Below are 66,094 nucleotides of genomic sequence, written 5' to 3'. Positions count from 1 at the left end.
CTGCAACAGGGTTGGCTATCCAAGCTCACACAAATCGAGATCAATACTTGCATAGCCCTGGAATCCTTACCAAAGGCAATGATGTACAACAGCACTTCATGTCTTAAGTTGATTCGAATTGTAAAATGTGATTCGCTAGAGCATATTGCAACAGGCCAGCTACCTCCAACTCTAGAGCGGCTAGTGGTAAGTGAATGCAAGAACCTGCAGTTCTTGTTGGTGGATGATGATGGCTACAGTTGCAGCAGCAGTACTGCATCTCGTCTTGAGTACTTGGAAATTTGCTACTGTCCATCCTTGCAACTCTTGACATCAAGTGGAGAATTACCTGCAACACTTAGAAGCCTCCGTATGAGAAGTTGTCCAAAGCTGGAGTCAATAGCGGCAAGCTTACAGCATAACTCGTTTCTTGAAAGCATTGATGTCTCATTTTGTGAAAAGCTTAAATCCTTACCAAGAGGTATACACTCTCTCAGCAGTCTAGTTCACATTTATATTGAAAGGTGTCAGAGTCTTGATTTCTCCTGGGACCAAGAATCCTTTCTCCCTGCAACCTGAGAGAGCTTGATATATCTGGATGTGACCAAGTGCGCAGCCTACCCATAGGCATACAAAGCCATACCTCTCTTCAAAAGTTGACAATAGACAGTTGTCCAGACGTATCCTTTCCGGAAGGAGGTTTTCCTACCAGCATAACTTCACTCTCAATATCTCATCATAAAATCATCAATGCCTTGCTCGATTGGGGGTTGAACAAACTTACCTCTCTTGATAACCTTGAAATTAGTAAATATCCGCATCTGGAGTCCTTTCCAGAGAAGATGCTGCCTGAATCTCTAACAAGCCTCACCATCAAAGACTTCCCGAATCTGAAACGCCTATCTTCTAAGGGCTTTCAAGAAATCAAAGGTCTTAAGGAACTCTTTATCTCTGAGTGTGGAGAGTTCGTGTCTTTTTCCGAGGATGTCCTACCTGCCTCACTCCGAAAACTTTGTATCGATAAGTGCGAAAAGCTCGACTCCTTTCCAAAGAATGGTGCGCCCCTCTCACTGCAGCAACTTTATATCTTCGAATGTCCTCTGCTGGAACGATTTTGTGAGAAAGATCAAGGGCGAGAGTGGCGAAGATATCTTACGTCCCTTTAGTTAAATTTGGTTAATGAATGTTGCTGCCGTCTATTGCTCCAAGTTTGGTTGGTTTTGCAAAAGCTGAAAGCATATATTTATGTTTAGGATCTTGATGGTAATATTTTTCTCCTTTTTTATGGTTTAATAATACTTTTGAAAAAGGGAGAGTTAATTTTACTCCTATGATTGATTTGGTTACACTTATACAAGAAATTCGGCCTTTTCTAGCAATTACATTTATCAGATCTCTTTTGCGCCGGACTGGTAAACATAAACTTAATTCAAGTAAGAAACGGAGGAGATTGAATAGAGTTAAGAAAGGATTGATCAGTGTTATGAATTTTTTAAAAACAACAATTTGTGATTGCTAAACATTTTTGGGGTCAAACTTTTTAGGTTTAAGATTAAATTGTACATATATTTTTTTAATGATCTCAATTAATTCTGAGACGTTGTAACTAGAAATTGAATAATATATATAAAAAATAGTTATAGTTCAAAAATTAAAAAAGGGTGATCATGACCCATTTTCTGTCTCTGGAAAAGGGAGATTGAAAAAAAGTATATATTAATTAATAAGATCATTTGTTTTAGTGAACTGTTGGTGATCTACGCTAAAAACTTATACAAAAGAAATTTATACGCTGACGTTGTTTAATGTTATTCATCTCATTATTAATATATATACTCTTTTTATTATATATAACTAAATTTGAAGTATTATAATATTAAAGTACTATGTCAAGTAATGATATACACATAATACATTACAATACATTGTATAACAATATTATAAAATGAGGATATTTTTATAAAATGATGTTACTCTTATGAAAAATATTGTGTAAATCATTTTCTGAAAACATAAGTGTTTCTCTTTAATTTGCTTACATTAAATGAACAATCTATTTGATTTGTTTATCTTTCTTCCACTTAAAGTCGTAAAATTATTAGCTTGAATAATCGTGTTGGTAAACTTATAATTTGTTCCTTCTAATCTGATGCTTGTAGACGATTCAAAACTCTGCATTGTGCGAATGCTATCTGAAAAATGCGTGCGGTTGGAGGTACACTGTCTTTGTCTGAAGTCCATCTGAGGTCATGATCATAAACTTTTTGGAGTCAAGATGTGTAGCGACTGAGAGCATGCATAAACATGCGTAAGTTTATGCTTGTCACTACAAGAAAACTGCTTATTTGTGACCAGTTAATTTTAATGAAATGACTATTTACAGTTAAAATGCCGCAATTAAATGACCACAAAAGTTTGTTTTTCTTGTAGTGTGTATAAGGTATTTATACCTATCTTCTGATACTGGAGGCTGCCTGTTGCAAGATAACTCTTTGATCATGGAATGAACATTTATTTAGAGCATTTCCTAAATATCTAGAGGTGTGCAACTCTCCTTAATTTGCTATGTTTTTTTTCCTTTTTTTTTTTTTAATTTTGATTTACTGGTTGCATTAATGTACAAAATTAGAATATTTTTAACACTCTCAGGAAAACTGAGATTTGTGATTAATGAATTGCTCTTTGTGACTGCTCTTTCAATATATATATATATATATATATATATATATATATATATATATATATCATATATGTAAATCAGAAATTTTCTTCATCTTCAATCTTATTATTATTCTTAATTACTCAAGTACACTTGTTATGTGACACGTCATTGTAAGTAGTTGTTATTAAATTATCGACACATGAATTCAATTAATACATGTCACACAAGCAATTGTGACTGTATATTTTTTGTGTAAGATAAATACCAGCATTATTTTATTTTAATTATATTAAAAATTTATAAGTCCGTTATATATGACACGTTTTTATAATATTACTAGAATTTGATTTGTAGAAAAGATGGAGTTTAATCTGAAACTTGCTAACTGAAATCATGTCACATCCACAAATAATGGTACGTATTAAGAACCTGAACAAGGCTTTTATACGGATGGAGAGAGTTTAATTGTAGAAAAATGTAAATTCAATTAGTTAATTTTGAAAATAAAACACCTAATAAGCTTTTTGCAAATTCTCAAAAATCAAGGGATTAATTTTGAGATTAACCCAAAAATATAGGGGTATTTGACAAAGGAAGAATACCTTCTGCGGGATTTCTAGGTGATGAAGGAATGAAAATAAAAAGAAGCATTCTCTGAATATTGCAAATGTATATATTGTATTGTATCAGTACAACGAGTCTTACACCACTTTATATAGGCACCAGGCCATGAGTGTGCAGAGGATAAAAAGGTAATCCTAAGACAAGTTTGTTATAACAAAAAAGAGAATATTGAAGCTTCTAGAGCTGCTGTGTAAGCTGCTGAGTTGGATTATCCAGCTTGGATTTATTTGAGTGTATAGTTTCTTGAGTAAGGTTGATACGCCCCCTCAAGTCAATTGACGTATCAATCACAATAAGGCTCGATCTTAGACTGAAGAAACAATAAAAAACTAGTGGCTTAGTGAACACATCAACAAGTTTATATTTGCTGCTGCAGAATTGAATTTGAGGAATCTTTGCTGCTACTCTATCTCGGACAAAGTGAAAATCCACATCCATATGCTTGGTTCTTGAGTGATAAACTGGATTGGAGCTTAAGTATGTTGCTCTAAGGTTATCACACCCCAGAACAGGTGGTTGAAAAAGTGAGAAACCAAGATCCTTGATCAAGGTTTGTAACCAGATAAGTTTTGTTGTTGTGTTGGCCAAGGATTTGTATTCAGCCTCCGTGCTTGAACGAGCAACAATATGTTGCTTACGGAAACTCCAAGAAATCAAATGATTGCCCAAAAATATACAAAAACCTCCTGTAGACCACCTATCATTAGGGCATCCAGCCCAGTCTGCATCTGAGTATGCATGAAGTGTAAAACCAGTTCTTTTGTTGGAGAAAAACAATCCATGATTAATGGTGGATTTGAGATATCTAAGAATTTTTTTTACTGCTCTCCAGTGAGTGTTTTTTGGTTCATGCATGAATTGTTAAACTTTGTTAATAGCAAATGAAACATCAGGTAGAGTTAGAGAAAGGTACCAAAGACTACCAACAATGCTTCGAAACAAAGTGACATTTTCAGAAGAAGGAGAATCAAATTTAGAGAGTCGGGTTGAAGCGGACATGGGAGAGGAAATTGGATTGGCACCAAGCATATTAGTTTTCTTTAACAAATCATAAATGTATTTTCTTTGTGAAAGATGTAAACCATCACGGAGGTAATTAAGCTCCAAGCTAAGAAAATAAAACAAATGACCCAAATCTGTGACAGGAAAGGCACGACCCGAGGATTCAAGTAATTGATCAACAACAGAGTTAGATGATGATGTAATGATCATATCGTCCTCATATACAAGAATAAAAATACAGAGATTACTTCTATGCAGAATAAACAATTATGGGTCATCCTTAGAAGCCACAAAACCATAGTTATGGAGCCAGGAGCTAAGTTCCGAGAACAAAGCTCTTGGAGCTTGCTTAAGACCATTAATGGCCTTATTTAATTTATTGACAAAATCAGGCTGCACACGATCAATGAATCCTTACGGTTGTTGCATGAAGACAGTCTTAGTGAGAGTGCCATGAAGAAAGGCATTTTGTATGTCAATTTGCCTAAGATTCCAACCTTTAGAAACAACAAGAGATAAAACTAAACGAATGGTTGAGGGTTTTACCACAAGACTGAAAGTCTCAGTACAGTCAATATCTTGTTGTTGGTGGAAGCCTTTAGCAACAAGCCTCGCTTTCCTTCATTCAATAGAGCCATCGGGTCTTAGCTTGGTACGAAATACCCACCTGCAACCAATGACATTAGAAATAGAGGATGGAGGTACAAGGATCCATGTGTTTGTTTTGACAAAGGCTTCAAATTCTTTGGTCAATGTTGATTTCCATTCAGGAAATTTTAAGGCAACAATGAAGGAAGTGGGATAATCGGGAGTTATGGTAGTGGAGAGATAGCAGTGGCGAGTTGAATATGGAACCATGGCGTCAGTGACGATGCGGGGATGAGAAGAATTCTTATGGGATCGTGTAATTATGGGAGAACGGGGAGGAGTTAAAAGAGGAGGATTTTGAAAAGGTAAGAGGGAAGATTCGGTGAGAGGACTGGATGTAGGATTCGGTTCAGAGAGATTTTGGGGAGAAATAGCAGAGTCCGTAGAGGAGGATGAGTCTGAAGTGGGTTCATGGTGGGTATTGAGTGAATTAATGATGGGCTGAGGAGAAGTTGTGTTGATGGGCCTGAGTTGTGATGTGGGCCAAAGGTGATTAGAGTGTTGAGAAGAGAAATAAGAGAGGGGGGTGGGAGCAGGGCCCAGAATGGAGGCGCAAGGAAGAGAAACAATTTGTGGGTTGGGCTGGGCGTGAGATTGAGTTTTTGTGGGCTGACGGTGAGGAAAGCTTTTCTCATTGAAACAACATCTCGAGAAATATAAAGGCGGTTGGAATGTTGATCAAAACATTTGTAACCTTTGTGATATGGACTATATCCAAGAAAGAGACATGATGTGGAGCGGAAACTTAGTTTATGACGATTGTAAGGACATATATTTGGCCAACATTCACAACCAAAAACCTTTAAAAAAGAATAATCTGGGGGTTTGTGGTACACCATAAAATACGGAGAACGATTTTGCAAAATTGGTGTGGGGAGAAAATTAATAAGATAAGTGGTTGTCTCAAACACATCATCCCAATAAAATAAAGGAAGAGTGGCCTGAGCTAAAAGTGCAAGACCAGTTTTGACAATATGTCGATGTTTTCTTTAAACAAGTCCATTTTGTTAATGTGTGTGAGGACAAGAAAATCAATGTGTGATTCCAAGGTTTTTACAAAGATTTGTAGGAGGATGAAATTCTCCTCCTGCGTCCCTTTGAATAGAAATAATTTTTTAGTCAAAAAATCTTTCAACAAAAGAAATAAAAGAAGAAAAAGCATTAAGAACATCATATTTGTTTTTAAGAGGAAAGAACCATGTAAATCTAGTAAAATGATCCACTATTGATAGATAATACTTGAAACCATTTCTTGAAACAAAAGGGGTCGGGCCCCATACATCAGCCCATAATACGTCTAAAGGTTTAACATAATGTGTGGTGCCCAATTTAAAAGGTAACTGATGGGCCTTTGCAAGAGGACATTGAGAACAATTAAAAGAGGTGTTGGGGAAATATGGCAAGCAGGTGGTGCGCAGGACGCGAGCAACAATTGCAAGAGACGGATGACCAAGCCTTTGATGCCAACAATCCAGAGAAACTTTTTCACCAATGTGAGCTGATGGAGATGCAGATTGAAGAGATGATGGAAAAAGATAGAGGCAATTACTCGTTGGACTGCTAATGGGGAGCTTGTTGGTCCGATTGTCCTTTACCAAAAAATGAGTTGCATGGAATTCAAAAAAGCATGAGTTATCAACACAAAATTGCATAACCGAGACCAAATTTTTTGTCATTGAAGGTACATGAAGAAGATTATGAAGTTTAAAAGAGGTAGAGTTGAGAGAGAGTGAAGAATCACCAATGTTTTGAATCGGTAGCCCAATTCCATTGCCAACTCGCATCTGCTCAATTCCACTATATAGTTGGACCCAAGACCATTTAACAGATATGTGACAAAGTCTTTATCGGAGACACTATTTCATGTGGCAACAAGGGTGTCCACTAACATTTTTACTCTGCTAAAATAATCTGAGATATTTTGTTCACCACGACTCATGTTGGTAAGCTGAAATCGGATTTGAGAATCCTTTGCTTGAGAGTGGGAACTGATCATTTTCTCAAGAGAGACCCAGAGGTCTCGTGATGTTTTTGCATTAATAACATGACTAATAATGGAATCTGATAAGGATGAAAATAAAATGCTTAAAATGAATTGATCCATGTGCTGCCATGAGAGATAGGCAGGATTGATCTTTGTGGTAGAACCATATGCATAAGTAAGCATATATGGAGGAGAGGACCGAGTCCCATCGACATATGAATAGAGGTCTTGGCCTCTGAGATAAGTCGATATTTGCACCTTCCAGAGCAAAAAATTTTCATTAGTAAGCTTAAGAGTAACTAAATGTGAAAAAGAAGAAGAAATAGGATTGGAAGATGAAGTTAAGCTTGTGGCCATGGTAGAAATGGATCAGAGAGACTTCTAGTCATAGCAGCTCTGATACCATGATAAAGGAATGAAAATAAAAAGAAATATTCTCTGAATATTGTAAATGTATATATTGTATTGTATTAGTACAACAAGTCTTACACCACTTTATATAGGCACCAGGCCGTGAGTGTGCAGAGGACAAAGAGGTAATCCTAAGACAAGTTTGTTATAACAAAAAAGAGAATATTCAAGCTTCTAGAGCTGCTGTGTAAGCTGCTGAGTTGGATTATCCAGCTTGGATTTATTTGAGTGTATAGTTTCTTGAGTAAGATTGATACTAGGAATTTTCTAAAAATAGAGATTTTATAAGAATAATCTTAAATATAATTTTAAAGTGTAGTCTCGAACAGTACATGTGCTAAAGTTGGATGGAGAATGGCAATTGGCAGCAACGTCCTCAAGTTGGATGGATGTGGCCTGTGGAACCAAACTCCAAGGAAGAATAAATCCAAATTAATTGCTAAAAATATCCTTATCTTGACTCATGTTGTCCCTGAACTGGTTTCACTGGCCTACCCTAAATCTTTGTTTTTTTTTTTTTTGGTTAAATCATTCAATATTATAACTTGGAGGAGTTGGTTACCCAAACACGAGCAGGGGTACTGGAGATAATACTTTCAGTTTAATTAAACTTCTAGAGTTATTAATTTATAAATTGTCAAGAAGAGAAACAAATAATCAATATATAAAATATGATTACAAAATTTATTGAGCAATATGCCGGTTTGGGTTGAAAGATATATATTAATTCATCTCACTATTATTTATTATTGTTTATAAATTTTAACTCATAATTCTTATTACTATTTACAAATCATCTTATCTCTCAATCTAAACATTAAATAATTTTTGAAAAAATTGTTGAGACAAATATAATAAATATTGCATGATTGGACATATTTCATGTGTTGATTTTTTTTTTTTTTTTTTTTTAAAGCTTGGCAGGCAAAAGTCTATTCCACGGAATGTACACGTAGTCACTACAATAAATTCTTATTTTAGGGATGAAATTATTTAGAGACGAACTAAATTTCTTTTCCAAAAATAATTATTGATTTTGTCTCAAAAAATAGATGACTTTAAAAACACATTCGAACAGTTAAATATACGTTCGAACTAGATCTTCTGCCATGAATTAGGTCATGATATCAAAAAGTCAAACCCATTCGAATGAGAAAAAATCCATTTCAACATGGAATTAATGTTTGTTCGAATGGTTTATAATTTGTTCGAATAGTAATTTTGGTGGGAAGTAATGAATTTTACCAGAGAAAGTTCAAATTCATTCGAACAGGAAAGATTTGGCCGGAAAGTTGCAAGATTCGAACTGCACCCAATATTTATGCATTCAAATGGATCTTTCGGTAGAAAATTAAATTAAAATTTGGGGGGGGGGGGGATTTTTTAAACCTTATTCGAACGGAACGTAAATTATTTACGAAATCAAAAATTAATTTTATGTAATCAATAAAACATTTTAGTGATTTGTTTTATGTTAAATAATATTTTTAGTTAAATAAATATTATTTGTAGTGTCATTTTTTATATTATCGTGAATGGTAAGTAAAATGAAAAAAAAAACATAATTAACAATAAAGAAGTTAGAAAACACTAAAAATAAAAAGCATACATTAATTGCATCCCAAAAATATAATGTATGGCGGCAATATAATGTATGATTATTTGAATATTTAAATTAATTATACAAATATTCATGATTGTCCATACAAAAAAGTACATTTAATGCAAATAAAATATGTACACTACTGGGTCAAATCATGTAGCACCGCCTCGACTCCAACAAGGCGTGTCTCAATATCAGTCACTCGAGACATGAGCTTCGACTTTGGCTCTGCGATGGCAACCAGAACTACATCAATGATCTCTAATGTCTATGCGCGTATCTCTGCACGCATGATATCTGCAATCTCCTCATGAGTCGCTTGACTATTTTATCTACATCATACGTGATCTTGCTAATTTGGGCTACCTATAATTTCTCTGCTTCCAAATATAACTCACGCCAACAAATAAAACAAGTATTCTTCATTAGAGTCTGTTAATGAAACATGTGACTCTCACCTCTGGCCTCCAGATCTGCCTCATCGAAAGAAACTTAAAAAAAAAATAATCTTTGGAATATTTTTACTCTAAAACTCAGACTCTCATCCATTCATTCCACAAGATAGAATTAAATAGATGTTAAAACTCAAATATGGAAATAAGGTAAATGCAGCTACAATCTAGCCTAAAGATTTGGAAAATAGTTTCTAAAGATAAATGTTAACATAAAAGAAATTATCTCCAAAATAACGGAATTATATAAAATCAAAGATTTAGTGATATGCGGCTTGAATTGCAGAGCTCAAGAGGATTTAGTGGTCAGCAGATTGATTGTGAAACTCAGAAGAATCCCACTGAGTAGATGTCGTATGTGCTGAATATAATTGTTCTCCATGCCTCCCGAGAGAAAAGACTCCCCACCAGGATGAAAGTCTCCTCTCGCCAACCTACCGAGCGGTAAATCTACTCGCCTTTACTAGTTGTTGCTTACGATGTTGTTTAAGTTGGTCTTTTAAGTTAATCGTTTAGACTAATCACGATCATTTGGGCTTGACCTTCGTCGCCCAAACTAATCGCCCTTGGGTCTCTTCGCCTACCAAGAGGTAAGTCTTCTCATCTTTGGGTGAGAGAAATCTCTTTGCTGCCCATAGGATAAGGCTCCTGGCCCAAATCTCATCGGCTCTCTTCAAATCTCGTTGTCTCTCGTCGATCTCGATCTATAGTCTCTTATTTTATACCAAAATGCTCTTATTTCGCACTAAATCTTCTCATTCCTTCAAATCCAAGAAAATGAAGAAAAATATATAGAAATAAAATACAATCAATAGAATGGAAGGAAAACTGACACTTTTCATAATAAAATTCACATAAAAACCACACTTATCATTAGTATGAGATTTTTAATTAAATTTTGTTTTGTATGACAACTAACACATTCAAACGACAACCGAGAAATATAGTTTGTACGTCTATTCGAACAATAAAGTATTTGATTGAACAATATTTATATAAAAAACCTCGTTCAAATAGAAAGAATTTAAAAAATAAACAGTTAATTCGAATGGACAAAATTTATGTTTGAACACAAGTCATTTGAAAAATTTATTTGTTCCAACGCATAAAATATGTTTGAACACCTTCAAATATGGTCATTTGTTCAAAAGAAAATTTCTTTTAGTTCGAACTATATGTGTCTATTTGAACTTATAGGATTCCATTTGAATGTACTTTTGAGATGAGAAGTTTTCGTCATGAAAAAAAAAAATACCTGTTTGACTGGTTTCATCCAATTTTGTCCTTAAAAATTATTTTTTGAGACGAAAATATTTATGAATTTTCATCCATAAAAATCAATTTTTGTCTCCAAAAACTTTTGAGATAGGATTTTTGAGACAAAATAAAGATGAAATTTTTTCATCTCCAAAAACATTTTGGACGAAAATTGGATTTTTCGAGATAAGATTTTTTGTCTCAAAAAGTCCAATCTCTTGTAGCGAGTACTCTTGGACCAAGACAATGAGCATATCAAAGTGAACCACATTGACTTTGAAGTACTCTCAGATTATATATTAAATTAAATCACTGTTCACTACAACAAATTTTAATTTTATAGACGAAATTATTTAGGGACTAACTAAATTTCATCCCTAAAGATAATTATTGGAGACAAATTTTGTCTCAAAACATGGATGACTTTATAAACCCATTCGAACGTCTAAATATCCAGTCGAACTAGATCTTCTGTGATGAATTAGATCGTCTCAAAACATCAAAAATGTTCAAACGGTAAAAAATTTGTTCGAATAGACAAATCTTGGCGGGCAAGTAATTTAGTTTACTTGGGACAGATCAAAATCGTTCGAATAACAATTTGTTTGTTCAAACGGGAGAGATTTGGTGAGAAAATTTGGTAGGAAGGTTTTAAAACCGTTCGAATGACACATATTTAGTTCGAACATATTCGAACACCATATTTATGCATTTGAACGTATAGTTTGGTAGGAAATTAAATTAAAATTGGCAGAGATTTTTTTAAACCTGTTCAAACGAAACATAAATGTGCGAACAGTGAGTACCTTGTTCAAAATATAAAAAATAAGTATATATTATATATTATGATTTACTGAAAATTAAAATATTTACGAATTCATAAATTAATTTTATGTAATTAATTTAAAAATATTTTAGTGATTTATATTATGTTAAATAAATATTACCATCCATACACCACATAATATAAATAAATAATTAATCCAAAAAAGATAAAAAGTATTTAATTCATAATTAAAGCAAATTATCAAAAGACCAGATATTGTCCATACCAAAAACATATATATAAATAAAAGACAGAAATTACTATAATCCAAACTCGCTGCACACATCCTCGACTGAAGTTAATTGTCTCTCTTCTATGTTAGTCAAGTACTGAGCGTGAGATGAGTTGCATAAAAGGCATAAATCTCTGTACGTAATTAAGAGATGTTAGCATTAATCTCTGTAGTAATTCAGAGATGCTAGTATTAATATTTGTACGCAACTCAGATATAGCAGCACGCACTGCATCGATCATTGTTGATGTGTGTCTGCCGATCGCTGCATGCAGTATATTAGCCATCTTCTTGCGAGTAAATATGCGTGATGCCTCAACCTGTGTAGATGCCTCACCAGCCAATACTCTAGGATTTGTCGGATGGGCATCTTGAATATTATGCCAAAGGAAAAATTGTTGTTCCTCACACCTTTATTATTTGGTGCGATTATATTATATTATATATCAACATGAAACCGTGAGACAATAACAAATAATTTTACCAATTGTAACGTCCCCACTCACATGGAAAATGGCAATTTCGCAGCAACCTCAAGTTGGATGGATGTGGAACCAAACTCTCGGGAAGAATAAATTCAAATTAATGGCTAAAAATATCCTTATCTTGACTGTTGCGCCTGACCTGGTTTTCCCTACCTCTAAATCCATCCAACTATATATATATATATATATATATATATATATGCTTAGGGCAAAAGTGTTTTAGGATGATAACTCTATATATATAGTTATATTTCTATTTTTTGGTCGAATCATTTATTATTACTTGGAGTTGGTTACCCATACATCCCACTTAAAGCAGGGGTGGTGCAGTACTTTCAATAGATTATATATATTAACTAAATTTTCAAGAAGTAAAAGAAATAGATATAAAAAATATACCCACAAGATTTATTGATCATTAAATGGGTTTTGAAAAATTTGTTGAGATAACAAATAAATTATATTGTATAACATATTTATTATGATTGGACATATTTCACATGTTGATTTGTTTTCAGCAATGCTACTCCCACCACTGGGAGCTCCCATTGGAGCTCTCGCTAGTGCTTTTGGATGTTTTTCTTTTTTATTTTTTTGTATTTTTTTCATGTATTTTTTTAACACATTTAAATATATTTAAAGAAATTCATAATAATATTAAAAAATATTTACTTAATCATTAAGTAAAAAAAATAAAATAAAAAATTCACAGCAATAGAAACTAGCGATAATAATAATATTGTCCATTTGTTTTTATTTTTATTTTTTAGCTTGGCCTGCAAGAGTCTAGTCCACCAAAGGTACAAGTACTCTTGGATCAAGACAATGAGTTAAAAGTGAAACACATTTACTTAACTCTAGTATTATTAAACCATCATTTGTACCTAGAGTTTAAATTTAACTGACTAGCATTACTCTTCGATCAGGACAGTGAGATAATTTAATTATTTATATTATAAATTTATATTGTCCATCACATCATGTGAAATATATTCCATTTATTTTATTAACCATTTTTTCCAATACATTTCGATTACAAATTTTTATTTTCTAAATTTATTTACCTAAAATCTTAGTATTTTTCAGATTGTTAAAAATATATATGCACTTCGAGGCATTATAAAGTACTTCGCCGTGCATGCATTTGTTGAGGAATAATCCCACATTGACTGTGGACAAGGTCTTGGGCATATTTATAAGCAATGAGCAATCCTCTCTTATACAACCGGTTTTATGAGATGAGTTAGGCCCATGAATTTCATCATGGTATCAGAGCCTGCCATAGGACGAATGTGGGCCTACACTACTTACCCCGTGACAAGGACCAGAAAAAATACTGGCCTGCACGTGAGGGAGGGTGTTGAGGAATAATCCCACATTGACTGTGGACAAGGTCTTGGGCATGTTTATAAGCAACGAGCAATCCTCTCTTATACAACCGGTTTTATGAGATGAGTTAGGCCCATAAATTTCATCTTATTTTTTGAACAAAAAAAATCAACAAATAACAAAAATTAATAAGAAGACATCGTAGCTTTAGATGTAGTTATAAAAAGTTACAAATTGTGTTAAGACTCCGCCCAACGTAGAGGCGATCACATGTGTAACACCCAGGCCAGTTAAGCTTATTTTATAAAATATTTTGAATTTATAGGTATGAAAAGCCTAGTTAAAATTTGTGTATTTTTTTTTTTTTTTTGGAAAAAGATAGTGTGCCGCTCCACTCTTATCGCTCTAGTTGGCCGCTTGTATTTTTTTTTTACTTAATAATTAAAGAAGTAATTTTAAATATTTTGATATATTTTTTTAATTTTTAAAAATATTTAAATGTATTAAAAAAATATGAAAAAAAAAAATGTTGGGCGGTACATCCAGCAGGACGACATAGTAACCCCACTTTTTTTTTTTTAGGCTACGAGCATGGATTTTCTTTTATTTTGGCGTAATATGACTTTTTTAATAAGTTTAATAATTAAGTTTAAAATCTTTTGATGATTAAGTAGATTTTCATCAGAAAAACTTATGAGTATATTTTTTTTTTTTTAGTCAGGTTTGGAGTTGAGATGAGAATTTTATATTTTATTTTAATATTTAAAATATTATATTTTAATATTATTATTATATTGAGATTTAAAAAAATTGAATAGGGATTTGAAAAAATTGAATTATTTATTATATTTTATATAAAAATTTAAAAAAAGTATAGTAATGAAATGAAATGAGATGAAAATTTTATATCTCATCCCACTTCCAAACCTATCCTAAAGAGCCTAAGCCCGTGAAAATAATTCTAGACTCCACGACAAGTACGCTTTCACATCCTTTTCCCTCTTATGCACGTCTCTCTTTCTTGTTTTTCGTAGGTTTTCCATCACTATTTATATACAAATGTAAATTGCATATTAAGCTATGCCGCAGCTTGAATTGTATTAAAATATTGAATTGAGTTGAATTGAAAGGATGAAATATTATTAAAAAATTTTAAAAAATTATAATAATAAATTGAAATAAATTGAATTGACTGTTCGGCGATCACCTCCACAAACCACTTCTCTCATGTTACCTCTCGGTTCCTTGTTGCTGTAAGTCACGAAAATTACTCCTCAGGCCACCAGCCTTCGTCGCAGCCACGCAGCACCGTGGGATAACCCCCACTGCCCAGCCCGCGCCTCCACAACCACGGCGTTAGACCTCGCCAGCCCCAGTTGCACGTCCATACCATGATCACAAAAAGACCCAAGCCCGTGTGTGTCCACCACACGGAACCACCCTGCCCAAACGTCACTGCCAACCTGCCCCTCAACCACTCGTGGTGCCACCACCGTAGCCCACTACTCAGCCACGGTAGAACTACCCTGCACCGCCACCCAACTCTGCCGAGACTGCAAGAAGACGTGGGCTGCACCTCTGTTTTGCTTCTAAGAAACAGAGCACATTGGGGAGTCCACTGTAGAGCCACGTTCCCCCGTGGCAGCCCTCACTCCTCGCCGGAAACGGCCATACCACACGGCCACAGCTTGGTATAGCTACACCCTGTACCACCGCGCCTCAAGCCACTGCACCCTCTCGGTAACGTCTCTTTCCCTCAGGCCGTACGTCGTTCTCTCTCTCTCTCAGTGCTCTGCCGCCCCATGGACCACCTTCTACCTCTGCCCAGCATTGCCGTTGCGTCTCTCCTAATTCCCTCGCGGTAAGCATGGCCGCTTTCTCTGTTACAGGTCTGGGTTGAGCGTCTCAGATTCCATGCCTTTTCCAAAGAACCCATGCATGTTTATGTTTTATTTTCCAAAACGCCCTTATTATTATGATTGTTCCATATTGGCATGTTTTTATTAACAAAAGTTTTATATGTAGTCATTTTTACGTACTCTTTACTCACTCTATTGATGTAATTAGCTGCATCACTTGTTTTAATATAAAATAACTATTTTGACCAATCACATCAATAGAGTACACAAAGAGTACGCAAAAGTGACTGTATGTAGCAAAACTCTTTTATTAAACCGGCCTTGTGTGGACTTTGCTTGAAATTATATAGAAAATATTTATGGATTCAAATTAAATTATTAAGTATTTTATAACTAATTTCAGTAGTAAATAATAAGATTTTATTTTTGTTTTAAATACTTTAAAACTGATTTAAGTCTATCTTACTAAATGAGTTTTCACTGTTTACCATATTTGAATTTGATATAATTATTTTTATTAAGTTGTAAATTCTAAGTGTGGATAGGCTATTATAGAATTTACCGAATTAAGTCTATTTTAATTAAATTATATTTTGCTTTATCTACTTTAATAGATGTTGATATAATTATGTTATTCAATTTTATACTGTATAATTGGACCTTAATAGTAAATAAGTTAGAATTTAATATTTTTAGTCAGAGAAATTACGTGAATGTTGATGGATTTCGAAAATAATGGTATTTTAGGAATTATTAGAAATTTACGGAAGTTATGTGACTATTTCTTATAGGTGATTGATTTTCGTTTAGCACTGGTGTGAAGAAATTCTAAAAAACTAAAAAGTCCAAGTAAGCGTAGTTCCTATACTAGACTTTGTATAAAATGAAAATGAAACGAGATTGGTTTTAAAATATGCATGTTTGTTTTGAAAAGAAATCTGAAAACAACCTTAGATATATGTTCTACATATGCATGAAAACTGTATAAGAGAAAGTATTTTTTATCTTGAGTGGTGCAGACATGAGCTAATTTTGTACATTCTGTTTCTTATCTATGCAAAAAGAGCAAATATGAAATTTATGAAAATTTGTGCATGTGATGCGAAAATATTCTGAAACTATTTTTATTTATTTTAATATGTGAAAAGATTTGAATTTGCTCAGTACTCTATTTGAATATATTGTGGCATTTGAAAACTTCAACATGAGATTCTAAATCTGTATTCTAATTAAGTCATATTATGATTTTTTTTTTTCAGTTTCCGTTACGGCCTAGCCACAGGTGGTAATAGTGGCATACGGCCCAACCACGAGTGATAATAGTGGATACGGCCCTTTCACAGGTTATAAAAATGGTTTATAACCCTACCACGGAGGTTACATAGTATACGGCCCAATCACGGGTTATAATAGTGGATACGATCATTTCACGGGTTATAATTGTGGTTTATAACACTACCGCGGAGGTTAAATATGGTATCTATCCAGATGTGATGCTCTGATTGATGAATATGAAGTTTCAGATTTTGATATGTCAAATGATTTTTGAATAAGAATGTTTTCTGAAAGTTTCGCTCTGATATTTTTTGTAACATGTTTTGATTTTGCATTCTGAAAATAAATTTTTTTTATTCTGCATTCTAAAAGTAAATAATTTGTTTTGCATTTTGAATTATGAAAATACTCATGTTTACATACTAGTATATGTTCTCTGCTTACTGTGCCCAGATCCTGAAAGTTCGGAGAGTAAGTTCTTAATACGTAATATTAATTTCAATACCACAACTATAAAATCCAGAAAATTTAATAAAATAATAATTCATTTGCTCAATCCAAATATTCATGTTCCTTCATAGGGATAACAAAGAAATTTTCAATAAATTAAATTAAAAACTCCCGAAAGACTAAAAAATATCATTAACTCATCATATCAAAATAACAAAAAGTAACAAATTTACTAACTATGACTTTCAAATAAGCAATTGTACCATCGGGTACTTATTCTTCTACGAACATCAAACATTTCTAACATTGTCTACTCTTGTTCTCCAGCAGAACCATCACGATCATCTAAAATATATTTGGAGATAAGGGGTGGGTTATCAACAACTCAGTAAGTAGAGAATATATACTAGTGTGCAAACATGAGCATTTACAAAGTGTGAAATACAGAATAAAACACTTTTTATTTTCAGAATGCAGAGTCAAAATATGTTATAAAAAATATTAGAGTGAAAGTTCAAAAATATTCATAATCAAAATCCCTTTGGCATAGTATAAACATCACATCACATCTTATCTTATCATATTAGAACAGAGACCATATTTAAACCTCATGGTAGGGTTGTACAAACCCCGGTGGCCAATCGAGCAGAAATAGAATGTGAATCTTTCCCTTATTATTCTCGAAGCCCCGAGCGTGCACACATGGAAAACCACGCAAAAAACGACTTTGCTTCCAAACTGGGTGTATCAGAAACAGAAAAGTTGGTACCAACCTGAACATAAGTCACAGTTTTATACTTGTGATAAGTTCAGAATGGAACAGAAATAGAAATAGAATGTTATGCCAGAGGTGTTCAAAAATCACATCATATCATATCAGAGTACAAAACATATTCAGAATAGAACAGAATCAGATCACAAAAATATAATTTATGCACAAAATTTCATATACGCTTTGTTTTACACAGTTTAATAACAGAATGCCAAACTAGCTCATCTCTACACAAATCATGCTACAAAGTATTTTATTCTTATAGAGAATTTCATGAGTAATGCAAAACAAAGTCTAGCATAAGAATCCTACCTATCTATACTTCTTAACTTTTTAGAAATTTTCTAAAAAATGCAGGACAGATATTAATTGTCACCTACAACATAATCACATAATTTTCATAAATTTTCATTCGAACGCATATTTCAATATTTAAGCCTAAGATGCTAAAATAACTATTTTTATTCATCAAAATCCTAAATTCATGAAATCCTAAAATATTGACACTTCCCAAATTTCAACTAAATCTCTGACTAAAGTATTAAACTCTAACTTATTTACTATTGAAAATCAAACTACCATATTTAATATTATATAACATAATTATACCAAAATTCATTTTTTAGTTATACAACAATAATAATTTAATAAACTAGAACATAATAAAATTACAACATTATCACTTACTTTTGAAAGAAAACTTTACTTCAAATAAATTTAACTTAACAAAATAATTTTTGTAAACATGGAAAACTTAGAGTTTACAAATACATATTAAAAGTCTAAAACACAATAATGCAACTTGTAACTCAAAGGTAATAATGTAATTTTAGTAGACCAACTATGCAATAGCTTCTGTCATACGTTATCATTTGAAAACATGATCAAAGGGCATAACAGTAATAACTCCTATGCTATTAGGTTACAGAATTACCCATATAAATATAAATATATATATATATATAACTCTTTAAGTTAGCAAACATGAAAAACAAATGAATAGAAGTGCGTGGAAGGGCAAGGCTCGACGGGCTGGGCTGGAGGAAAAGTGGTGGTGCGGCTGGAGTGCAGAGATGGGCGTGCGGCAGCGAGGCTGCCTACACTGGGTGGTGTAAGGCGAGAGAGGCAGAGAGAAAGAGAGATGAGCGGGAGAAAGGGAGTTAGGCGTGAGGTAGCTCATCGTGGGGAACAAAGTGGTGTGGGGTGGATTGGGGTGACAAAATTTTTTGCCGGTGGTTTTTTGTGTAAACTTGCGATGGCTGCTGGTGCCAAGGAGTTGGGGTGGCTGCAAGTGTCTCTCTATTTCGAGTGTCTAAAACAAAGGAGTTCCGACTTCAGATAGTGTGAGGTGTAGCGACAGACATGAATTGGGGCTGGCTGGTTTGTCAGTGGATCTTTGGGCTTTGGTGATGCTAGTATTCGATTTGCATGGGGTAGGCTAGCGGTTGGCGGTAGTGGCAATGGAGGCTGTGAGGGTGTTCTGCCATGACTTGCTGTGTTTCTATGGTGGTTTCTTGGCTTTTGCGCATAACAGAGATGGGGAATGAGACAGCAACCCTATTCTAGGATTTTCTTCACGCATGAAGGATCATATATATAGGCAAACGAAGAAGAAAAACAAATCCTAGAGGGATGAGGGAGACATGTATGTGCATGTGAGTCGATAAAATACATTAGAGACGTGCATGCTTATGACTAAAGGAAACAGACATGTAAAGGTGGTGACTTTCTAATAACAAACTATCGTTGGGTTTCCCAGTTTAATAAAAAGGGGCATGGGCCTTGGGGTGATCAGGTAGAACCCACTTCAAAAAAATTTGGGTCTAAGACTGGTAGTGAATAAAAAAATAAATGGGTTCTTCCCTAAGTTTTGGGCCTCGAACCAAATTCTGCAATATTGCAACTTGTCTCTTGAAAAAAATATTGGCCCATAAAAATATTCAACAAATCAACTGGCTTTCCATACATATAAATCCAAAAATTTTAGAAAGTGGCTTGGTGCTAGGCCCAGATGTTACTGAACGGTTGATAACTGACCCCCTTTTAACTCTACAATATTTTTCATAAAATTTTGATGCCTCAACTGAAAGTCAAGAGTAGGATGTGTTAGTAAGGTTTGATGATCGTAGAAGAATAAATGCAAAGGGGTATAAGTATTTATTGGAGGGTCTTATCTACTAAGTTTATGATTTTAAGTTATTTGGTACTTTGAGTCATGGATAATTTCGAGTCTTTGAAAAGTTTTTAATTTATTTTATTGAGGTATTTATTTGGTGTCTTGATGGAGGAACATCCAGTTTTGGTTTTGAATAAATGAGTTTATGTTTTATGGTGATAAATATGTTATGAGAGATGATTTTAGGTTACATGAGCTAACTCTCTAGATCTCTGGAAATGAGGTGTTACAATACATGACAACAAAAAGAGACCAGAAACAATCTGATAAAGATAATTACCACGTACTCGTGGGGCAAGTGGGGGCATCATCTTTGGATCAACTTTGTGAGATTCCTTTTAGCCTTTTGCCAAAGGAATCTTGTTACTTCTTCTTCTGATTGTTTATATAATCTTTTCTCATTTTCTTGATTCATTCCTTTTTTTTTCGAAGAGAAAAATGGCAGAGATCATTGTTGCTGCATTCGTTCAAGTACAGTTTGATCGGTTAGCATCTCGCGAATTGCTGAAATTTGCATGCGAACATGGAGTTGGAAAATATTTGAAAAACTGGGACGAAAGGTTGAAAAGAATTAATATGGTGCTTGAAGATGCAAACGAGAAGCAACATACTACAGGAAAAGTGAAAGCATGGCTTGGTGATCTCGCAGACTTGGCATACGACATGGAAGATGTTATGGATGAATTTGTCACAGAAGCTTCGCAACGCCAATTGATTGATGAACGTCAGGCTAGCACTAGTAAGGTAGGTAATCTCGTGCCTTCTTGTTTTACAAGTTTGAGTAGTATTCCAAGTGTTGTTAAGATCAAGATTATGATGACAGCAAAGATAACAAAAATTAATGCTCGATTTAATGATCTTATGAAACAAAAAGATAAGCTGGAGTTGAAGGAAAATGTTGGTGGGGTTTCAAATAAAAGAGAAGAGATACTGTGCTCAACTTATCTAATGACGTTGACCAAGATTTTTGGCATGCTTGGTAGGGAAGAGGATGAAGAGCTTGTTGAGCTTGTTGTTCAATTATTGCAAAGTGATAAATATAGTGATTCCTATAAATGGTTTGGTAGGATGGGAAAGACAACACTCGCTCAATTTGTATATAAAAGTGAAAAAGTGAAGAACGTTTTTGGCCTGAAGGTTTTGATAATATTGAGACGATTGCAAAATCAATAGTATTTGATATGATACTTGAAATTATATGTAACGACGCCAATAATCCATATTGGTGGCAAATCAAACTAAAGGAAACACTAAATGAGAAGAGCTATTCCTACCTAAATGAGAAGAGGTTATGGATGATCATCCATAGTGAGATTTTGCACTCTCAGTAAGTAATCAACATGCAAATAAGAGTTTAGAACATGTATTTATAAAACCAACAAAGTAAGACAATCATACAAACAAAAGACAACAATATCATTTCTTGCACCCTTTCCAAAATAACACATTTAAACCGAACAATCACGCCAAAAACCCCTTTCCCAAAACATAACCATTTTATTACGCATACACCATAGTCTCCCCCATGGACTATACGCACACCCTGCTCCCTCGTAACGAATGATGCCCAGCTCCGCGTCAGGTGCTTACATGATCAGGCATCCTTTAGCCTCCATCAGCAGAGGGGCCATAGAGTCAGTACGAGAACGTTATCGTTTATTCCAATCCAGTTGCCACCAGACAACAACCCAGGAGATATCATTCAGTTTATTACTTTTCCAAGTGACCAGAGCAGCTCCACCGAGATAATTTCCCATCTCGGCTTGGGGTCATGATCCACATAAAGTCCATACAATCATTTTAGTTACACATGAACTATGGTCTCCCCTAGGGACCAACACACACCCTGGCTCTCTTCGTCATACCACGGGTAACGACCGTGCTTATGACTTCATAGTAAGCAATGCCCAGCTCCATGCCCGACACGTACATGACTAAACATCCTCTAGCCTCCGCTAGCCAAAGGACCACGGAGTCGGCATGAGAGCATTACTGTCTCATACAAGCTCGTTGTCGCTCGGCGACAACCCAGGGGACGTCACACAGTTTATTACTCTCCCGAGTGAGCAGAGAAGCTCCATCGAGATAATGCCCCATCTAGGCTTGGGGTCGTGGTACACACCCACCATATCACCAGTACACGCGTCCCATCTAAGTTAAGCAACATACTTGGAAAGGCTCGAAACCAAACCAACTGACCATTACAGAGCACCTATTAGTTCTACCTGACAACAAATACTAATCAACTCATGCCCCCAGTTCTAACTAGTGTTCATCCTAGTGGTACTAAACTCAATATCATTCACCACTACAGTCAACCAATCATATTCCTAGCCTAACTTGATCACATTCTACACCATCACATATACCACCATTTCCAACACCCTAATGGACCTATATCCTTAGAATCGACAAAAATTATTTCCTAAATTTGCACCATCTATATCCTTAAATTGATAATAATCGTTTCCTAAAATTAGCCAACCCTATAACCTCAAACCTGATAATAATAATTTTTTGAACTACTCGTGTAACACCCCGGTCCCACAAGGATCGAAGAGTTACTCCCTATAACTTGAAACTCACAATTCATCAATATATATATAGATTCTAAAATATAAAGTCATCAAAATACTACAAAATTTCTTATTAAAATCTGTCCATTTCTCAGATATCTTCTATGAGTAATCCACTATACTTAAATAATTATCTCACCGATGCTCCATAATCCTGATCCTTAGCTGGATTATTCAAAATAATTTGAAAAATATATGGAGATAAGGAGTGAGTTATCAACAACTCAGTAAGCAGATGATATATACTGGTGTGTAAACATGAGCATTTACAGAGTTCAGAATGTAGAACAAAAATATTTTCATTCAGAATGCATAATCAGAATAATGTTTTCAAATTACAGCATCAGAACATGTTATCAAAAATATCAGAGCGAGAGTTCGAAAATATTCGTAATCAAAATCCCTTTGGCGTAGCATAAACTGAAACATCACATATTATCTTATCATATCAGAAGAAATACCATGTTTAACCCCCGTGGTAGGGTTGTGCAAATCCCGGTAGCTAACCGAGCAGAAACAAAATGTGAATATTCCCCTTATTCATTCTCGGAGCCCCGTGTGTGCAAATAGGAAAGACCACGCAGAAAATCACTTTGTTTCCAAAATGAGTGCACCAAAAACAGAAAAGTTGGTACCAACCCGAACAGAGGCCACAGTTTTACAACCGTGGTGAGGTCAAAACGGAATAGAAACAGAAACAGAATGTTATGCTAGAGGTTTTCAGAAATCACATCAGATCATATCAGAGTACAAAAAATCTTTAGAACAGAACAAAATCATATCACAACATAATTTATGCACAAAACTTCATATTCACTCTCTTTTTCAAAGTTCAGAAACAGAATGTCGAAAATAAGCTCATGTCTACACCAGTCATGACATAAAATACTTTCTTCTTAAACAGAATCTCATGAGTAATGCAGATCAAATAACTGAGGTAGTTCAAATTTCTTTTCATAACAAAAAATGTATATTTCCCAAAAAGTCAACCACAACACATTTTATTTTAATGCAAAGTCTAGCATAAGAATCCAGCTTACCTGGACTTCTTAGCTTTTTCAGAATTTTTTTCAAAATGTCGAACAATAATTAATCGCCACCTATAAAATAATCATGTAATTCTCGTAAATTTTCAATTAATTACATATTTCGATATTTAATCCTAAACTTCTAAAATAACCTATTTACTTCCTCAAAACCTAAAATTACAAATCATCACTTTCTAAAATCATCAATGTTGATTTAATAACCTTGACTAAAACATTTATAAGTATGACCTATTTATTAATGAAAACAACTTATAATGTTTAATACGAGATAATATACTTATCCCAAAATATCTTAAAATAAACCATAACTATTTTTTTAATAGACTATATCATATCTAAAATGTAAAAATAACATTACACCAATATTGTTTACTCTTAAAATAAATCTTTACTTAATAACATGTTACAATAATTTTCTGTGATCATAATTAAATAAGAGTTTTTTAACACATAATAAAATTTTTAAAACACCTTAGCATAACTTTCAGTTCAAAGTGTAAAAAAAGTAATTAACAATATTAGTTTAAAATATAACATAGAACCATGTAATATACTTACGTAAACCAAAATTAGTTGAAGGGAAACAGAGGCTACGTACGTGGTATGGGGGTTCAACGTGACTGAAGGAGGTCGCAACGGGGCAGGCGAGTGGGAGGTGGCTGAGACACTACGATGGGACACTGAGAGAGAGAGAGAGAGAGAGAGAGATGAGCAAGAGAGAACGGGGTGAGAGAGAGAGTAACCGTGAGGGAAACAAATATGGAGGAGAGTCAGTGGGCTCACCGATCAACAAGCGGTGACGAGGGTGTCACAGCCAGTGATTGCTGCTACTTTTATGGTGGTTTCCGTCGTGAAAGAGGGTGGTTTGTAGTGGCTCGCGTTGGAATAACACTGAGAGAGAGAGAGAGAGAGAGTTGTATGCATCACACTGCGTGCATGGGACTTCAGACGGTGGTGCTGCACATCACTGGGCGGTGGAGACGTAATCTCCGGCTTCATCTGTTGCTGTTGACTGTGGTGTCGCTGCCCAACTGTGGCAAGGCATAGCTCTCGGTTTGACAATGATGCTTTGTCTCCATGGCTTCAAAACAGAGCAACTGCAGTTTCCGCTTCCCACAGAAGTTGGTGATGGTGGCAATCGTTTGGGCTGTTTCCGAGGGTGAAGAGGAAGACTACGACTGCTTCAGGTGCTGCGGCAAGGTTGCTTTCAATATAGGCTTGCAGTGGTGCGGGTCTGGGTAGAATTTTACGTAGGGTGGAGGCTGTGGTGCAGGCTTACCATGGCGTGGAGGGTTGGCCTAGAGGTGGGACTGGCTGAGCTACTGTGCATGGGTTTCCAAAGGGGGTTGCGACTTGCTAAAGTTATAGCAGGGCTACTGTAACCCTAGGACTTAAAGCAGGCGATCGAGTATGAAGGTTTATAAGGTGTACTTATTTATGAGATTGAGGACCAAATGAAAACGGAAAAGAGACGTGCACTTTTCCGTGCACGTGCATTGGGGTAGAGTCGTGTAGGGTGGGGAAAAGTGATAAAAAAAACTACTAATAGTTTGTTTTTCATGGTTTAACACAAACGACTCAAACTCAAATAAAAAAAAAAATCCAACTTGTTTTAAAAAAAAATTATCTCTACCAATAAAAATAATATTTGAAAAATTTCCCGTGCCTTTTTCATATACTTAATCCGAAAATTAAAAAAAAAAAAAAAAACTTGGCGCTAGGCTCGGGTGTTACAACTCGCTTTCCATATCTTCATAAAGTACAATAATTTTTTAAAATCTGCATAATAAATACCTTCAAACCTCATAGAGAAAATCACTTCTTGTAAATCACACCAATAACTTAAGCTTGATCAAAACTCACGTTCTAAAGGTTGCAAACTAATTAACTTTAGAATTGATCACGCTTTCATACCAAGTCTACAAAAATGGAAACTCAAATCTTATTATAAATCAGTCCTTAAAGTTTGCAATTCTAAAACCTTAAATCGTATAAGAATCATTTTCTAAAGTCTACAAGATCGATGACCTTAGATCTAATAACAATCACCTCTTAAAGCTTGTAGATTCTAAAACCCCAAATGTTATCAAATTGTTCCTTAGAGTCGGCATGGGTAACGTTCGTGCATGTGACTTTATAACGAATGATGCTCAGCTCTGCGCTTGGCTTTTATGTGACTAGGCATCCTCTAGTGCCTGCCAGCAAAAGGGCCACAGAGTCAGCACGAGAGTGTTACCATCTAGTCTGAGCCTATTGTCGCCTAACGACAACCTAGAGGACGTTACTCAGTTTATTATGCTCCCGATTGACAAGAGGAGCTCCATCGAGATAATACCCCATCTCGACTTGGGGTCGTGATCCATATAAAGTCCATGCAATCATTTTAGTTACGCATGCACCATGGTCACCCCTAGAGACCATCCACACACCCTGGCTCCTTTCATCACACCACGTATAACGATCATGCGTATGACTTCGTAACGAGCGATGCTTAGCTTCTTCCTGGCGCGTATGTGACTAAGCATCCTCTAGCCCCCTTTAGCAGAAGGCCATGGCGTCAGCACAAGAGCGTTATCATCTCGTCCAAGCACATTGTCAGCCGACGACAACTCAGGGGACATCACTCAGTTTATTAAGCTTCCGAGTGATCATATGAGCTCCACCGAGATAATGCCAAATCTCGACTTAGGATATTGATACACATGCACCAACATTATATCACCAGTACACGAAAACCTAGTTTTTGATTCACACAACATGGCATAACACAACACAGTTAAATAATAAGAACAAATAGTAATTATGGTAAAGATGCAGATGCATGACAGACACTATATTGATGACATGGCATAACACACATTAGACAATATACAACATCACAACAGTCACAATATTCATAGTTTCAAAAACCCACCTTCACGCGTAATCCCGTCCTCCATTCGGCCCACTACCAACCCACGGCCACACACAATTATCAATCCCAACACTTCGTCAGGCCCAAGGCCTTTCTCAACAGCACTAGACTGCAATAGATTTAGTGATAATTCATATCTTAAACTCAAAGGTCATGCTGGAGAGTTACTTACAATGCGTATAGGCAAAACCGGTTGGTTGAGTGTGTGCCGGTCTACTGCATCCCCCCAATGGGCCAGAGCGCACGTCATGAGGTTGCGCCAAAAGTGGCAAAGTGGAGGCGGGGCAGTGGCGGAGTGAGGCGACAACATCGACAGTGCTTGGTGACAAAGGCAAAACTGGATAAACTAGTGGGGGGTGGAGAAAAAGGGGGCGGGGAAAGGGACTCACGCGGCGGAAGAGGGTGGCTGTTGACAATAATGCAAAACCCAGAAATTGGGCGAGGGCTGGGCAGATTGTTTTTCAAGGTTAACAGAGTTAAACAAAGGGGAAGGGGCAAGAGGTGGTCGGACACCCACTACATAGTGACTGGGATTAGTGGCCCACAGTGGGTCATGGCGGTGTACAGCAGAACCCTAGGCAAAAATGCCTTAAGCCGCTTGGGATGGGAATCAAAGAGGAAATGAGGAATCCGAGGGTAAGGATGAGATTGAGGGAGTAAAGGGCTCAATGAAGGATTTTTGAAGGGGCAACCTTGCTAGCTCAATGGCGGCACAACTTTAGACGGTGGGATTTGAGAGACTGGTTGAGACCTTTAGCAGATCTGCCCATCCTTGAGGTCTAACGGTGGCGAACGTTGGAGGTGATGACACCAAAGCCGAGAGAGAGAGAGAGAGAGAGAGAGAGAGAGAGAGAGAGAGAGAGAGACGACGAGAGCGAGTCAAAAAATTGAAGAGGGAGAGGGAAGGTTTGACGCAACAGAAGGTGGCGAGACAGTGGCCAGAGGCGACGATGTTTACATGGCTGAAGAATCTTTGCGCCGCATGTGGTGAACTTAGTTTTGACTGGGGGTAGTGAACAGTAGTTAGACGGAGGTAGGGGATACATGAACTATGCCGATCATGGAGCCAAGGTGGTTGCGGCGTGGAGAGGTGTGGCCCGCGGCTATGGTAGAGAGGGAAAATGGCTGTGAGAGAGAAAGAGAGAGAAGGAGAGGAGGGGGCTGTGTGGCGCAAAAGGAAGAAGAAGGGGGAAGGGAAAAAAGTTTTAGGATTTTCCATCCTTAGGCCCAAAATGACGCCTTTTTTGGGTTGAGGGGTTGGGCTTTCGCTTGCACACGAGTTGGGCCAGTTTTACACTCCCCATTCGGCCCAACAATCCACTACACAATAAAACAAACCCTTCTAACCCATAATAACCCATTGGGCTCCAAGGGAATAATAAAATAAAATAAAATAAACAATAATAATACTAGTAAATGAATTAACGCACTTTAATTTTTGGGGCTCACACTTACAAGGTGAAGGTAAAATTTTGGATGATCACAAGGCATTGAGTCCTAAAGTGTTAGTAGTGGTGGTTCCTCTCCGATTGAGAGAAAATTAGTGCGTCTTTGAGTACGTGTTACTGAACTGATGGCCAAAGTATAAATTTAATTAGATTTTAATGTGATATCAAATAAAATGGTAATTAGAGGCGGAGGAGCTCACTATATTGACGTCTTGAAGGGGCACAACGGAGGATATATCGGCTAGCAGTGTACAAGGTGGTAGCTTTTTGACAAAATAAGAGTGCTAAAGTGAGAATATTAGGGGGTAAATCTAACAGAAACAAAGGGGCTTGGTGGTGGTTGGTTGGACTTGAGCTATGGTGGTGTGGCCAGGTGGCCTCAAGGGGTCTAAGGTGAAATGATGCCATGCGATGGCATATCTGAGGTGGTTGGGCTATGGTGGGGGCCAAATGGCCTCGTCCAAGGCATGGTGAGAATAAATCAACATGGAGGAGTAGAGATGATGTGGGTGGAAGCTAGGCTTAGATCAATGGTGGCACGACTTTGGATGGTGAGATTTTGACCGCAGATCTGGGTAGTTTTCTGGTGAGGTTGTGTTTGGTTTGTTGTGGGGTAGGCTACAATGGTGCTATGAAATTTCCTCTCTGCATGGTGGGTGTCTCATGACAGATTTGGGTGGTCTTGGTAGTTGTTGGTGTAGATCCAAGCAGATATGGCGATGTGCTAGTGATGGTTCTTGTGAGACCCCGAAGAATTAGTGTTTTAGTAATTTATTTCTTGTTATTTTATTTTGTGATTTTTTATTATTCTCTTCCCTAAAGTATTTAGGCCCATTGTGTAGTGGGTTATGTTTGTGCTTGTTTCATTGTGTTGTGAGCTATTTTGGGCCAAAAAGAATATGAAAAAGGGGCCTAGCCAGTGCTCAAGTGGGCGCCCAACACCCTCCAAAGGGTGAAAACCCTATCTTATTTTCATCCCTTATCTCCAAAGTCGCACCCCCCAAGTCGCTTTCTCATTTTCTTCTTCCACCACTATGACCTTGCTACCACCCTCCACCACCTCAGCTCTGTTGTCGACACTGTCCCATTCCCCTCTGCCACCATCTCACCACTTCTCGTCATTGGTAAGCCCTCTCTCCTTATATGTCAATCTTGTTTCCCCTCTCTCTGTGGTTCTCTCTCCCTCTTTAGTAGTTCCATGTTTTGGCATCCTTCGTGCATCCCCCGCCACTATTTGACCATCGTTTGCCCCCCAGTCAAAGCAAAGTTACTGCACGCATCGCATGACACCTTTCAGCCATGTGAGCACGCTTTTGGCCGCTGCCTCACCACCTTTCATCTTTGTTGAGCCCTTCCCTCTTGAATTTATTGTCTCTTTCTCTTCTTCTTCCACGGTTTTGCTGTTGCCACCACCATTGCTCGTTGCCGTTAGACCTCAAGGATGGTAGATCTACTAGGGGTCTCAGCCAGCGTCTCAAATTCATCGTCTTGTGCCTTTGGTCGCGGCCTAGGTTGTTTCTATCATGCCCTTGCTCCACCACCACAAATAGGCCTGATCTCAACCCTTCGAAACCTATCTCAAGCCACTCCTGGTCTCAATTTGTCCACCATCACTGATCTCTCCAATTCCCACAATTTCTGTGTGGCTTCTTCCCATGTGTATGAGAATTTTCCATATAGGGTTCCGCCATGCTCCACCGCAGTAAGTTTCTCCTCCACTCTCACCAACAGGCCAGAGCTACCATCCCCTTCACGAGAAACCCACCAATACCCGTCTGTCCCACATGAACTGTCCTCACTTTGTTGCTTCCCCTCCATCACTCCACCCCTTTTGGCACCACCTCGGTGAGCCAATCTACCCTTGCGTTGCATTTAATTTCCTGTATGCATTTTTGTGATAATCTAACGGATTTATGTCCAACTGCATAGCGGCGTACACTTATCCAATCGCAAAACACAATGGACCAACACGCACTCATCCAAAAAGTTTCCTTTTGCGTGGTAAGTAACCCTCCAATGTGACCTTTGATATTATGGCATGATTTATTCACTAACATTCTTTGCAGTCTGGTTGTGTTGGGATGGGTCTTAGGCCTGATGAAGTGTTGGGCTTGACAATCGCAATGGTGGTTGGGAATTGGGCCATGGGCTGGATGGAGGATGGGATAATGCATATGGTTTGTTTTGTGAAAGTGTGTACATTTGACTATTGTGATGTTGTGTATTGTTTGATGTGTGTTATGCCATGTCATCCAATATACTATCTATCAGGCATCTGCACATTTACTATTATTACCATTTGCTTTGATTATCCAACTGTGTTGTGTTATGCAATGTGGTATGATTTGGAAACTAGGTTTTCATGTTTTGGTAATAACATGTGGGTGCATGCGTTTCATGACCCCAAGCCGAAATGGGGCATTATCTCGATGGAGCTGCACAGATCAATCGAGAGTGTAATAAACTGAGTGACATCCCCTGGGCTATCGTTTGGCGACAATTGGGTCAGTCATGATGGTAATGCTCTTGGCATGACCTGTGCCCCCTCACTGGTGGGGGCTAGAGAATGCCTAGTCACAGTACGCACCGGGCACAGAGCTGGGCATCGCTCGCTATGAAGTCACATGCACAGTCGATACCTAGTGTGGCGAAGGGAGCTAGGATGTATGGGTTGTCCCAAGGGGAGACCATGGTGTACACAATAATAAATGGTTGTGTTTTGGACCAAAGGGGTTTTTGGCATGTGTGGTTTTGATTAAATGTGTTCTTTTTGGAAAAATGGAAAAACTGGTCTTTTGCATGTGTGGTTGTCTTACTTTGTTGGTTTTGTAAATGCTTGCGTTAAACTCTTGGTTGTTGGATGTTGATTACTTACCAAGATTGCGAAATCTCACTATGGTATTCCTGCCTATGGTTCACGAAACTATGGGCTTTGATGCAAACAATGGGTATGAGTAGAGGGACTGGCCCCACCTGATGACTAAAGGCTTAGGATTGTTCCCGTATTTTTTGTTGGACCTTGTATTCATTTCCTTTAATTTAGCTGGGTGATAGTATTAACCTCTTGGAGGATTATTGTTTTTGGGTTGTATGGGTTTAGATTTATTTTTGGTACTTAGCTTTTGAATACCTTTTATCTTTCCACTGCGTTATTTATGTTGCACACATATTGCATGTTTGCACACACTAGCACATGATGATGGGGTTTGTGACCCGTGTGGTCATCATCTCGGTGTCACAACTTCCACCAAATCACACGTGGGGTCGAGGGCATCACAAGTGGTATCATAGTAGTTCGGCTCTAGGTAAATCCATATGCCACTTAGGTATCGTACAATAATTCTAGGCTTCAACCATAGTACTGTTGGCCTGAAAATTTGGGGAGTCAGACTTGGATTTAGCAATATCTCGTCATGAATTTCAGCTTGATATGTATGAATATTTAGTGTAGTAGGCCTGAACTTTTAACGATTAGGTTTGTTTTTGTAATATCGAGGCTTGAAAGGAATGACGCGGTCTAGGCGACCCCATTGGAGCAGGAATTGAAGTCACTAACTAAGGGGAGTAAGAGCTCTAAATCACTTGGAATAATTACGGTCTTAGATATCATTGAGTTATGAAATGGGGTTATAGAATAGGAGGTTGTAAGGTCAACAAACTTCAAGGAAAGAATTTTGTTTTAATTCCGTTTAAGTTTTAAGATTTTGCAGACTTTAAGAAATGATTTGATATCATTTAAGGTTTCAGATTTTGAAAGCTTCAAGAGTCGATTTTTTTTTTTTTTAGATCTAAGGTCATCGATCTTGCAGTCTTTGGAAAATGATTCTAAGGTGATTTAAGGTTTTAGAGTTGCAGTAATTATGGATTGATTTATAATGAGATTTGAGTTCTTAATTATAGAGACTTAATATGCAAGCTTAACCAATTCTGAAGTTAATTTGGTTTTTTTTTTATCAAAGTTAAGTTATTGATGGTGGAGATTTACAAGAAGCTTATTACTCTATGAGCTAGTATTGATTTAGTTCGGAAAATGGTTTTTATCAACTCGAGGATAATAGATTCTTATCAAAGAATAATAGATGGTGCAAATTTAGGAAATGGTTCTTGTCGATTTTGAGTATATAGGTCCAGAGGATGGATATGGTAGTTGTGTTTTGGTTTACCTTCGACTTTGAGATGTTTGCTTAAATATGTACTGACATGTGTAGGAGTTGACGAAATAATTTAAATCTCCTTCCCCGCGAATGCTTTAAGAATGGCAACTCGTAGAGTCCACCCTCAAGGTGTTATCGGCTTGGCTCTTCCCAGTTACTTAAGTCTCCTTACACTCATACATAATACTTCCTCGGAAAGATCATCCCATGAATTCCCTACAAGATGGTCTGGATGGCCTGACTTCGCTAATTTTTAAATTATGGCCCCTTTTCTTTTAAATGTTTTCAAGTCCTTGAAATTCTTTTGAGGGAAAAGACATGAAGGAAAACCACTACTTTTGTAAACCTTTTTAGAGTTGGACTTTGAGAAAATTTTATAAATTTATTTTTGTCTTATTTCTTTCTTTCTTTTTTCCTGTCGTTTCACTTTCCTACTTATCTTATTAATTCAATTTCCTTGTCCAACTTAAAGAAAACTTTTGGTGACTTGGTGCTTTGACAAGAGTTGTGGATCTGTTTTGCTGAGTTGTTGGAATTTTCCTTCCCTTGTGATTTTATATAATATTTATGTGGTTAGCTTTTGGCTTAAGGACCAAGGACCAATCTTGTACTTGACTACCTCGTCACAACTTTCTCAATTCCTTTGCAAATCAAATTCTTTCCTTAGTGACATGGCAAAACAAACCTTTTGTGGCAAATTGTACATCAATTCTGTGGATCAATTTTCTTTCATCGCTTGGAAACCTTAGAGTAAATCTAGACCTTCACCTCATCACGTTAGACTTTTGATCACTTTATTTTGACTACTTGACGTTACGAACTACCTGGGCTTAATGTAGTGTATGGGTTTCTAAGATTTTAGATTACTTTAAGGAAACTGTTGGAAATGATGTTCTAGGTCAACTCTTTCAAGTGTTAAAATCCTTACCCATTGATATGTTGTTATTGTTTCTTCCCTTTGGAATGCTTAGGTCGAATAGTAGTAGTAGTTTGTTGTAATTGATCAGATTGGCATTTTCCTGGAGAATTGGTTTTGACTAAGGATGCAAGAGATGGACTCCTAAATTTATGTGAGTGTGTATGAATTCCATAGAGTAGGAGTCTTTGTCTCATTTTAGCATGGAAGAAGTTGATTTGAGTAGGTAATGAAGAGAATTCGATAAAATAGTGTTGACTTCAAGAGATCTTAGCCTTAGGCTTTTGGTGAGATCATCAGAGTGTGTAGCCATAGGGCGATGGTTGGCAGTAATAATTGTCATTATCTTCAGGAATAAGTTGAAACTTGGGGTCACATAGAAACCTAAAATCTTAAGCTATACTTTCCTTTGGAGATTGAACATCCTGTTGGGGGAATTATGGACATTGTTAATTTTCTTGAGAAGAGAATGATAGGTCGTCATTGTGTGGTGTACAATAAAGGCTCAGAAGTTGAAGCTTAGGCATCAACGGTGGATAGCATAACCTATTTTATCTGGTAATGATGTATTAGGATCTAGGCGTGTTGAGCAATAGTTTTTGGTGGATTGGAGATTCGAGTTGCACGGCCTACCTTGAGGAACTAGACATGCTAATACTAGAACTTATGGAAGTAGAGGCAAAGATTATTAGCTTGATGAGCCCTTTAGTAATAGCTATAGCTAGCTTGTCAATTTCAAGGATAAAATTTCTTTTAAAGGGGGCAGGATGTGAGATCCGAAGAATTAGCATTTTAATTAATTATTTCTTTATTATTGTTTGTTTATTTATTTTGTGGTGTTTTATTTTTTATTATTCTCTTCCCAAATGGGTTTGGACCCATTGTGTAATGGGTTAAGTTTGGGCTTGTTTCATTATGTTGTGAGCTATTTTGGGCCAAAAAGGATGTGGAAAACTAGCCCAGCCCGTGAGCAAGTGGGCCCCCAGCCCCTCCATATAAATCAGTGTCGTATGGCCAAAGGGAGTCTCTCTCTCATTTTCTTCTTCCACCACTGTGACCTTGTTGCCGTCCTCCACCACCTTAGCTCTGCTTTAAGCATTGTCCCGCTCCTCTCTACCACCGTCTTGCCACCTCTGATCGTTGATAAGCCCTCTCTCCCTATCTTTGATGTCGTTTCCCCCTCTCTGGTTCTCTCTCCCTCTTTGGTGATCTGGTTGTGTCGATAGCCATCGAAACCACTTTGGCTCCATGTTTCAGTGTCCTTCGTTCATCCCCTGCCGCCGTCTAACAACTGTTTGCCCCCAGTCAAAGCAAAGTTCACTGCACGCGTCACTAGGCTCCTTTCAGCCATTTTAGCACCTCCGCTCTAGCCACGGTCTCACATCGCTCTTGAGCCCTTCCCTCTTGATTTATTGGCTCTCTTTTTTTCCCTCTGTTTTGGTTTTGCCACCACCATCGCTCGCTACTATTAGACCTCAATGATGGTAGATCTACTATAGGTCTTGGCCAGCATCTCAAATATGTCGTCCCATGCCTCTGGTCGCGGCCCAAGTTGTTTCCGTCGTGCCCTAGCTCCACAGCCCACAAATAGGCTGGATCTCTACCCTTTGAAACCAATTTCGAGCCACTCCCAGTCTCAATCCCGTCCTCCATCCCAGATCTCTCCAAATCTCTCAATCTCTGGGTGGCTTCAACCCATGAGTATGAGAATTTCCCATCTAGGGTTCTGCCTTGCTCCGCCACGTTCCACCGTTGCAACTTTCTCCCCCACTCACCAACATGCCAGAGCTACCATCCCTTTTGCGAGGAAACCATTGGCACCCCTCTGTCCCACCTGAACCATCCTTGCTTTGCTGCTTCTCCTCCATTGCTGCGCCACTTTTGGTGCCACCTCAATTTATGTTCGTCTGTGTAGCAGCGTGCACTCATACAATTGCGGGACACCACGACTGATACGTGCTCAATCATCCAGAAAGTTGCCTTTCGTTTGGTAAGTAACTCTCCCATGAGCGCTTCCTGGCGCATAGGACTCCCACATTTATGGGTGAGGAGGACCCTCTCCATGCTGGGACGTGGACTAAAGATCTAGAGTGGACATTCGAGATTTGTGGATATACCGAGTCTCCAAAGTTGTTGTACCCGAGCTATATGTTACAAGGCAAAGCTATCACTTGGTGGGAGCCTATGCGGGAGATCCTAGAGATGGAGTTGGGGTCATTTGCAAATATGACTTGGCAACGTTTCAAGCAAGAGTTTGGCTATCACTTCTTCCCAAACATAGTAAGGTGAAAGAAGACATGGGAATTTAACAATTTGGTGCAAGGGGACATGACAGTAGAGCAGTACGCCCGGAAGTTCATGGAGATTGGACTGTTCACAACACATCTCATTGCTACAGAAGAGATGCAGACAGAGCATTTTCAGGAGAGTCTGCGAAATGAGATTCCACAAACAAGTTGCTTGCCATCAGGTTTCGACTTTCCAGAGGCTGGTTGAGGTGGCCTCGATTACTGAGCGATAATTTGCTGGTTTTGTAGGCTCTCCAGTGGGCTAGAAGAGGAGGAGTTTTAGGGAAAGGAGCAGCTCTGGGTCACCTCAGAAGTTTGTATCACGGACTGGGGTCGAACCATAGGTAGCCTCCAGTGTGTGCATGGGAGGCTGAGCTCCAGTTTGTGGGAGGTGCAACAGATCCCATGAAGGTGATTGTTGTCAAGGTGGGATCCAATGCTTCAAGTGTGGTCAGGTGGGGCATTTTTCTCGTGAGGGCTCTAATGCTACCCAGGAAAATCGAGTAGGACAGCACAGGGGAAGGACAAATTAGAGGTAGACAGTGCAGGCAAGGGTGTATGCACTATCCCCTGGTGAGGTCGATGATGTGGCCCCAGAAACCCATGACGCTTGAGTCATCCCAGGTATGGATGTAATCCAATCTTTTGAGTTGATGCATTTCATGGTTTTTTTTTTCCTTTTAATTTCATTGGAAGTATTTGATCTCATCAGATAGAGTTCAGTTGTATGAATTTTATGCGTGCACTTTATTTGATACGTAAAGATCCCAATCGTTTGTGTCTGTGGTAGTGGTGTTACCCAATGGAGAGACGGTGGGGTGTTCAAAGGTCACCTTAGGCTGTCCTCTAGACTTTGGAGAGAGGAAACTTGATGTCGACCTGATATTGTTCAAGTTGCTTGGGTTCGACATTATTCTGGGTATGGATTGGTTGGTTTGGCACTTTGCAAGTATCAATTGTCGGAGCCGTGTGGTTAGTTTTCATCTTCCTGGAAGGGACTATATGGAATTTTTGGGAAGCAAGCAGAAGTCAAGACCTGGGGTCATATCTGCGATCTAAGCGAAAAAGGACCTAGCTAGTGAGGCAGATACCTATTTGGTTCAAGTGTTGTCTAAACGATCACAGACGAAGTCTGTTGCAAGAATCCCAATCGTGGAGGAGTTCTCTAATGTCTTTGTGGATGACCTCCCAAGATTACCTCCTGTCCGTGATGTCGAGTTTACTATTGACTTGAAACCTAGAGCGGCTTCGGTGCACAAGGCTCCTTAAGGAATGGCACCAACTAAGTTGAAAGAGTTGAAAACCCAATTGAAAGAATTGGTGGATAAGGGATTTATTCAGCCCAGTTCTTCAACTTGGGGAGCGACCATGTTGTTCATAAAAAAGAAAGATGACATTGTGCATTGATTACCGGGAACTCAACAAGGTGACCACTACCCCAGATTGATGATTTGTTTGATCAACTCGAAGGCATGGCTACTTTCTCAAAAATTGACTTGAGGTCAAGTTATTATCAGTTAAGAATACGAGGAAAGGATGTATTGGAGACTGCTTTCAGATCGAGGTACGAGCATTATGAGTTCAAAGTGATGCCTTTTGAACTAGCTAATGCCTCTACTGCTTTTATGGACATGATGTACCATGTGTTTCAGTCCTATCTGGATTCTTTTGTGGTAGTCTTTATTGATGAAATTCTGGTCTATTCTCAAAATTTGGAGAAACATACTAGTCACCTATTGTTGGTTCTGGGTAATCTGAGGGAACATCAGTTGTATGTAAATCTAAGAAAATGTGAGTTCTGGTTGATTGAAGTTAGGTTCCTTGGGCATGTCATGTCTCAAGAAGGTGTGGGTGTAGATCCCAGTAAGGTTGAAGTTGTTTTGGCCTGACCAAGTCCCACATCAGTGCATGAGATTTGAAGCTTCTTGGGACTCGTAGGGTATTTTCAAAGATTCATGAAATGCTAGATTGTTCAGACCCCTCACTGCCCTAACCAATAAGGATGTTGAGTTTTTTTGGACCGATAAGTGCTAGAGAAGCTTCTAGGAGTTGAAGAAGCGATTGACTTCGACACCTATTTTGGCACTTCTTGAGCCGCACAAGCAGTTTGTGGTTGTTAGTGATGCTTCCAAGTTTGGGTTGGGATGTGTTCTCATGCAGGAGGGTCAAGTAATAGCTTATGCATCCTGCAAACTATAGGATCATGAAAGGAACTATCCCACTCGTGACCTGGAGCTGGAAGCACTATCCTTATGGAGAGGCTTGTGAGGTCGACCATAAGAGCTTAAAGCATCTCTTCACGTAGAGAAATCTCAACATGAGGCAGAAAAGGTGGTTAGAGTTTATTAGTGGCTACTAGTTCAAGATTAAGTACCATCTTGGGAAGGTGAACCAAGTTGCCGATGTGCTAAGTCAGAAGTCCCATTTAGTAGATGAGGCCGAGTCGTCGGGGTTGGACTCTCTACTTTATGGGATTAGAAGGCTTTTTGTAGAGAGTTCATAGCACAAGGAAGTGTTAGCCTCTATGCATGAAGTCCCAATTGTTGATTTTGAAGAATTGAAGACTCTTCAAAGGAGGGACCCGAAGCTACTGGATATCCGAAAGAGTGTCAGAAATTCAAGCGGACCTGCACACTTTAGTTTGGGTAAGGATGGTATTCTACTATTCAGAAATTGTAAGGTGATTCCCAATAGTTTAGAGTTTAAGGAGAGGATTTTAGCTGAGGCGCATGTGGCCCCTTATTCAGTTCATCCTAGAAGCATGAAAATGTATCGGGACTTAAAGAGAGTTTTTTGGTGGGAAGGAATGAAGAAGGACATTGCTATGTTAGACGAGAGATGTTCCACTTGCCGATAAGTCAAACTTGAACACTAGAGACCTACTGGTAATTTCCAACACCTCGCAATTCCAGAGTGGAAATGGGACCACAACCACATTGCGATGGATTTTGTAGCGGGATTGCCAAGAACTCCTAGCGAGAATAATTCGATTTGGGTGATTATCGATCAGTTGACCAAGAGTGCTCATTTCCTACCTGTCACTAATATCGACACTTTGGGATGGTTGACGTTGATGTATGTAAAAGAGACTGTACGTTTGTATGGGCTACCTAAGAGCATTGTGTTAGATCGGGACCTGCAGTTCACGTTCCATTTTTGGAAAAGCTTGCAGGCGGCCATGGGCATTAAGTTGAATTTTAGCAATGCTTATCACCCCAGACAAACGGCCAATCATAGTGCATCATTCAGACTCTTGAAGATATGTTGCGGGCCTGTGCCTTGGAATTCAAGGGTAGCTGGGAGAATCACCTGCCGCTCATAGAGTTTGCGTACAACAACAGCTTCCAAGCATCCCTTCAGATGGCACTTTTTGAGGTTCTATATGGGAGGAAATGTAGATCACCGTTATTTTCGAATGAGGTTGGTGAAAGCAAACTTCTTGGGCCAGAAAGAGTTCAAAAGATGAAGGATCAAGTTAGAGTCATAAGGGATAGGATGGCAATAGCACCGAGTCATAAAAAGAGTTATACAGATACAAGAAGAAGAGACCTATCATTCAAAGAAGGTGATTGGGTGTACCTTAAAGTCTCACCCATAAAGGGCGTCAAATGTTTTGGGAAGAAAGGGAAGCTAAGCCCAAGGTATGTCAATCATTTTCAGATAATGAAGAAGGTTGGGCCTATTGTTGATAAGATTGCTTTGCCAGAATATTTTGGGGAGGTGCACGATGTATTTCATGTATCATTGTTGAAAAAGAGTTTTGGACAGCAGGAGCCATGACTTTTCGACTTGGATAGCATCCAATTACAGCCTAACCTTACCTAAGAAGTTGCACCGACGCAAATTGTGGATTGGATAGAGCAGAGGTTGAGTTCCAAGACGATACCTTTGGTGAAGGTGTCATGGGGAGATCCATTGGCTAGGGATTTCTCTTGAGAGAGAGGGGGTAGACATAACAGAGCATTATCCATATCTGTTTTGGTATTATTGATTCTATGCTTTCTCAAGCATATTTTGAGTTGTATCTTGTATTTTGTCGTGGAATTAATGGATTGAGCTTGTCAATTTCGAGGATGAAATTTCTTTTAAGGGGGGAGGATGTGAGATCCCAAAAATTGTGTTTTTATTTGTTTGTTAGTATTATGGGTTATTTTATTTTATTTGTTTATGTGTTGTGTTGTAAGCTTTTGGGCCTAGTAGGGGTGTGGAAATTGGGCCTAGCCCGTGTGCATGAGGGAGCCCAGCCCCTCCCCCTCAAACAACATTGTTTTGGCTAGCTGTGGGAGAATTTTTCTCCCTTCCTGAAATGGTGTCATTTTGGGCTATGGATGAAAACCCTAGTTTTCTTCTTCTAGTGTTTCCCCAGCACCACACCCATCTCTTTTATCTTCTCTTTCTTTTATTCTTCTTCTTTCTTTTCTTTCTCCTCCATGCCGAGTCCTTACGTTGCCGCCCCTCTCAACCATAAACACTTTGCCACGCATTCATCACTGCAAGCCCCTCCACCACCGCCTAACACCCCCAACCCATGAGTAGGGGTGTAAATTTACACTGAAAAATTAAAAAATCTGTCTGGACAGAACCGGACCGGACCGGTTTCTCCAGTTTTGAACTGGTTAGGTCCGGGACAGGTTCATGTATTAGGAAAACCGGCCAGAACCGATTTGGTTCCAGTTTCACACTTTCCTAGACCGGACTGGTTGGAGAAATATATATATATAAATTAATATTTTATATATAAATTTTATACAAAATTAATATTATACAAAATATTTTTTATATAATATATAACTATATGTGAAAGTTGTATATATAATATATATAATTATATATCATATTTGAAATAATTTCATATTATGATTTATAAATTATAAGTTATAACATAAAATTTTAATCTTAAATATGAACATTTGTAATTTGTTTGATCATATGTTATTAATATAATTATATATAAAAGATAAAAGAATAACACTATACCTCATATGCCAAACACAAAACGGCGTCGTTTAATATAAAACTGGACCTAGACGGCGCCGTTTAAGTCCAAGGGGGAGAATTTTGAACCTGAGTTGCGTGAAACGGCATTTCACGCAACTCAGTTTGGGTCCAATTTCAATCCAAATGGTGTCGTTTCAACGTTAGTTTTCGTCACTTCAACCCTTCCCCCTCAGTTTTCACTTTTCATTTTTCACTTTCACTTTCCCCCACTCCCCCGAAAGGCGAAAACCCTAGCCCTCCCTCTGTCGCATCCCCCCTCCCCTCGAACCCCTCTAATGCCTCCGTGACTCCACCGAAGTTCTCTCTACAGACAGCGCCTGTCTCTCAGACTCTCTGCCTCACTCTCTCATCTCTCTGCCTCACTCTCTCGTCTTTGTCTCTCTGTCCCCTCACCGACTGTTGCACATAACTTAGCTGTAGAATCGCAACCTACCATGCACAGACCCTTGGCCTCACCTTACCCTCTTTGTCTTCGATTCCTCACCTCACGAACCCACAGTAATTTGTTTTTGTGTTTTTTAAATTACTTTGAAATCTTGTAGAACTGTAGATGGTATTTGTTTTATTAGAGTTTTTGAATCCGAAATTTAGGATTTTTGTGATGGTGCTTGTGATTGTGTTTGTGTTATTAGGGTTTTGTGATTGAGTTTGTGTTATTAGGGCTTTATGATTGGGTTTATAACTTGAAGAAAATGGGATAATTGCATTTGGTTTATACATTTATATATATATATATATTGTTAATATTTAGTAAATTCCAATTAAATGGAATTCAATTGACAAATATTTCAAACATGGTACATGGTCACGTCCTGATTATTCAGCAGTGCCAAGGAAATTATTGTATTGATTGAACTACATTGTAACATTTTTCATCTTAATCACTATCTGTATAAACAGAATCATCTCTAAGTTTGAATAGGTAACGAGAACTGAAACATCTTTAAATGTGGCTCAAAACTACCAAAATCAATTAAGAATCATATAGCAATTTGCATGCACTGACAGATAACAAACTGTCAAACTTACATTTTAAAAAAACTGAAAAATCGAACCGGACTGAACCGAACCTGAAACCGATAAAACTGGAAGTATCGGTTTAGGAGGGAAACCGGTTTATAATCGATTTTGGAAAATCTAAAACCGGTACATACCAGTTCGGTCCTAAGTTTTGTCCAAAATTGGACCGAACCGGACCAGTTACACCCCTACTCGTGAGCCCTGTGACCTATTTTTCTCCTTTCTCCTCTCTGCAACCTGTGATGGATTAAGCCCCAGAAGTGGCTCACCGCCTCTAGAGGCCTCTGAATGCATGTCACGTGTGGGTATCTCGCATACCCCACACCGTCCACCACCCCTAATCACAGCGATGGCTACCATAGAACCCACACTCGGCCTGTAAATAGGCCAAGTTCTCCATCCCTCAAATCACCACAAAAAAAAAAAAAAAAATCCCTCTCTTCATCTCTAAGCTTAGGTCTAGAGAAATTCCATCCTTTGTTCCACTTCCTGTAGCTTGTAGGAGTGTTTTTCATCGTGCGCCGCCCCAGCTGCCTTCTAACGGCTGCACTATCACAATTGAGCACCCATCTTTCCTTTCCCATGCTCCATTGCTATGCACTGTAGAAACCCTCTCCTATGCCCACTAGCAACCCAGATTTGATATCTTCTTCGTAAAAAACCCACAAAAAGCCCTTTATCTCGACTAGATCCGCCACTGCCACCTTGCACCGTTGCTGCCCCGCCGCTGCTTTGCCACTTTTGGCATCACCTTGGTGGGCCAAATCTACCACGAGTTGCTTTTTAGCATCTGTTTACGTTTTGTGTATTTACTAATGGTTTGGTTTCCTTCTACCTAGTGACGCACACACGCGAGACCCCATAGATTTTCCCATCCATGTCCTAAGTAACTCTCCAGCCGACCCTTCAGCTTAAGATGTGAATTTATCACCAACTTTGTTTGCAGTATGGTTGTGTTAAGACCGGCCTTGGGCCCAATGAAGTGCTGGATTGATAATCGTAATTATTGTTGGAAATTGGGCTGTGGGCCAGATGAAGGATGGGATTACGTGTGTAGTTGGGTTTGTGAAACTGTAAATATTATGACTGTTGTAAAGTTTTATATTGTCTTATGTGTGTTATGCCATGTCATCCAATATACTTCATGTCATACATCTGTATTTGTTTTACCGTAATTACTATTTGTTTTGATTATTTAACTGTGTTGTGTTATGCATGTTGTGTGAATATCATGACCCCAAGTTGAGATGGAGTATTATTTTAGTGGAGCTCCTCTGGTCACTTAGGGAGCATAATAAACTGAGTAACATTCCCTAGGTTGTCGCTCGCGACAACGGGCTTGGACGAGACATTAACATTCTCATGCCAAATCTATGGCCTCTCCATTGGTGGGGTGCTAAAGGATGCCTAGACAAATTATTACATGCACGATCTTTACTCGTGATATGATGAAGGGAGCCAGGGTATGCGCATGTTCCATAGGGGAGACCATGGTGCATGCGTAATAAATGGTTGTGTTTTGGGCCAAAGGGGTTTTTGGCTTGAGTGTTCGGTTTAAATGTGTTATTTTAGGAAAGGGTGGAAGAAATGGATATCTTGGTCTTTTGTTTGTATGACTGTCTTACTTTGTTGGTTGTATAAATGAATGTTTTAAATTCTTAGTTGTTGCATGTTGATTACTTACTGAGATTGTAAAATCTCATTGTAGTATTCCTACCTATGGTTTCGTTTTACAGGACCATAGACTTTGATGCAGAGGAGGAATTAGAGCCAGAGGGATTGGCTCCGCCGGAGGAGTGATTGGCCTATTGAATACTATTTCTTCTTTGTATTTGTTGCGAGAGTTGTTACCACTTTATTTATATTTTTCAACCGGATGAATGTATAACCTATTGGAGGACTTTGTTTCAGGTTCTATCATTTTTTAAACTTTTTGGTACTTAGTTTTTGACTGCCTTATATTTTTCCACTGCAATATTTATGTTGTACACATTTTGCATGTTTGCACACACTTGCACATGGTGATGCGGTGTATGATCCGTGTGGTTATCATCCTGGTGTCACGACTTCCACCAAATCACACGTGGAGGTCGAGGGCACCACAATTTTCAACTGTGTTGTGTTATGCCTTGTGGTATGATTTGGAAACTGGGTGCGTGCGTTTCATGACCCCAAGCCTAGATGGGGCATTACCTTGGTGGAGTTGATCTGGTCACTTTGGAGCGTAATACACTAAGTGATATCCCCAAGGTTGTAGCCGGGCGACAGTTGGGTCGGTCATGACGGTAACATTGTTGGCACGACCCGTGGCCCCTCGTTGGTAGGGCTAGAGGATGTCTGGTCATGATATGCATTGGGCGTGGAGCTGTGCATCACTCATTATGAAGTCACATGCATGGTCATTACCCGTTGTGCGGAGAAGGAAGCCAGGATGTGTGGATTTTCCCAGGGGAGACCATGGCGTACATGTTAATAAATGGTTGTGTTTTGGGCTAAAGGGATTTTTGGCTTGTGTTGTTCTGATTAAATGTGTTCTTTTTGCGAAAGGATGGAAAAATGAATATTGTGATCTTTTGCATGTATGGTTATCTTACTTTTTTGGTTGTATAAATGCATGTATTAAACTCTTTATTGTTGCATATTGATTACTTACTGAGAATGCAAAATCTCATTTTGGTATTTCAACCTATGGTTCTGTATCAGGGAACAGTAGGCTTTGATGCAAAGAATGGGTATAAGCAGCAGGGACTGGCCCCACCTAAGGACCTTGTATTAATTTCCTTTAATTCAGCTGGATGACTGTATTAACCTTTTGGAGGATTCTTTTTTCTAGTTGTATGGTTTTAGATTTATTCCTGGTACTTAGCTTTTGAATACCTTTTATGTTTTCGCTACGTTATTTATGTTGCACACATATTGCATTTTTGCACACACCAACACAAGGCAATGGTATGTGTGATCCATGTACTCATCATCTCAGTGTCACGACTTCCACCAAATCACATGTGGGGTTAAGGGTGCCACAGTTCTTGGTGATCGGGCATGGCCAAACTTCGATGTTGGCATTAGGTGGTTTCTCAACAGGTGGTTGGTGGCGGTGCTGGAACAACAGTAAAATTGATAGTGAAGGAGGGTACAACAAAATCGCACGTCGACAAATGATGGTAACGTGGTCTACAACACACAACACAACAGAGAGAGAGAGAGAGAGAGATTTGAGGCAAGGTGACGTGGCGCCCTTGACCCCACTTATAGCTCACTATGGTTGCTTGGGGAGGGAGTCATGACCCCGGATGTTGGCTACTCAGGTCACACACTCATAGCTCATTGTGAAAGTAAGTGTGTGCAAGCATGCAATATAATAATATGCAGTTAATTTGAAACAATAAAATAAAAGAAAAATTAGGAATACTAGTAGTACTAGAATTTAAAGTTACATCACCAACAAAAACCATAAGCCATGTGATGCAAATCAGGAGGGAAATATTGATGCGAATATTGATGTAGAGGCAAATCTGGAAGGGGTTAATTTAAATCCATAATCAACGGAGCTGATGTGGATGTTCGGCTATGCAGAGGAGTTTTTGGAAGTTTACGTTTTTAGAAGTCTAATTATTCGGATTCTGTTGTTGGTCAATTCTGTCATTTCGTCCGAGTTTATTGCTTTCCTAGTTTATTTTCCTAGTTTTTTGCTTTCCTAGTTGGAGTTGGAAGATTGTAATGTGGGTTTGATACTTAAGGAAGTAATGAGAAATGAGGAAGGCAATTGTGGATTTTGCCATTCGAGATTTTCGAATTTTTGTTGGTGTAACTCCAACGCTGCAGAGCGATTCCCCATTGGATAGTTCGATGAGAGATTGAACCTGGAGGTTAGGCATCACCATGAGTCTTCCAAACACCAACATTTAAAATAATATAATCTGATTAAAAATTAAAACAATTAATCAACACTAGACAAAAGGAAACAAAGGGGCTCGTGAGTCTTCACTCCTTAGGTAGAGCCAAACCTCAAAGCTCAACCTTCCTCTACATCAAAGTCTTCGGTTCCACTTTGCAGAATCGCAAGTGGGGTGACCACAGTGAGATTTTGCAAAATCTGAGTAAGTGAAACAAAAAAAATTAACACCCAAAAATATAAACATGGAAACATATGCAATTATGTGAAAATGGGTTACTCAAAGACTTCGTAATCAGTGATGCCCAGCTCTGCGCTCGGCGCGTACGTGACCAAGCACCCTCTCCCTTCTGCAGGCAGAGAGGCTATAGAGTCAACCCGAGAGGGTTGCCATCTCCCCCAAGCCACCCAGGGATGTTACTCTGGCTCCCGAGTGACCAAGATAGCTCGATCGAGATAATGTCCATCTTGGCTTAGGGTCGTGATACACACACACACCCACAAAATTACATTTTTATTTTACACCAAAACCACCAATTTTCCATATTTTTAGTACAAACACAATCAGAGCACAATTACTGAAATTTTAATTACATGAAACAAATATAACGCAAATATGCAACAGGTAATTTGTGGATGAAATGGCACAGTAATAATTATTAATTGGGGTAGAGATCGATTTGCCCCAATGAGCTCCTTCTCATTCCCATCATCTTCCTCCACACTAGGAAATTCTTCCACAATTTCATCAATTAAAAACAACTTGGGATTCATGCACTTATGCCCAACCACCCATTTAGACTCACGATAGTTGCAAATACCCTCCTCCCCCATGTCTTTCATTTGAGAATGAGAAATCTTCTGTACTGAAAAACTAGTCGTCAAGCTACTGCTCTTAGTACTATCTGCTCCAAAACCAGTGATCCTTTTCTAATTCCACCATATCCATAACTATTGTTGTTTCTTTCCACTTTCTTGTTGATCTGAACATGTTCTTCCTTAATCTTGGCAAGACCATAAACATTCTGACAGATAGCCTTATCTCATCCTTAAGGCCACTTAAGAAACAACTCAACTTTTAATTAGATAACAACCATCTAAGTCTATTTGACAATGCTTCAATCTTAGTTTTATAATCTTTCACTAAATCAGTTTGTTTAAGCCTTGTTAAGGCTTTCATGGGATCATCATAGCAACTACACCCAAACCTTAACGACAATGGTTTTACAAAAGCATCCCAATCTGATAACATGCTTGACTCCTCCAAATCTTGGAACCAAACGAGGGCTCTACCCTCCATATGAAAAGATACTAACTGCAATCTTTGATGAGAAGGAGTATTATAATACAAGAAAAAATGATTAACCTTATACAGCCAACTAGCAAGATCCTCACCATTGAAAGAAGGAAATTCAATTCCAACAAATTGGTACGTGTTGTATGACTAATTTCCATTTGATGCTCTCCATTACTGTTATTTCCACTCTGTGAATTTTTGCCACTTCTCAACTAATTCATTTTCTGCATTTCAATAGTTAAGCCTTTCAACTCCAAGACTAGTGACTCCATTGCCTTTTGCTAAGAATCAAAGGACTTCTTCAAAGAACCAACCTCTAACTATAAAGACTTTTGGTGTGACTTGACTGACTTCTTAAAAGTGGAGAAAGAATCCTAAAACTGATTAATCATCGTGCCTTCCACGATGATGAGAAAGAAGATCTTCAATCTTTGATACCATATTGTCACAGGCCTTCTCCAAGAATGTCAAGAATCTACTCGAGAAAAATAAAGAATGAAAGGAAAAGATAGAAAATAGAGATAGAATCTATAGAGAGAGAATTTGAGTCTGGCTGTAATTCTTTTAATGATTATTCATTAGACCAATCCATATTAATGGGCCATAAATTACAGATGGGCTCAAATCACACTAAGACATTCTTACATTTAAGCCCACGACTCCCACAATTCAAGCCACTCCTTATTAAGGTATATACTCTTCGTGAAGATTTGAAGAGATTATATAGAGACACTTATATCTGTTTTCGCAGGCTTAGAGAAATAAAAAAATATATTATATGATGATCCATACCTTTTTATCTGTTTGTAATGAATTATTCCTAAAACAAAAGTGACAATTCCTATAATTAATATTGGAAAAAGACCGCTCCTAGACGGAAATAAATAGCATAATAAATTTGAATCAGACTGTAAACTTGATAAATAGTAAAACGCTCCAGAAAAGACTCTGGTTGGAAGGGTTCGTTTAAAATTGCTTGCATAGTTGCATGGCAGATTGTAATTGCATTAATGGCGGCCACGCATTATTCATCGTACTGTGTGCCCTTCATTTAGTCAGGAAAAATGCCATTCTTTCCCTCGGTGGTTCCCGCTGGTAGACACTGTTGAGATTTTTATTTTATTTTTTAATTTAGTAATTAAGAAAGTGTTTTATAATAATATTATGAATTTTTTTTATATTTTTTAAAAGTATTAAAAAATACATATAAAAAAACAAAATACAATATCGGGAGCTCCTAGCTCGCGAGCTGTGGCTATAGAGCCACCCTTCAGTTATTTTGAATATGACGGCAGGTATATATATATATGAATTAACTTGCACTAATCTGAAATGGCATTGTCTTGGTCTTTATTTATTGGAAGAATTTCTGAATTCTTACCATGTGCTGGCATTTTTTTTTTCTCATTTTCTGGATCTTTATCTAATTTCTTAGAGTTAAAATAATTCATATGGTTCGTTTATCGGATAGAATTAGACTTTTTACTCGCTGACAGCAACAACATCATGCATATACGGTAAGAAAAATGAACATTTGTGACAAATTATTTACGACGAGAATAACTATTTACGATGAAAACAGATTCATTTTAGTAAAAAATAATCATTTTCGCAAGAAATAATTAGCCAAAAATAAACAATTTTCTTGTAAGGTACAATGGATATATCAAGTCTCCTCAACAGCAAAAACCAATATATATGGGGTTAATCCTTCCATATATATATAAAATCACCACTTGTCCCAAAAGGTTAAGTTTATGAGAAGAGGTAGATTTTATTATTTTATATCTTAACACTCTCCGATCACTTGTGGGCCAGACTTCTCTCAATCAGTAGGCCCAACAAGTGGAATATTTAATTAAATGAGATAGAGTGTAGAGTTAAGGTTCGAACTCAGGACCTCTGCTCTGATACCATGTAGAAACACATTTTTGTCCTCATAAAAGGTCTAATAGGAAGAGTAAGGTAACTCTTTATAAAGTCCAGGATGAGTTTGTTCCTAAGCCGTGTGAGACTTCTCAACACGCCCCCTCACATGTGGGCCGATATTTCTGGTACCATCATCGTGGGTAGGTCGCAGGAGCCCATCTTCAGTCATAGGTTAATTTGCTCTGATACCATGTGAAATCACCACTTGTCTCAAAAGCTTAAACTTATGAGAAGAGGTAAATTTTATTATTTTATATCTTAACAATATATTGGTGGATATATATATTATATTTATATATATCCACTTCTGGGTGGTCATTGGCTCTCTACCGAAGGCCGAGTTAGTCAGCCACAGTAAGATTAATATGATTAAAAAGTACTTGGAATAGCTCGCACATGTATTTTTCTTGTGCTGCAAATTTACTATCTAGCTCGTTCATGAGACTTGTATCATATAGTTCATTTCATATTCTAGAATTCATTTGACATAGTAAGTCAATGGTTTGAATTCGTCATCTGAATAAGTATATATAACTGATCACAGGCTAACATGATTTCTATAGGAGTACGCCGATAACTTCGTTTTTTTTTTAGTACAAGTTGCATATATAGAACCACGTATATATGTGAGAATATATTCAGCAATAACCAATATTATATATAATTTTTTGCAACACCATGTTCCCCAGGATTAAGAATAAAGTCATCTTTAGAAAATTTCAAAGTACGGGTGCGCAACTATCTTTGATTTTAGAATTTTCTTCTTAAAGAAGTGCTAGGTATAAAAGATTCCATAAAATAAAAGCATGGCATTGAGTTATTTAAATAATTAAAATCTAAAGGAAAGTATACGCGGGCAGCACTTATTAAAATCAATATAGTCTGGCCATGCACTTATCATGATCAATAACTTATTAAAGTGTAAATTATAAATTTGACCAAGTCAAAAACAGTCTAGGCCTATGCCTCGTCTCTCTAGACCAAGTCTTGTTCTGCGGTTCCATCCTCATAAAGATATAAAAATGAGTCGAATACTCAATAATCAACACATCATATAACAAACATAAAATAATATAAAGGTGCTTGAAAAACATGAATACTTATAGTTACGTACGTATATAATAGGAAAATGAATATTTTGATGTATCTCATAAATCTTTTGGTGCACAACTCTTCATATAAAATTATGGCTTTTCATAAATTTTTAAAAATTTCACCCTCTTTATAAATATATATCAAATACACAACCTCCAAACTATTCATAACCATAATACAATGATTATAAAAAATCCACTCACAAGTTCAACTAGAACCATTATATTCTAAATAATTACAATACAGATAATCTAACAAAAATTGTAAAACTAACTAAGATGTGACTATAAAGAAAGCTCTTTGTACAACCAAAACCATATTCAAGTAGCAAAACCACCAAATCCAAAAATTTCCAACCTCAAGTGACTAACCGCAAGTCACTCTAGAATCTTTGACTCTAAGCTATCACTTCATAAGAAGGAACTTTCTACAGTTCTAAAAAAGATGTGAAATGAAGCAGTAAGCTGTCACGTGCTTAGTAAGTAGCAGCTTAATGGGGCGTGGGAGTTGGCAATTTTCTTAATTATAAGAGAGTAAATAAATTTACAATAAAATAATTTGAGTAATACAATTTTATTTGACCTAACATGTTCAGCCAAATATCATATTTAATGCCACATGATAATAGTAAAATCACCAATATACCACTAAGACATCATGCCTCGAAGACATCATGCCGTAAGGACATCAATATACCACAAAGATTAAATGCCAAAAAGACATCATGCATGAGGGACGTCAAACATGTCACAGAGACATTCATATCATGGGCTTAATATTCTCACATCTAACTTCAAATTTAATAAGCCACATAGCATTTTTCAAACATTCCAACCATTACAAAATTTGTACAAATTCCAAAAGTAGAGCCAAAATATCATAAGAATGTGAACAAATCCAAAAGTTTACACAACTTTGAAATACACCCAAGTACATCATTCCAAATAAAACCAACGGTTCTTTAAATTTAAAAAAAAAAAAAAGAGAGAGAAAAAAAAAATCTCTTTAAAAAGCCACTTATCTCGATTTCTAATCAAAATAGTTAGATGATATCTCTTTGCCAATGGTTTCTCGAAACCTATTTCAAGATTATTATAATCCGTCAACTTCTACACTAAAATAATATTACATAACTCTAAAATTTCACCTAATCCTTAATAATATGAATTTAAATTTATCCAAAAATATTATTCTCCAAAATTGATAAACCCAAAATTTCTTAGATTGTAAACATGTTTTCGGACAGCACGTATATTCCCTTATTTATTTCAACGTCAATAAGGTCTACACTCAACCATATAACAATGTCATATATATGAATTAATTCTAGCTAATATTCACCACTAGCATTTGAATATTAAATTCATCTTTAACACATCCTAGCAACAAAATCAACTATGTATATTCTCAACATAAGTTGATGAGGGAATGACAACAAGACATGTCTATTAAAAAAAAAAGACAGTCCCAGTTTTGAGGCACATGCAGGATCAGGATTGCATTTGATCATCAAACAATTAAGCTTAGAATATTCTGTTCGACAAATCATTAGGTTTTCAAAGTTAATTCTTTATAGCGGAAAAAATCAAAGTCAAGTTTATCCTTTTTTAAATTGCATTAAAAGTACTAATTTGTGCCAAGAGCTTGATGGTCTAATGAAATATGGTCTGGTTCTCAAAATAAAAAAATATGTATTCGAGACCCTCCACCCGCTTTGTATCAAAAAAGAAAGTACTAATTAATTGCTAGAGTTAAAGTAATTCATATGGTTAATTCGTTTAACGGATTTTTACCCGCTGGCAGCATAATGCTTCAAACGGCCTTATCCTTTTTTAATATAAATTAAAACTTAAAAGAATTTTTTGATATAAATTTTTAAAAAAATATATTAAAAAAATAATTTTTTAATTTTAGAATGTATAAGCCGCCCTTAATCCTTTAAAAAAAAATAGACAAATATTGGATCCAAAAAAAAATTAATTTTTAATGATATGTTTTATATATATTTATTTAAAAGGAATACGTGAGACTTGCATATATACCTTATAACTATGCGTAGAAGTAATCAACTAAATTATATTTTAGATTTTACGTGGGTAAATCACAAAGTAATAAAAAATTATGATGTCACACTTGTAATAAAAATCACAAAGTTTCAATTAGGTGGTAAGATATTATTTAAAGTAATATTTAATTTTTTTTCTAAGCTAAATTTGTAAGAATATTCACTACTTAGAAGTAGTAGAAGGCCACAGTACTGTTCTATTAATGGTTATTTTGAGTTAAAAAATCTTGAATGAATTATCAAAACCCATGTAAATAATTCTTTACTTCTTAGGTCCAAAGCTGGAAAATGACGTATGATCGTTAGAGGGAAATTATTAGGTAGAGAAAATTCTTTACTACCACTCTTTTGCAGCGTTGATAGATGAGAAAATTCGTTAGTGCTAATACCTCATTTATTTTCATAGATGAGATGAGATGATCAATTAAGATTAAAATTAATAATTGAATAAAATATTATTATTATCAGAATATTTTTAATATTATTTTTATTTTTAGATCTAAAAAAGTTGAATTATTTATTTTATTTTGTATAAAAATTTTAAAAAGTTATAATGTTTAGATGAGATTAATTAAAAGTAGTTGTAAAAATAAACGAGGCTTAAGCTAGTGGTTGCACATCTCATATTCCGAATATTGTAGCATGCAGTAACTAATTAGTGATCAGCAACATATATAATTCGAATGACTTTTAAGTAGTTAGCAAATAAAAAAGTATGACTTTTAATTAATTAGCATTAAGGCCCCGTTTGATTGTTAGATTTAATTGAGATTAATTAAATTCAGTCCAAATATTTTAAGTTGAGTTTAACATTCAAACTGCACCCAACTCTCAAATTATTAAATAACTGAGGAGAATCCCACAAAACTCACTCTACCATCTCAACTCACTGTTATTTATAACGAACTCAACTTAGCCAATATCCAAACACAGCCTAAATGTTCAGCAAAGTTCAGCAGGCAATTAAATATAACTTATGCTAGCTCTTAATTCGAGTTGGGTTCATATATGTGTACGACGTAAAATGCTTTAGTTTGTGCTTTTGACATTAAAATGGTTTAATTTTATTGTTAACTACGAATTTAATTATATTTATAAGGACAGCTTGTGATTTCATTATAACAAAAATGCTTTTATTAATGGACGATATATTTTGTCCCACATTTGTGTGTTTGGGACAAAAAAAAAATATAACTTATGGATTAAATTATCAATGCATGCAATAATATCTAATATTCATAGATTTCCAAAAAAACAAACGTACATTTTATTTTATTTTATTTTAGTTTTTGATAGGAACAAACAAACAAACATTTTATTAGAAGGGCATGTATCATATAAGATTCTTCTCTCAACGGTTTTTCCCGCTTGGAGAACCCCTTGAGGTGAAGCGGTTACGTCTTCTTCCTCGATTGAGGAAGGAAGATTTTCTTTGCTTGCGAGTGCAGGCTTAGCGGTGTGATGGAGGAAATGGAGGAAGTATGGAAGAGACTGAAGCTGAACGATGAGGAGGATTGTCCGATTGAGATCAGGAGAGGTGTATGTGATTCGATGGAACAAAAAGGGGAAAGAAGTTTGATCGGGAAGATAATCTCTGAGCGCAGAATTGGAAAGGAAGTTGCTCGATCTATGATGGAAAAAGTGTGGAAGGTTGGCAAGCCCCTGGAATTTCAAGAGATTGGAGGTAATTGCTTTGTGATTACCTTTGCTAATCGACGAGATAAGTGGAAGGTGCTTGATGGCTGTCCATGGCTGTTTGACAGTTACCTTTTTGTTTTACTTGACTTTAATGGTGGATTGCAACCAAGCTTGTTTGATTTTGACCATGCGTATCTATGGGTACAAATGTTAAATCTACCATTGAGTTATATGAATAAACAAATGGGGGAATTGATTGGGAGTTCGATGGGGAAGGTCAGTGAAGTTGATGTGCAAAAGGATGGTTCGGCATGGGGGAAATGTTTGAGGGTAAAAGTGGAGTGTGATCTGAGAAAACCTGTAGCCAGAGGTAGGACCATTGCTGTGGATGGAAGGAAAATTTGGGTACCTTTTCAGTATGAAAAATTACCTAGATTATGTTTTAGCTGTGGAAGAATTGTCCATGGCAAGGATGGTTGTAAAGAGAGTGAGGGGAGTGTAGGTCAATATGGTGTTTGGCTTCGAGCTCTTCCTCAAAATAGAAGAGGTGCAGTTAAGGTGGGAGAGCAAAAAGGGGGGGGAAGAGGTGAGGAGAGGGGTGATTGTCCAGATCATGTTCATGGAGTTAATGATGAGGAGAGGAAACGGGAGAATCAAGAGGAAGGAAGGGTTAAGGAAGTTTCTGAAGAGGGTAAGGGAGTGGATGATGTGTATTCTCAACTGTGTGAAAATCAGGAGCTGCGAGTGAAACCTCAAGAAATAATGTCTATAGCCCCAATCTGTGTGAGGAATGATGATCAAGAGGTGAATGAGCTGCAGAAGGACATCTTGCTGGTTGGAAAGTTAAGCTCCATTGAATCAGAACAAAACCAGGAGTGCACAAGAGCTTCACGATGGAAGAGAAGGGCTAGGGCTAGGCCTGAGCCAAGTAAGTCTTCTAGCATAATTTCTGGGGTTAAGAGAGGCACTGAGTGTGTGGGGGATGGAGATGATATGCGCATGGAAGGAAAGAAGATGAAAAGTTATGATGATATGGTCTGTGATGATGGACTAGGGGTGGTGGCTGCTGTGTAGTACCACCTGGCATTATGAATACCTTATGTTGGAACTGTCGAGGGCTTGGGAACCCTCGAACAGTTCAGGATCTTTACCTTTTGGTGAAGAAGAAGAGACCCAAAATTGTGTTTCTTATTGAAACACTCATTAAAGCTAATGTTGTTGAAAAGTTGAAAAGGAGGTTGGGGATGAAAGGGTGTTTGGCTATTAATCCACTGGGAAGAAAAGGTGGTTTAGCTTTGTTTTGGGAGGTGGAAAATGAGGTAGTGATAGAGAGTTACTCACAGTGGCATATTAGTGCTTCTGTTACAGTTGGGGATTATGGAAGCTGGTGTTTTACTGGATTCTATGGAAATCCAGATGCAAGCAAGAGGTGGCAATCGTGGGAGCTTCTGAAGCAGTTGAATCCACTTGATGGAAGGGCATGGTGTGTAGCTGGTGATTTCAATGAATTATTTTCACAAAATGAGAAATGTGGAGGTAATAGAAGAGAGGAGAAATTGATCTCGGGTTTTAGGGAAGCCTTAGAAATGAACAAACTGGTGGATGTGGGAATGAGTGGTAGCTTTTTTACATGGAGTAACAGACATTCAGACCACACGTTTACAAAGGAAAGGCTGGACAAATTTGTTGTCAACAGTGAGTGGATTACTATGTTTGGGAAGGCTAAAGTGGAAGGGCTTACAGCAAGTAGCTCTGATCATCTTCCAATTATAATGTATGTGAGGAAGGATAGGAGACTTGGTGTAAGAAGACAATATCCCTTTAAGTTTGAGGCAAGCTGGATAAGAGAGGCTGAATGTGAAGAGGTAATTAAAACAACATGGGTTGATACTTCTCAATGTGCTAGAGAACCTCTTGTGAGTATCCAGAAAATGTTGAGAGAGTGTGGTGGCAAGTTGAGTAGTATGTTTCGAAGAAGGGATGGGGAGAGATGTCAGGATATTGAATTATTGAACAAGAAAATCAAGGAGCTGCAGGATAGTGAAGGGCCACACAATGTTACAAAACTTCATAGATTACAACAGGAGGTAGGCTTATTGCTGGAGAAAGAAGATATAAGGTGGAGGCAGAGGGCAAAAAAGAATTGGTATTCCTTAGGAGACAAAAATACTAAGTTCTTCCATACTTGTGTCAAGCAGAGAAGGAAAAAGAACCAAATCATTTCTGTTTTGGATGCTAACTCAGAATTAAAGGAAGGGAATGAGGAGGTAGTGGAGGCCTTTAGACAATATTACACTAAGGTTTATAAAACAGCAGCCCCTTCCTGTGATCAGGTGATGAAAGGGATACAATCTATTGGGACTCGAGTCACTGAACAGATGAATGAAGACTTGGAAAAGCTTTTCACTAGGGAGGAGGTTGAAGCAGCTCTCAAGCAAATGGGTCCTTTGAAAGCCCCTGGCCCTGATGGGTTTGCTGCATGCTTTTTTCAAACTTTTTGGTCTACAGTTGGGGATAAGGTCTGTGATGCAGTGTTGAGTTTTCTAAATGGGGGTGCACTTGACAAATCTATCAATTTTACTTATGTGGCCCTTATACCAAAAGTGGTTGAGCCTAAGAAGGTTGGTGACTTCAGACCAATTAGCTTGTGTAATGTCTTATACAAGTTAATTTCGAAGACCCTTGCAAACAGGCTGAAGTTGGTACTTGATGAGATCATAGCTAAAAATCAAAGTGCTTTTATTCCTGGTAGGTTGATTTTAGATAATGTGATAGCAGCTTATGAAATATTGCATTCAATGAAGACCAGGTCTAAAGGAAAAAAAGGAAGTATGGCACTAAAGATGGATATCTCAAAAGCCTATGATAGGGTTGAGTGGGTTTTTTTACAAGCTGTCATGAAGAAAATGGGGTTTGGGGAGAGATGGGTTGGCTTGATTATGGAATGTATAACTTCTGTTTCTTATGCTGTGTTGGTGAATGGAAGGCCAGGTGATGTTATATATCCCTCACGAGGCATTAGGCAAGGGGACCCAATATCCCCATACCTGTTTTTGTTGTGTGCTGAGGGGTTAAGTAGCATTATTAATGCAGCTGAGGATAAGGGTGAAATCAAAGGCATGGCTGCTGCAAGAGGAGGTATAAGGGTCTCTCATCTCCTATTTGCTGACGATTGTATCATCTTTGCAAGGGCTAAATGGACTGAATGGTTGAAAGTGAAGGAACTCCTAAGGGTATATGAAGAAGCCTCTGGTCAGTGCATGAATCTACAAAAAACCATTATTTTGTTTAGCTCTCGAGTTAAGCAGGATGAGAAGGAGAGGATTGTGCAAGATCTTGGGGCAAGGGTGCAAAATAACTGTGAAAAATACTTGGGGTTGCCTACTATGGTTGGAAGAGCTCGATATGATACTTTTAGAGGAATTAAGGACAGGGTTTGACAGAAGGTTAACAGCTGGAAAAATCAATTCCTATCTCCTGCTGGTAAAGAAGTTTTAATTAAAGCAGTTATTCAGTCCGTTCCTACATACCACATGAGTGTGTTTAGGTTGCCTAAAAGGTTGTGTAAAGAAATAGCTAGTATTATGGCTAGATTCTGGTGGGGTTATAAAAACAATGAGAAAAAAATTCAATGGGCTAGTTGGGAGAAAATGGGATCGGCAAAGATGATTGGTGGACTTGGGTTTAGAGAGTTGGAGAGTTTCAATATTGCTCTCTTAGCAAAGCAGTGTTGGAGGCTCATTAATTAACCAGATTCTATTGCTGCCATGGTGTTAAGGGCCAAGTATTTTAAAAATACTGATGTGTTGAACTCAAAGCTGGGCTATGGACCTTCTATGATCTGGAGAAGCATATGGGGATCTATGAAATTGTTGAAGGAAGGGCTTGTATGGAGAGTGGGTAATGGTTTAAATATTAAAGTTTGGGGTGATAAATGGCTACCCAATAAACCATCTCATCGAGTGCAGTCTCCCATTAAATTTCTGAATGCTGAAGCAAAGGTGACAGAGTTGATTGGGAATGATGGCAAGTGGAATAGAGAGGTGGTGAAGGCTACTGTTAATGAGGAGGAAGCTGAAGTCATCTGCAACATCCCTATGAGCTATTCTGGGTTGGAGGACAAAAGAATATGGGCTTACTCTAAGAATGGGTATTATAGTGTAAGGAGTGCCTACCATCTTGATATTAGTAGGAAGAAGGATTCAAAAGGGGAGCCATCTGATGGGAGGAAGATCAAAGAAGGGTGGAGAGAGTTGTGGCAACTTAATACCTCGGGAGTGGTTAAAAATTTCTTATGGAAGGCTCTTAATAACTGTCTTCCTACCAATGAGAACCTATACAGAAGAAAGGTGGTGAAGAAGCCAGTCTGTCCTATTTGTTTAAGAGAAGATGAAACTGTTTGCCATGTCTTATGGAGCTGTCCTGCAACAATGGATGTATGGGCTGAGAAGGAGAGTCCAGTGCAGAAGTGGAAGTCATCTGAGGTGGATTTGGCTGAGGTGTGGAGGAAATTAATAGCTGAATTGCCTCTGGATAGTATGGAGATGGTAGTATCTGTCATGCGATATATATGGCTTAGAAGGAATGGGTGGATTTTTGAAAGGAAGTTTACTAGCCCTGGGAGTGTATTGCAGCAAGCAAGAGCAAATCTTAATGAGTTCCAACAAGCACAACAGAAAGGGATAGAGCGAAATAAAACTGCTGCAGTGGAGATGGGAAGCTCCAAAAGAAGGCTTTGTGAAGGTAAATTGGGATGCTACTTTCAAGGCAAACCAGAGAAAGATGGGAGCTGGCGTGGTAGTTAGAGATAAAGAAGGAAATGTACAGGTTTCTCTATGCATGCCAAAAGATTGTATCCAATCTGCTGTGATTGCTGAAGCTACTGCTTTATGAGGGCCCTTTGCTTATGTGCAGAACTCAACATACAAAAGGCAGTGCTCGAGGGTGACTCTTTGGAGGTGATTAAAGTTGTGAATGATAGAGAGGAGTGCTTGGAATGGCATGGACAGATTATAGAAGATATTAAAGGAATTCTTTGTATACATCCAAATTGGATTCTTAAACATACATTTAGAGAAGGAAACAGATTAGCTCACTTCCTTGGCCAGTTTGCTATTATGTTTAGTGAGGAGTTGGTATGGATAGAGGATGGCCCTGAGGGGTTTTTTTCGATTGTATTACAGGACAAGATTTGTAATGATACTATTACTGATATATGAAAGATGATGGATTGTTTTGATTCAAAAAAAAAAAAAACAAACAAACATTTTATTAAATAAGATAACAACATTACAAATCATAAATTAAACATTAATTAACCCACCACGCTAACGACAGCAGTAGTACATATTAAACATCATGCATGCATATATACAAGCTAACATATTATTAAACACAGACGAGTACATATTATTTGGTACTGCGCGCATGCAATGCAATATAGCAACCACGTCATTAATGTCCAACGAGGCGAAGGTTCTCCTCAAAAGTTGTTCCGAAGTTACCACCGTTTTTTATATCTTTCCTCCAATCTTTAAAACGCTCCAAGACTGTCTGCATTCTTTTCCCACAACTACTTTCTTCGCCGAAGATGGCATTCCCCTTGGTCAGCACTGCCCATTCGCTCGCAGTATCAATTTGAAAATTCTCCGGCCTGTTGATGTGGTCCGGTAAAGCATCTTTCACATAATAATTTATGGTGATCTTGTTTCCTATTCCCAGCATCTTGTTTATTTCATTTTTCACATATTTTACTTTTTGCTCAAATTCACTGTTCCACTCAGCCTTCGGGCCTCCATAGTAGAAAATGTAGTTTTCCTGATTGAACAAGATATATAGAGTACTGTCAAATTAACCACATCCATTTTTAATTGAGTGCAGATTATAAATTTTGCTTAAACTGCATGCACATGAATGAATATATATATATATATATATATATATATATATATTTGAAAAGGGCGGTGCTACTCCTACCGCTGGGAGCTCCCGCTAGTTGTTTTCTATATATTTTTTTTTTTGCTTTTTTTACATGTATTTTTTAACACTTTTAAATATTGTTAAAAAATTAAAAAATCATAATATTATTAAAAAATAGTTGTTTAATCATTAAGTAAAAAAAAAAATAATAAAAAAGTCACAGCGGTAACTTCCAGCAAGAAGAACCAGAGGGAAGACTAGCATTTTTCTTTTGAAAAATTCTACTTATAATCATCTCTTATACCAAATATCAACATGTGATTTGTTATTTTTATTCTTCTATTTAAACATACACATATTGATGTACTGTAAATATGTGTGCTTAAAAGAATAACAAAAATGACAAATCATATGTTAGTCTATAGTGTATACAACTCATCATTGATCCCCACAGCATGCACATACCTATACATATATATACATATATATAATATATATGTATATATATGTACGTAGCTTATACACACGCACATTTATCACCAAAAAGGGCAAGAACCTTATAGCTTTCACCATCGTACGACGTTCATAAGTAAAATGTGTAAAATAATGATGTAAAATGCTAACATAACTACTTATATATGATCGAATAGTAAATTAAAGAACATTGGGAAAAGAAAGTAAGGTAAAAAAAAATATGTGTCTATTGTATTGGCTACTACAAATAAATTAAGCGCGAGAGGTTTGAGGAATAAACCCAAAAACGGTGAAAAATAGAGATCAGTTGCTGAGGGTATGCTTTCAAATTTACATGCAGCTAGCGCACCTGATTGCTGCTAGACATAGTACTATAGACTACTGCACAGCGGGAGATGTTGGGAATTCTCTGGATTGGAGAGGATCGAGGGAGATGTTGATTTGTGAAGTTGGTCGACAATAGCATGGCTTATTTATAGCTACCAGAACTAGAATAAGTCACATAACAAATGGGTGGTAATACTAATAATATTATTGCACGCTAGGCTATTCTAGTTTCTATATGGATTGACCTCATTTTATTATAAGATGATATATCTATACATATATATATTATCATATGATCCCCCTAATTATTTTCGGATCGTACTTAACACAAAACAAAAAAACTGTTTATTTCCAACCAAAATGACAATTTCCTACTCAAATGAATCTGTTTTCATCACAAGTAGTCATACTCATCGCAAATAATTCATTAGAAATGTCCATTTTTCATGTAGTGACAATTTTATTTTCCAATCTAATTAAGGAGTACTCTAATATCTGATTATTATTATAATTACTATATTTACCCCTAGCTAGTGACCCAATGGACATGGCCGGATTGAAACCGAAATACGTACTAAAAAACATTTTTCGTGCTTTCATCTCTTTATTAGCTTCCAATTGATCTATGGGGGAAAAACACCAAAACTGGATCTAAAAAAATTCAAAAAAACATGTTCATAAAACTGTTTATCAAAACATATATTTTAAGCTAGCGGAATCAATATATATATATATATATATATATATATATATACACACACACACACACACACACATCTAGCTGCAAGTATTCTTTTTTATGAACACATGTTTTATGGGTCTTCCCTCGGCCTCTTTCTTTGTGTTCTTACAGATCAGGTAAGTGATGGCTAACAAGTACAACAAAGATCGATGGAGATAAAGCAAATACTTTGAAGGTTAGGCTCGATAAATTAATATTCATTTAGCAAATAAGAGAATTAATTAGTTAATTGTTACAGTTGGTGGCAACTGCTGTATACGTAATTAAGGTATAAAGGAAACGATTCGATTGGGAAAAGATAATTTAAACCCAATAAATTAAATTCTATCAAAGAATAATTGTCAAATAATTAAACAACATTAATTTTGTAATCCCATAATACTAATAATAATAATAATAATAATAAGTTGCAGTACTACTTGTTAAATAGACAATATAGTCTTATATATAACACAGTGATTCTAAGATTAGTTCAAGTTGATGCATGCATGCATGCAGGTGGCAGATGTCGTATGAATGCTTGCTGGCTGTAATAATCAAATTAACTAAATGGAGATCGAACGTAGGATCAATATTAATGGATCAGTACTGACCCGGGCCACCCGGTGCGCCATCTATTCCGTGGGGAGTTTTAACGTCGTGGCCATGCATTAAGAAAATAAACCAAATGTGAACTTAGACTTTGATTTTTCCAGATTAATGAGGAATGATTTAACGACGACGTTGGTGAATTAATAAATTTTCTAAGCTTGCTTGTGTAGTGATTTATACGTAATTCATTCTTTGACTCTAAAAATTGAGACATTAATTGTCCATGGTACCCCTAATTAAGGCAACTTCAGCACTTGATTCAGTAAAGCACTCTGGACAGTCTCATGCACAACCGAGAAGCACAGTAGAGAAATCACTCTCTAGCCACGTCATTTACAAGGAATAACTAATTGCCTATCTTCTAGAATATTCTCTGTTTTTCAATACATGTAATCTGCACTCTATAAATACCATGTACGTTGTATCACGAGATATGAATGGAAATACAAGTTTGTTGAGATATTCTGTCAAACAGCTCTAGTGCGTCTTATTAGCTAGGGAAGACATTATATTTATATATGCATGTGCTATCAATTTAGGCGGTTATGGGTCTCAAACAATATTGCTATTATTCGTAATGTACTACTTGTGATAGATTAATAAGATGAATAATGTATTTTTTTTTTAAAAAATTAATAGTTTAGAATCTATATCTATATATATAATTACCCTCAAACTTCCTCTTGTATAAGATATTTCTCCGTAATAAATACTGAGAGTTATCAATAAAATTAAAACATCTAATCGTTTTCTTTAAAATGATCGATTAATATATATCTACTTATACTTTGGTTAATTAATATCTGTCGTTGTCTCTTTCTTTCTCTTGTTTTTTTTCTTTCTTGATATTTTTTGATATTAAAAAATTAGTCTTTTCACTCTCTGACACCATAATATTTATGGATCAAATCTTATCCTTTTATTACGTTTCCGTTTGAAAATATTTTGAAACGATAGATCATGCATGCATGACGTGTGTGTATATGTAGATGGGCCATGTCTAAATTAAGCACTAATTTTAAAACCGGCCTAAAGAATAATATTTTTCAATATAAATTAATTTTTGTTTTTTTTTTTAAAAATAGAGATAATGAAGGGCAGCTGGCACTTCAGCATTCTTACAGCTATGTCATTCTTAGACGTAATACCAGATAATTATGCTGATCATGTGAATTTTAAGTGGCCATAAACAACTCAATAAACTAACTAAGTGGCTTTGTCAAACCTGTTGATCGTTTTTTTACAAAGTGATTGACATAGCAAAGCGCCTAAAATGCTACACATAATTGCGTATAACTAGGGATTATAATTTTTGCACTTCTAATATGATACAATTGTTTTCACAACTTGCATGATTTTCCCAGCATTTTGGACACAAGATTGGCAACATTGGTGCATGGGGGGAAAATAGTACGACGACTGCTTTGTATACATGTAGTGATGGTAACAGTTCGTGGTTAAAAGCAATTTGACTTTGAAACCTTAATTGATGGTGTAATTCACTACAAGAAATACTTACCATAATAGATTAAAGATTCCATATATAATAAAAAAATAAAAATAAATTTATAAATTAGTGGGATTAATAACTAATATGGTTATAATTAAATATTATAATTAATATTTAATTTATATTAATTATAGTATAATTTATATTATAATTTATACTTTAAAAACGCCTGCATTGGCGGTCACATGCCGGCAAATATTATAATTAAATAAAATAAATGATAGCTAGCGTTAAGATATTAAATAATCTTTTTGATTTATTCAACGGATATACTCATGAATATTGACTGGGAGATAGTTTTATTATGACCATAGTTTTTGATCGAAATGAAAGTGATATGAACGTTTACTTTGAGAAAATTACACCATCATTAAGAAAAATGACTCTTACTTTAAATTCCAGAATAAGGAATAATATTTAATATATAATAAACTTGGGATCAAGTAATAATTTGCATAAGCATGTGTACTGATTTTTACATAAGTCACTCATTGACTTTATAAAAAAAAAAACTCGAGGCAATATTATTAATGCACGTCGACCACGCGGCCCATATAATATAGTTAATTTGAAAATGACATCTGCTAGCAAACATTCATATTATGACATTTGCTAGCAAACACTCATATCATGACATCTGCCAGCATGCATGCATGAACTTGAACTAAGGATCTTAAATTAATGATCAGTACTGTACGTATTATAAGACTAATTAGTATATTTAAGAATTACAACTTTGTTTAATTATTTGATTATTGGAACATATCTGCATGACAAAATGTGTAAATATGTTGCAGTAGTACTTGTTAAATATTATACAATATAGTCCTTTTATAACACAGTGATTTTAAGATTAGTTCAAGTTGATGCATGCAGGTGGCAGATCATGTCATATCATGAATGCATGCAGCTGGCTGTAATAATTATATATCAAATTAACTAAATGGAGGACGTAGGATCAATATTGGATCAGTGATCACCCGGGCCAACCGGTGCGCCATCTTTTCCGTGGGGATCATGAACTTAGACTTTGATTTTTCCAGATTAATCATGAGAAATCAATTAACGTTGGTGAATTAATAAATTTTCTAAGCTTTTATATGGCCGGAGTGATTTATACGTAATCCACTCTTTGACTCTAAGAGACAATATTGCCCAGTACGTAGTACCTCTAGCTAAGACATTTATATATGCATGTGCATGTTTTAGCTTTAGGCTGTACGCGCGTGGGTCTCAAACAGTATTTCTTATAATTTTCTATGATTCAGACTTAACCAGTAGTACTGTTTGATTAGTGTAAAGTACTTGTGATAGATTAAGCCTCGTTTGGTTGTTAGACTGTACTGAGATTAACTCAGTTCAGTCTAATTTTAAGCTTAATCTAACATCTAAACATCCTATTCTCAAATCACTAAACTCATTTCAACCCAAAACTTCTTTACACATAGGACCTACAATATTTTTCAATTCAACATCTCTTTACATGCGAGATCCACAACTTTTTTCACATTTCCATAAATATATTTAAATTCATCTTAACATCTAAACACATCTTAAGTGGGCCTCACAAAACTTAGTATTCCATTATCTCAACTCACTATTATTCATAAAGAAAACAACTCAACTCAACATCCAAACACAACCTAAGAAGCCGAATAATTACTGTAATTCTTTTTAAAAAAAAAAGGTTTAGAATCTATATAAATATATATAAATAAATATATATATATATATATATATATATATATATATAACCCCAAGCTCCTTCTTGTATAAGGTATTCATCTGTCATAAGTGAGTGTTATCAATAAAATTAAGATACCGTCATTTTCTTTATAAAAAATTTTTAAAAAAAATAGAATAAGCATTACAAAAAGGTCGGCACATGTTCGATATCTGTCATTCGCTCTTTGTTTCCCTTGTTTTAAGCTCATGACATTAAACTTAGGGTTGTATTTTGAGCTAGAATCATCCAGATTTGACCTTTTCCTAATTGGTTGAAATTAGGGCGCATTTTGATCCAGAATTTAATCTAGAATATTTGACCTAATTTTCTATCTTTAATTTTAGTTTCTCATTGCTAGCTAATGACAGCATGCCGCTCCGAGCCACAAAATTATTTTCCTTTTAATGGATCATAATTATAATATTATATGGAAGTGTTATTGATCATCTTCGCAGGGAATTTGTGATTTCAATCACGTCCGTCAGTTGAATTTTATGTAGGAACTTAAATAAAAAGCCTCTTAATTAGAAAGGCATGTGCTGATGATGGTTAATTTACAAGTATACACATAATTGGAGACTGAGGTAAAATGCTTTGAAGGTTAGGCCCAAAATTTCATTTAGCAAATAGGAGAATTAAAAAATATCTGAAATTGCTAACATGAGAATATTTTATTTACAAATCAAGTTGATGCATGCTGGCAGATGTCATATATATGAATGCATGGTGCATGACTATCATATTCAAATTATGTAAATGGAGGTAGGATCGAACAATGACTTTGATTTTAATTTCCAGAATAAGGAATTAATCAGTAGTTTGGGATAAAGTAATAAATTATCTAAGTTAATTGTGAAGTGATAATTTTAATTTACGTAATTCACTCTTTTGACTTTACAAATTTGAGACATTAATTTACGTCCAGTACCCTAGCTAGCTAATTGATCAAGACATTTATCCAACATGTGCATATATAGTTTAGCTGTAGGCTAGTTTGGCTCTTAAAAATTTCTTATCATTTTCTATGATATTTGAGATCGAACCATGCTTGATTGGCTGAGTTTTTATTTATTATTATTTAACAGTCAAATCTAGATTTAAACCGTATTAATATTGTAAAATTGTGATAGATGAAGAACGAATAATGTAATTTTTTAAAACTTTATAACGAGTATTATTATAAGAAAAATATTTATTTGTGGTTAGATATATATAAGCACTCATTCTCGTCACAAATACTTTGGCATAAAATAAAGGGTTTTTATTAGTAGTGCATTAGTACAAAACTAAAAGAGTTATAATTAATTTCTTAATTTGTATACATAATTAAGGTTTAAAATAATAATAATAATAATAACAATAATAATAATAATAATAATAAAGTTGCAGTACTACTACTTGTTAGTTAGACAATATAGTCTTATTATAACACATCACTGATTTTAAGATTAGTTCAAGTTGATGATGGATGCATGCATGCAGGTGGCAGATGTCAAA

The 66,094-nt window shown here is 36.7% G+C and overlaps 3 protein-coding genes across 3 annotated transcripts; all 3 read left to right on the top strand.

Annotated features, from left to right (window-relative positions):
• The first annotated feature begins 20,464 nt into the window (after positions 1–20,464).
• Positions 20,465–24,893, top strand: LOC108993051 (putative disease resistance protein At1g50180). The gene is made up of 2 exons (XM_018967820.1): positions 20,465–21,163; positions 24,744–24,893. The coding sequence occupies exons 1-2, from the start codon at positions 20,465–20,467 to the stop codon at positions 24,891–24,893; spliced, it is 849 nt and encodes a 282-aa protein (XP_018823365.1).
• Positions 24,894–38,632: 13,739 nt separating this feature from the next.
• Positions 38,633–43,189, top strand: LOC108993048. Its single transcript, XM_018967818.1, has 2 exons — positions 38,633–39,012; positions 43,126–43,189. Exons 1-2 carry the CDS (start codon positions 38,633–38,635, stop codon positions 43,187–43,189), a joined length of 444 nt encoding a protein of 147 aa, XP_018823363.1.
• Positions 43,190–57,075: 13,886 nt separating this feature from the next.
• On the top strand, positions 57,076–58,527 carry LOC108993046. Its single transcript, XM_018967816.1, has 2 exons — positions 57,076–58,051; positions 58,223–58,527. Exons 1-2 carry the CDS (start codon positions 57,076–57,078, stop codon positions 58,525–58,527), a joined length of 1,281 nt encoding a protein of 426 aa, XP_018823361.1.
• The last annotated feature ends 7,567 nt before the right edge of the window (positions 58,528–66,094 follow it).

This window comes from Juglans regia, chromosome 15 (genome assembly GCF_001411555.2).
Source record: "Juglans regia cultivar Chandler chromosome 15, Walnut 2.0, whole genome shotgun sequence".
In the NCBI taxonomy this organism is placed as follows: Eukaryota; Viridiplantae; Streptophyta; class Magnoliopsida; order Fagales; family Juglandaceae; genus Juglans; species Juglans regia.
This window is presented reverse-complemented; position numbering and strand designations above follow the sequence as displayed.

What these genes read in the sequence shown, in the direction of transcription:
- LOC108993051 (XM_018967820.1), top strand. Translation starts at nt 20,465, where the DNA reads ATGGCAGAGATCATTGTTGCTGCATTCGTTCAAGTACAGTTTGATCGG. An exon ending in AGAACGTTTTTGGCCTGAAG is followed by an intron (nt 21,164 to 24,743) that starts GTTTTGATAATA and finishes GCTTCAAAACAG; the next exon opens with AGCAACTGCAGTTTCCGCTT.
- LOC108993048 (XM_018967818.1), top strand. Translation starts at nt 38,633, where the DNA reads ATGTTGCGGGCCTGTGCCTTGGAATTCAAGGGTAGCTGGGAGAATCAC. An exon ending in AAAGGGAAGCTAAGCCCAAG is followed by an intron (nt 39,013 to 43,125) that starts GTATGTCAATCA and finishes TTCGTTTTACAG; the next exon opens with GACCATAGACTTTGATGCAG.
- LOC108993046 (XM_018967816.1), top strand. Translation starts at nt 57,076, where the DNA reads ATGGTGTTAAGGGCCAAGTATTTTAAAAATACTGATGTGTTGAACTCA. An exon ending in CAAAAGAAGGCTTTGTGAAG is followed by an intron (nt 58,052 to 58,222) that starts GTAAATTGGGAT and finishes GCTTATGTGCAG; the next exon opens with AACTCAACATACAAAAGGCA.